This window comes from Gasterosteus aculeatus, chromosome 12, assembly GCF_964276395.1.
Source record: "Gasterosteus aculeatus chromosome 12, fGasAcu3.hap1.1, whole genome shotgun sequence".
In the NCBI taxonomy this organism is placed as follows: Eukaryota; Metazoa; Chordata; class Actinopteri; order Perciformes; family Gasterosteidae; genus Gasterosteus; species Gasterosteus aculeatus.
The window spans coordinates 18,343,719-18,397,281 of NC_135700.1; the positions used below are offsets into that span (position 1 = coordinate 18,343,719).

General features: G+C 43.2%; 3 protein-coding genes across 4 annotated transcripts; 2 read left to right on the forward strand and 1 right to left on the reverse strand.

Moving 5' to 3' along the window:
* Positions 1-18,411: 18,411 nt before the first annotated feature.
* On the forward strand, positions 18,412-21,284 carry LOC120834601 (uncharacterized). The gene has a single exon (XM_040202675.2). It carries the CDS (start codon positions 19,845-19,847, stop codon positions 20,694-20,696), a length of 852 nt encoding a protein of 283 aa, XP_040058609.2. The 5' UTR covers positions 18,412-19,844; the 3' UTR covers positions 20,697-21,284.
* A 7,469-nt stretch (positions 21,285-28,753) lies between these two features.
* On the forward strand, positions 28,754-33,091 carry dpep2 (dipeptidase 2). The gene is made up of 11 exons (XM_040202663.2): positions 28,754-28,883; positions 29,205-29,365; positions 29,489-29,615; positions 29,796-29,925; positions 30,231-30,381; positions 30,520-30,589; positions 30,863-31,039; positions 31,518-31,602; positions 31,706-31,781; positions 32,126-32,261; positions 32,469-33,091. The coding sequence occupies exons 2-11, from the start codon at positions 29,208-29,210 to the stop codon at positions 32,673-32,675; spliced, it is 1,317 nt and encodes a 438-aa protein (XP_040058597.1). The 5' UTR covers positions 28,754-28,883; positions 29,205-29,207; the 3' UTR covers positions 32,676-33,091.
* Positions 32,973-50,155, reverse strand: slc12a4 (solute carrier family 12 member 4). Of its 2 annotated transcripts, XM_040202652.2 has the most exons (24): positions 49,899-50,155; positions 43,161-43,258; positions 42,941-43,072; positions 42,425-42,571; positions 41,988-42,042; positions 41,568-41,698; positions 41,162-41,403; positions 40,784-40,998; positions 40,305-40,469; positions 39,927-40,025; positions 39,783-39,840; positions 39,491-39,665; positions 38,818-38,936; positions 38,555-38,653; positions 38,318-38,437; positions 38,055-38,159; positions 36,995-37,163; positions 36,601-36,796; positions 36,099-36,268; positions 35,786-35,917; positions 35,418-35,525; positions 34,658-34,845; positions 34,417-34,550; positions 32,973-34,304 (listed from the first exon to the last, which is right to left on the reverse strand). In XM_040202652.2, exons 1-24 carry the CDS (start codon positions 50,032-50,034, stop codon positions 34,213-34,215), a joined length of 3,285 nt encoding a protein of 1,094 aa, XP_040058586.2. In that variant the 5' UTR covers positions 50,035-50,155; the 3' UTR covers positions 32,973-34,212. The 2 variants fall into 2 exon arrangements, with proteins under 2 accessions (XP_040058586.2, XP_077941622.1); XM_078085496.1 differs by lacking the exon at positions 42,425-42,571.
* Between the last annotated feature and the right edge of the window lie 3,408 nt (positions 50,156-53,563).

Consider the following 53,563-nt stretch of genomic DNA (forward strand, 5'->3'; position numbering starts at 1 on the left):
GCCTGTGGGCAGCTTTATTGCTTGATGGTAGTGCTGATGTCTCCCGATTCCACCGCTCTCGTCTGTGCATGTGTGTTAAAGCGTAAAAGTGCGTTTATGTGTGTGCGTGTGTGTGTGTGTGTGTACCCATGGCCTGCGGGGCAAAGGGTTCTGTCAGGCCCACGACTGAGTGATGAATGTGTGTGCAGAGAGGGGAACCAGGTGCCAACTGCATTGACTCCTCTTCTCCGCTGACTGTGTTCACGTAGGTTTGTGTGTGTGTGTGTGTGTGTGTGTGTGTGTGTGTGTGTGTGTGTGTGTGTGTGTGTGTGTGTGTGTGTGTGTGTGTGTGTGTGTGCGCGCACGCGTGGGAGAAAAAGCGACAGAAAGTGTGAACAAAATCTCCATCCAGGTGCATTTCCATTCTCTGCGTGTGGGCATGACCAAGCAAAAGTTGATTTAAATGCATTTGTATACATTCAAACAACGGAATGTGCTTGTGTATGTGCAGGATTCTCAAAGCACAGCAAGATAATACTTCTCTCTTTCTCATCTCCCTCATCCTCGCTCATCCTGACACCCCCCATGCCCTCTCCGTCACACTGCTGCCTCTCATCACAAACCTAATCGTCTCACCCCCTCGGCAAGTACGTGCTGTGCGAATTAAAGTGCCACTGCCCTCTTTTTTCTTCCTTATTCCTCTTTGTCTTCTTCTTCCTCCTCATAGCTCCTCCTCATGCTTCTCCTCCTCCTCCTCATTTTTAGCTTTCGTATGGAATGGGTGTCCGACTTTAAGTGGCCACAGCGTTTTAATAATGTGTTTACTTATCTCCATTTAGCTATTGAGCTTCTGACATTTTCAATTTATGTTTGCAAATTGCAAACATTAACATGTAAATGTGGAGGATGCCTCACAGGGTTTCCGTATTCACGGAAACGGGGTCATGAAATAGGACAAAGAACCAGTAATGGCACAGCTTGTTCCAAAGCATTTGTGTGCATCCATGGTTGTTTTGTAGCAATTATATATATAAATATAGTTGTAGAAGCTCCTGCAGTTAAATTACAAACCAAAGAAATTGGCTTTTATCAATCTGCAAGTTTAGCTATTTGTTTTAATACCAGCACCCAGCTAAAGCTTTGTGAAACCACCCAACATAAAATATGAATTGCTAATTAACAACACAAATCCAACCTTGGAACTATAAGTATTATGATAGCAAATAGTTATGACTGAGAGGCTGATGTCTCTGGCAGAGAATACTAAAAACGTCTACTTTCAAAATAATATTTTTATTTTTGAATATGAAAAATAATTATTGCTGTCCAACCTGCCCAAAATTGACATACAGCAAAAAAAAAGTTAAATGGTTACAAAATAGTTGAATGCATTTGTTGTACATAAGCAGATATTCAGTATATTACATTACATTACAGGTCATTTAGCAGACGCTTTTATCCAAAGCGACTTACATTACACTTTAAACCCATGGCTTTTTCACATTTTAGCCCGGGGAGCAATTAGGGGTTAGGTGTCTTGCTCAGGGACACTTCAACATGGAACATGGGGCAGCCTGGAATCGAACCACCAACCTTGTGCTTCCCAGCACACCTTCTCTAACCCCTGCGCCACATTCACTAAAATTCAGTGCTCTCTTTGTCTCACAGCGGCGGGAGGATCTAGGCTGCTTAAGCAGACATATTGCTCCAAACTATTTTCTTTCTTTTTGAAGGGCTTCTTTTTTTAATGTCCCTGAAGACATTAACTATCTCTTTCTCTCACACAATACCCTCCCGCCCCAAAAAATAAGGGATTAAGAGACGTTATTATAAATCAGCGTTTGCATGACCGATAACAATTTGGTAGGAAAGGAAGCGTGTCGACCAACCAAACGACTCAAAGAACTGTTATCTTTATTTTGGCAGAAACATTTTTCCAATATTACAAAGTGCAACATAAAAAATTGTTTTTACTCACGTTTTAAAAACACGTGTTTCAAGTTCTCTGTATCTCAACTGCTAGAACGGACAAATTCCTGCAGGAGTGAGAGCTGTCGCCGCACTTTTTATTTTTTGCATTTGTTGAAAACAAAAAACCTTACACAGACGGGAAAAGCGTGAAGTTTAAAACTAACCAATGAGAATGAGAAAGAGTGTATCATGAAGCAGCTACACCAGCTTCTCGCTGAGGGCTTTTCAATCAAGCAAGCCCTAATTCATTTTCCCCTCTAAGCCACAGTTGGTTGCAGTTGAAACTACAATTACATGGACAGACGGAGTGACTTACTGCTCATGAAAGGGAAAGAAAAAAGGCAAAGTCTATATTCGGGAGTTCAAACTGCGTTTGGTGCAAGCGCAGCTCTGTGGACTGTAACAGAGACTGCCTGTGGCTGGGCAGAGGAGTAAGGCAGGAGTAATCTATAACTGAGAGGCTAGTAATGAGAAAGATGTGCCAGCTGTCTGCTCACTGTGATAAGATGAGGAAGGTCCCTCCGGGGCCCAAAAGCATCTCTGACCCAAACAACAACAAAGACAACAAACGGGTTACTGCCCAAACCGCTTCTTTTTTTTACAATTTTTTTTTATTTCCACCCATCGTTTCCTTTCCTTTATTCCTTTGTTTTCTCTCCTCCTCTTGCTGTCCCTCACAACCCCTTTGTGCACAGCGTTGGCGCTCTCTCTCTCTCTCTCTCTCTCTCTCTCTCTCCCGTTATGCCTCTTTTTCGAACGCCCCTCTCTTCCCCTATTCTTCTCCTACTCTCCATCCGTCCCTAAATCCGATTCCACACAAAGCCCTTGCTGCCATGTAATCGGTTTCATCAGCATTTTTTATTAGCTGAAGAAGAATACATGGTAATTAAGGGGAGCGCGGCCAAGCGTGACGGGGAGAGGCTTCACCCCTCCGCTGATGTGGAACAAGAAGGAAAAGAAGGAGGAAGAGGGCACGGAGGGGAGAGAATGGGGCTGTGCGGGAGCAAGGACGAAGAGGAAAAAAGAGGGCGGACGGCAGACAAAGGGCAAAGGAAAACGGGAGAACAGAAAGAGAGAGAGAGAGAGAGATAAGGAAGGTTTGAATGGCGACAGGAAATGAAAGGCTGCAGCCTGAGGGTCATGGCGATTTTTGTCGCACTCTTTAGTGTTGTGTGAAAGCGCACGCCGGCGGAATGGAAATGAGACTAAATGTCCCGTTAATGTGGTCCGAGTCACACTGCACCAATATGAGGACCTCGGCTGCCATCATCTGCCTAATCCCCTGTGTCCACTCAAATGGCCCTTTCAGGACAAGTGCACCGCGAGGGCGCAATCGGAACGAGGACCGCGGCGCCGTTTCATGCTAGGTCGATTTTTATGTTCTTCACACTGGCTGCATGAGACACGTGTTAATGAAGTAGACAAGAGATGCTCCTCATGTTGAGCAACTTGATATCACCGAGGAGCACTGGGACGGATCAAATCCTACTTACACTCCTGTTGTATTCCTTTCCAAGAGTTCTTGACACGACAACTTACATCGCAACAGTTTGCCTCATAATTGAGACAAATGTGCAAAAGAGGCATTTAAAAAGGAGCATATTTGAATTATTTGAATATAGCGTTCAACCTCTTATGTTTGCTATTAGTTAGTTAGCTTGTGCATGGGTGTGTTTGTCTGTGTGTGTGTCTGAGTGTGCATTCACACAAAAGGAGGTGCATGCATTTCTCTGACACAGGATGCTCATTTCACACACAGAGAGTTGCTGCAGAAGCCGGTGGACCGGAGAGACCCAACTTAAAGCATATTTCCTGAAACATGCCGACCGTTCTGCCGCCGAGCTGTGCTAACATTAATTTTCTGCTGAAGCGGCCACCGGCCTGCGAGAGCAAGTTTGCCGAGAGCTGAAATATCAATTATAATGTTCTCCCTGGCAGAGTGAGGGAAGCTTTAATCTTCACACAACCAATCAAAGTGTCGTCAGGGCCGGACGGAAAGGGGGAGTTGTAGGCCACGCTTAAAAAGGGCAGCACTTTCCTCCCGTCTAGTTAATATTGACGTAGAGGCGGTCTGTTGTAGACCGCTTTGCTGGCGTGCTCGGCTTTCTGTGTTTTTTTGCCTCCGTATGCAACGTGGGAGCACATGCACACCCATGCATCTATGTGGTGATACGGTCTGGGGGGGGGGGGGGGGGTATAACCCAGTATGCACAGGATTTATAGCAGGCTACACCCTGGATGGGTCCTTTACCGGGGTGATAACACGAATGATAAACCGCATCGGCACTCACATTGATACATAGGACCAATTTAGAGATCCCACTTCGCTTTGGACACATGTGATATCATCCTTATTCAATTTCTTAATTCAAAAAGCCTTGAGCCCAATCCTGAATATTAAACGGAATACTGATTCAAACCAGAAGCATTATCTAAAACAAGACCCTTCAGTAAGAGGGGCTAAAGGGGAGTATCTTTAGCTCAAACATAGAGAACAAGTTAAAGAAAAGAGACACACACACACACACACACACACACACACACACACACACACACACACACACCCCGCCCTTTTGCCTCCACAGAGACATTCTACGCTAAAACGTCCTTCCAATTCCTCTGTCTTCTTCACACAGCACCGGCCCCCACCGAGCAGCAAAAGCAGCAGCCTTCCTGGCTGGCATGTGAAGACTGTAATTTTCCGCCACACTTCCCCTGCTGTTTGCTGGCTCTTTCCTCGGCGCCGCGGAGATAGTGAGCGAGCGAGCGGTGAACAAGGTGCGGGCCTCGCCAGCTCTCCTGCCTCCCCGCGATTATTAATGCGGCAGCAGCCAGCGTGGCCGCCAGGTTAAAGTAGCAATCAGCACACGCTAAATAAGATCATTCACAGCCTCTTCAAAAGGCGGACCGACGGGGCTGCAGCGAGAGACACAAACACACACACACACACACACACACACACACCGGCATGCACATGGATGAAGGAAGGTTCAGGTGAATGGAAGAAAGGGTGAACTGCACACACACACACACACACACACCAGCCATATGTGGAGTGGATACTAAATCAGAATATGTATGTATGCAGCAAATACTAGCACCATGGATAATACAATGAAGTAAGGCTTAATGGTTAAGAGTAAGAAGAGCAGTCATTTATAAATCAAAATAAGAGTTTCAAAAAGTGCAATTTTCAAATTACTGGATTTGTGATTTAATCGTAATTGATCCAATTTAGTCTGCCGCAGAGAACGTTTATTTTGATAGCTGAAAGGACACCATAATATCGTATTAAGCTCATCACATTAAAAGCTTTACCTTGTTGCTTATGTAGCTCAGGCTGTCGAGCGCTTTGTCCAGTAAGTCTCTGAGCAGCACAGCTCTACTGTAAAAACTAACACTAAATGATTATATTTGAAGATTATGCAATACGTTTTTTTAAACAACACACTTATTCACTCAAAACGTCGTTGAACCAAAAAAATATGATAATAATATGAAAACATGATCACAATAATGGTCATTCAAATCACGGCTGTATGCTATACTTTCCTCAAATGATTCAGCCATGAGATAAAATATAAACTATTCAATGAAATAGAGCATATACATTCACAGGTACATTGTAAATGATGCTACCTATAATAAACCACTGTGCAGGAATGTTTTACTTTCTGCATAGAGGCTTTATGTAAGTTACCCAAGACTCAAGCACAATGTTTTCAGACAAAATGAAATGAAAATGAAGTTCCACCAATATACGCTAAACATAATCATTCACTGGTGGATTATCAATGAGAAATTGACTTAATATTGATAATAGCTCACTACAAATAAAGGCGTGTACATGAATACAAAATCACAAATTGATATACCAGTGTAATAAGTTGTGTTTAATTTGAAACGCCTCTGCTCCTTCTACGACTCCCCCGGGGGAGGCGGGGCCTCTCAGGCAGTGCATGGCGAGAATGGAAATCAATGAAAAGGGGATTGAAGTGTAAACAGATTATAAACACTATGTTCGGTGCCCATTTCACTGTATTACATACCGCTATGATTCCCAATACATGACCTGGAGCACAATGGATTTTCAGGCGTAAACTCTGCAGAAATCCATCGGCAATTTCAGCCTGATCAATTGTGTACTCGAGCGTCCACACTCTCAGTTTAGCGTGTTTTGATGTGCTGCTGTGTTCAACGATGACAAACTAGTTACTGTAGTTGAGTGTGAGAATGTTTTGTGAAACACGTCTGTGCTGTGTGGATGTTTAGAACTGATACTCACAAATGGTCTAGTTTTGTTCCAAGAAATGAATTCCATGTACTATATATAAATATGTGTATACATTTTAAACTTTAATGCAGTGATTCACCTGTAATATGGTATTGAAAATGTGTGAACGAGGGTCTGTAAAGGCTACTAAAAAGATTTTAGTTATATTTACTGAATAATCATCAATTAAGCCTTTCAGCCACAACACATTGGTCTATCGATATAATTGGGCACACAATGTGAAATATAATATTTACTCGTCTTTTTGTACTTGTTTTTTGATGATGAAAAATGATTGAAACAAGTGAAATGAAACAAATTCACAGTCCTAATTGATACGATAGTATAGTATCACAGCGTAAACATCCTCTAAACAGCATGTGTCTCTCAATATAACTGCTATATATTCTAGATTATTACTGACACGTTAGGGAGCACACATTTAGACTTGTAGGGATGGAGTTTTAAAACATTTGAATTTGAATTTCCAAGATCCTAATTTTTGGAACTTCAGTTTCCAAGATGCTTAGTTAAAAGGGATTCAGTTACTTACGCTGTGGAAAAACCGTTGGTTCATGGACGTTGACTCGTGATGGACATCAGATAGATTCCCGTCCTAAAGAAGGACAAGGAACACTGAATTAGAAAAAGCATCATGGAGGTCTAACTTTGTGGATCCGTTCTATGTTTGACACATATTGCCTTCACGAGGGCCTCTGCTGCTGATCGCCTCGGTTAATATGCAAAATCAGCAGTCAAATAACAAAACTACGACCACGTGTCCCCTTTCCTTCACGCGGTGGGTTCGCCTCACGTCTTGTCCAACCACACAAATGCTTTAACATTATTCTGTACACTGTCCAGCTTCCTCTTTGGCCCCCATTTCACACGCTGAACCCATTTTCCAGCTCTCCCTGTATGCTGACATATCTTTTATTTTGCCCTCTTTGCTCTTATGATGACAGCCGCAGATTCATTCTTCAAACTCTCAACCTTCTTGAAGCTCAGCTATTTTGGTGTTCTGAAGACACAAAGGGCAGCCATCTCGTCATCTGTGAGCCACGGATTACTGGTTTACTTTATCTTTATGTCTGACCAAGCATCTACGTCCGGCCTGTGCAGCCTGATGGTGTAAATGTGCGTACAGCCCCGCCGCTGTGGCTGCTCCGCAATCTGCTCTGGGGGATCGGTTTCTCAAATAATAACGTTTCTGAAAATGTTTGCGAGATAGAATATATTTGCAAAAATGCTGATTTGGACACACTTCTGAGAGGAAGGACGAGGACACTGTGATGAGCATTTCACACAATGTTTTGTCATGTAGTAGACCGGAAAAACTTTCTGTTAAACGTAAAATGTATCACGGACATCAAACTCAACTGAACATCATCATCATCCTAATAATTGGCATGATATTTAATAGGTTTCTTTCACTTCATCTGTCAGTTAAGTACTGGGATGGAGTGATGCAGAGGAGGAACAGAAAGGAGAGGAAAACCATTGATAAAAAAAGAATCTGATTCATAAACCATCTAACGTTCTATTTCTGAATAGGCCTTTTTGCGCAATGCAGTAACCAATGTATCATTAGTAACTGACTTAACGGTCTCCCCAACAAAGTTCATGTGGATGAGGAGATTGCTAACACTGACTTAAGTGCTCATCACTTAAAGGCTAAAATAATGAATCAAGTGGAGTAGCGTTAGAGGCAGCGTGTCACGCTAAAAACCAAAAAAGCCTAAGCAATCCTGCAGGAAAACAGACACGGTGTGATATTTACAACCGACCCTGGTGTTGGGTGAGCTAATAGAAAGAGCATGTGCAGAGGAGGTGAAGTGTTGTAATTTTTGAACACTCTGCGCTTCTGCAAATATGATGCGATTGAGCGATGGAAAGGGAACAAAACAACAAAGAATGGCTGTCACACAAAGAGCAATGTTGGGTGAGGAGATAGCGTGAGTGGGATAGGTGGTGTGACGGGGGGTGGTTGTGTTGAGCCATCCATGGTGAGCAACCGAGTGTTTTTCCTGCTCCGAGAGAGGGGAAGAATAGTCACTGGGCAGATAGATGGAGGGAAAAGGCCTCACTGTGGCACTGATAAAGTGACTGAGGACCACTGCTGCCACACTTGGACAATCTTCTCCCCTCGTTTCTCCTCTTTCCTCTGCTGCCAACCCCTTCTTGCTGGCATAATTATGGCCGCTTCTGTCGCTCCCTCTCTCTCACACACTCACAGACACACACATACACGCGCGCACACTAAACCTTCTAGCGTCTGTCAGAGATGTGTGGAAAAGTAGGAGGGGAGCCGCTTTGGGATACAGTGAAGCCCCGACAACCGTTCATTAAACAGGCCAAATTAGAGGGTTTGTAAACCCCCTCCCACCCCGACCGCCAGAGCTCACTCACCTCCACCTCAATCTCCCCCCCACGCCTCCCCCCGCCTGCACGTTCTGTATCTCGGCTCAGTCAGAGGAGGGCATCTCTTCAAGCTTGTGCCCGAGAAATTGTGTTTCTGATCTGCACCCGCACATTACCACCGGGGTGTAAAATGGCCCCAGTCGGTACGCCGCAAACTGCGCTAAAGGATTGCTGACGCCTGTAATAAAATAAGGCCAGCCGGGCGTTGGAGAGGTGACATCGCGTACAGTCGGGGGCCATCTGCATACGGAAGCGTCTGACTCCGCGGCCATGACAGATTAGAAAATTGTGTGTGTGGGGATTCACAGCAAATAATGAGAAATGAGTTCAAAATTGTAGCTCAGGCGCTGTGGAAAAAAAAAAAGAAAAAACGGGGCCCCTGTCAATACGGAGCGACGGAGGGGGGGGCAGGTGGGTGAGAGAGGATTTAGGGGCGAGCGAGGCAGGGAGAGACGAGAAAGTGGAGGGAGAGCGAGAATGAGGGATCAGGGGACGACTTTGTTTTGGTTTACTGCTTATTACCATCATAATCCTTTGTCCTGTTTTCCACTCTGCAGTCCGGGCACACCTCTCGCCTCGTCTACGCGTTAGACACCGTGATTGCCTTGTATTTAAGAAGCCTTCTGTGAGCCTCTGTTCCGACAAATGCTTTTCCAATACCAATCACAGCTGAGTGCACCTCATTTGAATCTGTGAAAGGGGTTTTGATTCCATCAGCAGAATGCTCCCCCAAGCGCGGCACAGACCATTCAATACTGTGGCGACGTGTGTAAAGCCTGAATATTCTCACCTAGCATATGCACACACTGCAAAGGGTTTGGGCGACGGCTGCCGAGCCTCTTCAAACCGTGTTGTTCATTAATCCCCCTTTTATTCTCGACACAGGGCCTCATTAGCTCGGCCGCTTTGTGGCATTTGGAAATTATAAGCCGTGCTCGGTGTGACTTTCAAATGATGAAAGAGGAGCGCTTTTTACCGGTCGTAAACTTTGATGAGGAGTAATTGTACACTGGGTTTTAGCGTTTGATGGTGTTTATGCCACCTGATCAACCTCTAATCTGTACGCATACATTGAGCGTCTGTATTTTACTGCGTCTGACTGCACGTGGTACCGACCAGCTGGCGATATCTCCACTGCAGCAGCTTGTTGACCTTCAAACTTATCCGTGCATATCTTTTGTTAGAGTAATTGTCTGCCTTTCGGTCTGTGAGGAGTTGAGATAATGCATCCAAATTAAAATCTTTTGTAAATCCCACTGCTTGATTGCTTTAGAGCCACTGAGAGTTGTTCAACGTTAAAGGTGAAGGAGTTCCTGATTCCCAAAGTCATTTTATCTTCATTATTCAGGCACGTCTTAGCGCCTCTTGTTTTTCACCGAGAGAAAAACGCCGACAAACAGCTCACATGCTGCTTCCTCCTCCAGTGAGGGTTGGGGTCAAATCTAAGTTGGGCCCTTTGGAGATACTTTTAGGTTATATCACTAGTTGTACCAAATATATGGTGTGTTTATAAGTGGTTTACGTGCTACCGACTCGGATTGTAACTTTTATTTTATAAATATCAAACTATTCTCATCAAATTGTCACGGTTTGGGTTCATTTCCTGTCTTATTTTGTAGTTTTCTGTCCCTTGTGTCCCTGGGTTAACTTCACTTCCTGCCTTGTCCTGTCATCCCCTGTGATTGTCTGATTGTTTCCACCTGTGTCCAATCACCTGCACCTCCCTAGTGTATTTAAGCCGTGTGTGTCTTGTGTCATTGTTGAATGTTTTTGGATGTTCCCAGTTCCCGTCTGCATTTTTGCCCCTGGCCCTGTTAGATTTTCACTATTAAAGTCTTTTTGTTTTTGATGTCTGCGTTTTGAGTACTGCCTTCCACGCCCTTCCTGACAAAAATGAGGCACCACAACAGCCGCCTTCATAAAGTTGTCATATTATAGTCGTATTATACGCCCAAAAAGGAAAACAAAACCTAAGTATGCAACGGAGGGAACGCATATGATTTCACCATACTAGTCGTCACCAGGGTCACTTCCCCTGCGGGCGGCAAACACAACAGTCAGCATCTGCTATCATGCATTCACATGAAGAAAATTGCTAAAATGCTACAAAGCCATTTTGCAGTGGACTGCACAAACTGATTGTGAAAGAATACACAAATACAAGTTTGTATAAACCGCCGAAGGCTGGAGAGGAGAGAAGCCGTGTGAAGCGATACCCTCTGAAGGGCTGTGTAGCACAAACTAACCCGGCACAGTTTTCTGAATGGAACATAAAATTAAAAAAATAAAATAAAACACAAGATTATTTTTGGAAAGTTCACATTCAGACTAATCTTTGAAGTCTTTGCAATTTTGATAAGGTAGACAAATCCTGCATTAGAAATGGACAAGCGTCTACACATGGGTGACAGTTTGTTGCTAAAACTGATGCAGTCTTACTGCAGTCCTAAAATAAATCCTACCTTCACGAGTCATTGGGCTGATAATATTCAGCTTTTGTTCAGACAGGTTGTTTTTTTTAAATTGTTGGAGGCTGCAGTTCATGATGCTGTTGAATTATACAGTGAAGAATTTCTTATTTTCATGCCCCCATTGGTGTAAATGGGGAGGGAACTGTTGCATTACACTGCAGACGGTATAGTAAAAGAGTTTCAGCTCAATATACCAAAGAAAAACTGGAAATGGTTTATAGGCCTTCATGTTTTTCTTCATCGGACAAAAAAAATACACATTTGCACAAAAACATCCCTGTTCTGTGTCAAAATACTCTGGGCTGGGCTGTTTTTTTCTCTCAATATGCCAAAAAGAATATACATGTGGACTTGAGACAACATAATTGCCCATTACCAAATATATACACTGGAAAGAGAAAAGAAAAAGGTGTTTAAAATACATGCACGGTCCAGATCCGATGTGTGTTGGTCAGTACCCTCTATATGGTATAAAATTATGATAAAAATGACAAAATGTTAGACAACACGAGTGGAAACTAGAAAACGGTCCCGGAGCACCTAAAATAGTTTGCGTAATGAAGGAAGATGAGAGAGTCTCCAGACAGCAGCGCTAATGGCATTAACAGCCAAACACGTGGAGGGATTCCGCTACATGACGTTCACCATCCTTTCTCCCGCCCCCTTTATATTTATATACGACAACCTGCAGTTTGACGCTCAACAAAAGCCCGTGGTCTCGCTACAAAATGGTTATAACCTTCCGTACAACCGAGTTAGAGAATTGCGACGAAAACACTTAATAAGATGTGGCAAGGTGACTTTACAGTCTGACGAAAGGGAGCAGCACGTTCGCAGAAGTAATCATGTTGTAAATTATGGATTTCACTACTCAGGAGATTTGGGTAATTCAGGTTTTAAACGGCTAAGCAAACATCATTTTTTTAAAAACATTGCAAATAAGAAAAAGGAAACATGCGTACTGAATTGTGTTTCCCCTCGACCACAAAAATGAGTGTGATAGAGTGTGAGGTCACGACTTTGTGAATATAAAAGCCTTGATTTATGTGTAAAATGTTAGCTCTCTCAATGTACCACAAAGTGTCACATATTTCCTAACGACTCTCGAAGATACGGCATGTGTTCATCAATATACTAATTTAAAAAAACAGGGACAAATCCAACCTGGGAGTCAAACCGAATGGTATGTCAACGCAGTGCAAATACAATACGTGTCAGCTGCATTCGTTTTTTTCTGTTATATCAAACACAATTTCATGGTTGAAATGGTGGAAGAGGATTAACACCCCATTTATATACCTTTAAAGGAAACACAGACTGCTAATGCTGTAGTTTATAATCCTCCCAGCACCCGGGGCATGGATGTGTTCTGTCTGCTCGTTTGACTCCCAGTGAGCCGGCTGGCCTGCAGAGCTGATGACTAAAGTAGTGACTGAGGGAGTGCAAAGGCTACTGGGAAATCAAGAGTTGTTGTACCCAGCAGCCACGAGAGGGACTTGACAGATTCAAAGGATTATGTACTGTGGGGCTAACAATACTAATGGCACTTCTTTTGCATTATGATAATTGCCAAGACAAAATTGCCACCTAATTTCTCCCTGTTTCTAATTATTGAGCTCTTCAATGCAAGCAGGCAGTGGGAGCAGAGCATTGGCAGGCAATTAAACTCCTGCAATTATGGCTCTATTGTAAAGCGCAGCTTTACCAAGGATTTTGTAGGGCAGACAGTGATTGCTCTCCGGTGCAATTAAATACAGGATAAATCCGGTGTGGACCTGTAGACGGATCTTTTAAAGTTCACCGCTGTGTTTTCTAACAACCCCTCCCAAACCTAAAAAGAAACCTTAAACCAAGTCTGTTAAGAAGGTCACCTGCCAAAAGAGCCACACTTACTGGGACAAAGCAAAACACCCCCACTGAATGCACACGCTAGCTACCAAAACACTCTCGCTCTGGATCCACCCGAAACAAGAAACATTTGCATAGAGACCGTTTCCAGGGAGGCATGCGGGAAAGGATTAGTGCTCCTCTTCGTCTAGCGTGTCGAAGTGAGCGGTGACCCAATGCAAATGCGTGCGCGAGGATGTTTAGAGCTTTGAACTGTGGGATATGGAGGTGCGTGGCCATCTGGAAACTCGGTGACAGGAAGGTGTTTATGAGAGACTGGGGAGGAACAAACAGCCACAGCCTACTTTGTCTCATTTTGTTGTACAGAAGCCACTGATCCAGTGCAGTGTACTTAAAAGGCTGGTTTGGGACCACCAGCAGGAACAGATGAATCGGTCAATAAATTTGTCTGAAAAAAAATGCAAAGCTGCAATGGCATGATGCCAAAGCTGAAAAGGAAGACTACACAAGTGATCAGTGAATAGTCAGAAACATGGTATGTTTTGCAAAATTAGGCTACAGACAATAAATATACAATCATTGATGGAGGGCTGTGGGATGGAGCACTAGTTCACAGACTTCTAGGTGGTTCACGTTATAACAGCTGGGCAGCATATGCATCATGTGCAGGCTTTGCATTTGCCAAAACCGCGGCAACAAGCAGCCAGAAACACAAAAAACACCAACAAGATCATACATCTGCCACACACACACACACCTTATAGGCCTAATACTGTGACTCTTAATTTACCTCACTCAACGATTCGATTCGAATCACGATTCATGGTTGCCGTTTCGATTCATGGACGATCTGGGTTAATTTAGAATGATTCGATTCAATTCAGTGACTTGAAATCGATTCAGTAACTTTACTGGACAGTGCAGGCAAAGTTCCTGAGATCCCTGTTGTTTCTTGTAAGGAAATCAGGTTTAAATTAATTATGGATATTATAAACAAGCAAACAACAATTAATGGCAAATGTATTAACCTTTTATTCGAATCAAGTGCCATTTTCAATGTAAACATAACACAATAATTACACAATGTTTAGATCAATTCACAGAACCCCGGATTTTCAACCACATTGTAGGGTCGCATGTCTTTACAGATAAACTTGGCAATTGTTACTGTGATGGTGAGTTTGGTGCTGGCGAGGCCTGAGGTGTCTGCAGAGCTGGAGTTACTTGCTGCTGCTGATGCTGCAGCGGTGAGGTCCTGACTGTCGGCGTTGTTTAATCCCACGGCGCCTTAGTAGATGGCCGGAAAGATTCGTTGTGTTTCTGTGGTTTTTTATTTGGCTTCTACATATTCTACAAACAGCGACCGACTTATTTAGAACACCTCCGTGTTTGCAAAAGCCAAAATGTTTCCACGCGCTGGATCGATAAGTTGGTGTGTAAATGTCTCGCTCGCAGTCGTCTCCTCCACGCTGTGTTTTGTTGTTGTTCAGAGTTTCGCGCGGCTGCCGCTGCGTACTGATGACGTCACAGACAGGCAGACTGAATCCAGTAACGTTTAACGTGTCTAAAGTGCTAAAAAACAAACAAACAAACACACATCCATACCGTCTTTGTACTTAAATCCAATGTGCAGTTTCCAAGTATCAATACAAATCGATTATGTACCATTTCAATCGATTTGTACAGATCGATTCAGTTGGATCGCAGGAATATAAATCGATTAATCGATTCAGTGAATAAATCGTTACACCCCTAGTAGATCCACTTTCAGTGAACAGAAGTACTGCTAACGTTGGGAACTAATCCCAAAATGCAGCAGCATCAGAAAATGTTCAGTTTGCTTTTACAAATACTAGTCTGATAAGGCTGTAGCAGAGCAAAGCGTTAACGGGAGGCTTCTATCAATGAGATCAAATTATGGGCAGCAACACTGGAGTATACACCTGCATTGTTGACGTTGACTCCCTCGAGGGTGTGCAGGCAATTTAAATATTACAAGAAAAAACAGCAGAAAGATGAAAACTACTGTAGAAATTATACAAAATGATATGCACATTGAGTGCAAAAAAGTAGTAAGTAGTAAATTGCAGCCTGGAAGGTCGGACACGTACCAAAAATAAAAAGAAGCCGTTCGTAGTAAAGGGGTATTAAATGCAAAATAGAATCACTAGTGTACTGTATACTTTACATTCATCAGACATCATCAAATGCACTGCTGCCTTAGCGCATCGACCACATGGCATTACTAAGAACATCAGTTCTGTTTAAGTTGTCTTGGATGCTAATATATTCATCCATTATTTTTGTGACACAACTCTATTTGTTTGTGTACAAATATACAGTAAATAGCATTCCATTCCAAAATTGAAAGCCAGTGAATTAGTGAATACTTGTTGAGAGGCTTTCATTTACTTTTTCCCATTTGTGTTAACATGGAAAATTAAGTCCTGATGTAATTGTTCCAAAACTGTTTGTGAAATTCCATTAACTTTTAGCCCGAGGCCAAAAGTAAAAAGACAAAAGACAAAAATGTGATTATCAATTGCTGCTGCCAATTAAAATGAGCGCAACCACAGTTAATCAAAGTGCGTGCAATAATAAACCGAACAGCGTGGATCAACAGGGTCCGGCTCCACCCAATTCAATGTTAAACCAAAAGAATGCCCCCTTTTTAAAATCACGCTGGGGCTTCCAAACACATCATTTGTGAGGCAGTGAGTTAGATCTGTAAAGCTGTTCAGGGGAAGAAGCTAAAGATTTCACTTTCATTGCCTCATGAATCAAGCGTTGCCATGTCGGGTTTTTTTTTCTCCACCATATGCTTCCACAAGTACGAAAAACTTTTTTTTCCCGTCTTCCTATTGTCACTTCTGGCAGTATGGCATGTATTCCCACTGCATCTCTTTCATGCCCTTCCCTCCTCTCTCTCTGTCTCTCCAGTTCCTCTTTCACGAGCATCTTCAGTGAAAGTTTCCTGCCACTGTGTGAGACACATCTGCATTGCAGTGCTTAAGGGGAAAGCAGCAGCTGTGGGGGGGGAGGGGGAGGGGGGAGGTGTGTGCGAATGGCTCAAGACAGAGATAGAAAATGACACAACGACAATGAGCGAGGCTGACCCGACATTTACCGAAACTAATGGATTCATGAGTGACAGGACAACATCGATTCGAGCGTCGTTTCGTGGAGCACGCTGCAGTTGCTCTACATTTATTTCGCTGCCTTTGACAGAGAAAAGAAAACATGCACATGTCAACGTCCAAAAGTCTGATACGAAACGCAACCATTTGCACCTCAGAGTGCTGTCACAGTGAAATCACAGAGAGGGTCATCACCTCCCTCCGAGCCTCGCCGTTATTAATGGCGTCATCATTTTCCCTCTGCTCACTCTATTTCCCTTCTGATAGTGGCGCTTGCTTCATCGTGTTCTGCCATGTTTCTGTAATTGCTCCAACAGCCTGCCTTATGCTGAGCATATAGTTTTTCTTTGTGCGCGCGCGTGTGTGTGCACGTGCGTGTCTGTGAATATGTGCACATGCACGTGTGTGTGTGTGTGTGTGTGTGTTGCTATGTCCCCCCACCAGGGCCGGCTGCGAGTTTGTGGGGCAGAACTGAGCCGCGGGGCGAGCACCACACAGAGCGAAAATGACAGCCTGCAGGCCGCCATTGGTTGATGACCGTGAAAACACTCGCGGTTAACGTAAAGTGAGCGACCGGCTGTCTCAGTGAGGCACTGCGCCGCCGACGCGCAGCCCTCGCAAACAGCACAACAAGCCCTGCCGCAACTCGACTCTGCAGTGCTGCAACAAACGACAAAGGGGCAACCCTACAATTCGTGACAACAACCACTTCAGAGATGTGTAGCACATAGCAAAAGCGGGGAATGAGTAAGACACAACCTCTACTATATGTCACTGTTTGGGAAGACTTTTTTTTTCTTCTTCGGCACAAGAAGTGAGAGCCGAGGGCGGGGAGACGGGGAAGTGAGGAGTGAGGGGCGGAATGCCAACGCTGTTACAGAAGCCGCCCAAGGTCAGATAAAGCGAGGAGAAAGTGCTTGTGGAGCCACAGGAGCAGAGGCCGGCTCCGTGGAGGCGGTGCAAAAGAGTGAGTGACCAACGGCGAGCCTTCGCCGCCTCCACCCATCGTTAAATGAAGCCACTTAAGGGAAAAAAGCGACCACTCAAAAAAAAAAAAAAAAAAAAAGGTGGGGATAAAACACTTCTGCAAAGCACGGATGGTTTCGTTTAGCCAGCTGGGGAAGGGTTCGTCTTTGACGGAGATGCAAGAAGACGTGTGTTTTTACTTAGAAGTGGGATTTTTTTTTTTAAATCTATCACATTCCTGCCGGCAAACAGGTCCCTAAAGTTAAACCGAGAAGCAATAAATGATGTGCCAACATCATGTAGCAGGAAAAGGATGATTATAGCGCTGTTTTTAATCATCAATTGAAACCTATCTGTGGTTAAATCAGACTTCTTTAACCCCCTGCCCTCTTGCATTTCTTTTCTTCCCTTCTCGCTCCGACTTTAACACACACACACACACACACACACACACACACACACACACACACACACACACACACACAGCTTATTATGCAGTAACATTACCAGATCCCCTTAGGCAGCTGTGCATCTCTGTATGACTGATGAGGGTAATTTCTCCCAAACAACAGAATGATCACTTTGGTGGCGAGCCCGACAGACCCTCCCCTCCTCTCCCCGTCTCTCCTCTCTCCTGTTTTCTTTTAGCTAACAAAAAAAGAGACGTATTTGTCACTAGTCTCCTGCAGAGTCTGGAATGGCTCCCGAGATAAATAGCTCTCCGACCCCGTGTAAACGGATTAGAGAAAAAAAGAAGAAAGTGAATCATTCCGTGAATCAAAAATCGACCAATTGATTCCTCAACGATGATTCTGATTCAACTTCTGCAGATACAAAGACATCCAGCGTCCAGTTGCTGGTTGGAGCTCCGGGTGGGGGAGGCTTTCCCTTATTTTTTCCTCGACCACCATAGGGATCCGATATAATGCACATGCCACTGTGAATTAGCCTCACGGTGAGGACTGGGCTGAGCCACGGTAAGTTTACACTCAGTATACTCCCCGTGCACCATGGTGGGGTCTGTCTGCCTCCCTCTCGGCCTCGTAGGTTCGGCCTCAGTGGGCTGTCTTTACCTATTCCCCCATCTGCCAGTCACACACAAAAACAAATCCACCTGTCGACCAGGAGACCGGGCTTAACAGGCCGATGCTACAGCTGTCTGGACCCGCCTGGGTGCAGAAGGGGGCGAGCCAGCGCCCTCCACTGGTGATGGAAAGCCCATTAAGGTGCTTATTACCCCACCTGTCAGCTCCATCTCCTCACCTACACAGATACACCGGTCTAATGAAGACAGTCACTATTAATACAGCACCTAGAACATGGAAGTCATGCCTCTAAGTTTTTTTTTTGTTTTTTTTGTGGTCGTAGTGTCCCTGATGAGAACGGGCTCTCCAGCTTTGTGACAATATAGCAGTTCAAGCGTTAAAAAGAGGCATTCTTAGCGCGCCACTTGATCGCCTCAACAATGAAGCTATTAATGCTGCATTATGTAAATTGTAATGGTCACAAACATCTAATGGGATAAAGGCAAAGTACAGTGCAATTTAATGCTGCTGACTTTCAATGGCTCTTTGAAGGATGTTTTCAATTATAGCCCAGCTAATTTAATTCATTGTTTCGTAGCTGAAAATGCATTTTTAAAGGTTGACTGAGTCTCTATTTCAGAACTCAAGTGTAATCAGTCATGTACATTGCACACTGGAACGTCCTCTAAAGAGATTGACAAAGTTGCCGGGGATCTGCGTTCTTGTTTTTTTTTTTTAAAGGGACAAAGTAGCCCTGCCCTTCTACTTTCCCCTCAGATGGCAGGCTTCAGTTGTGGAGGGGAAGCGTGTGTTCATCTAAAAGATGAAAAGACCTGCGCCTTTAAGAGGGCTGTCTCCCCTTTCCCTCATGCTCCCCCTCAACCACGCAGACACTCCTCCTGTGAGCATTTGTGAGGCAGCTCCTGTCCCTTATGTCTCTTTGTGGGGAACAGAACAGGCTTCCCAGAGCACCACTGAAGACAAGGCAGAGCTCAAGGGAGGACACCCTTGGGGGCGGACCTCCATGCAACCCCCGGCCTCAACTACTGTGGATGCTGAGATGAGCAGAGGGAGAGGAGGCTCAGACCTACTCCATCCGGAGTAAGAACACCAAGAGATCCAAAACAAGGAGGTGGAACTTATCAGCTGGACAAGCCAAGAGGTGAATTTCGAGTTAAAGGGGACAGTTTCAGCCGATCAAAAATCAACAGCGACGGACGGGATGGCAAAAGAAAAAGGTGGAGTCTTGATTTGAGCTTTTAGAATTTCTTCAGAAAAGTTTTGACAAAGAAGAATCAGCAAAGAACTCCATATTGTTTACGGCTATTAAGGACAAAAGTACCGACTGAAATACAAACGGCACAAGGAGGAACATTTATATTCATCATTTAAATGGGGAGGAACCGAGTGATTTAAATCACCGGAGCACTCAAAATAGTCATTTGTGGTATGAAATTGAGATGCTCTTTAAAGAATATCTTGCACGGTCCAGACAGCGCTTTTAATTCATCAGCCAGACGTTTATCTTATTTCTCCAGCTCTTCCTGGGAGGCACCATTAAAGACTTCATTGATAGCACTCTTGGGGGAACGGGTGATATTTCTTATGTGAAGTCTGGAAACTTTAGAGCTGTTGACTGGAGGGAGAGAAAAGTGCCACACGCAGAAGAAAATTATGTTGAGCAGCGCCGCATCTGGTAAAAGTGTACGTCTGGACTAACATTGCGGTGTCGCGTTGAAGACTAAAAAGGAAAATGTTCCCAGGGTGTGGAGTGGTGAGCAGCCAGAACCAGTACCTGGCCAGAGACCCGGTCAGGTCCCATCCCGGACTAGAGGTGAACAGACCTATGCAAATGGACAATGGGCTGAGCCAGGGGACATGCCCCGTCTACCACGATCAAACGCACAGCGGTGCTTGCCAGCCGACGGTGGTCAGCAACGTTTCCTTCCCGCTGAAGCCGACGCCACTGCCAGCCCCGCCCCCTGCACTCAAACTAGGGCAGGAAGGGTTTAAGAAAGTCTGCCGAACTGAGGAGGACAGCCCCTGTCCCTTTCCAGGACTGGCCTCTGGGGTGCTGGAGATGCGCGTGAAGGAGGGGAGTAAGATCCGCAACTTAATGGGATTCGCCATGGCGCGGATGCAGACGGAGAAGGCTGTTGGTGAGGGAGGTGTGAGTGGTGGTGGTGGTGTTGGCGGTGGGCTCAGGCAGGTGGTCTTCACGGGGTCGGGCCGCGCGGTCACGAAGACCATCACTTGTGCCGAGATCATGAAGCGCAAAGTGGGCTCTCTGCACCAGCTGACCAAGCTGCGCTACAAGGTGGTGAAAGAGGTGTGGGAGAGCAGCGAAGGGGGGGCGTCCGAGATGACGGTGCACCGGACTGTGCCCTCCATCAGCATCCTTCTCTCCAAAGACCCGCTGGATCCCCGGGAACCGGGCTATCAGCCCCCGGAAACTCTCAGCGCCTTGTGGGACGAGAAGGAGGGGATCGAACCTGCCACGCCAACGGCATACAAGAGACCCCCTGGACCTTTGCTGTGCGGCGGTTTCCCTCACTGTAAGAGAGCGTGTTCGGGAGAGGGAGTGTCAGTCCACCCGCCTCTCTGACTGTGGCCGGACCGGTGTCGAGCGGCGGAGAGGATTGAATCGGGAGGGGGGTTCATTTGACGCTGCCCCCTCTCCACTCAAGCACAATGCTGAGACAATCAGAACACTCACTCAGACAGAACCGTGCTTTCTCAGAAGAACCCGAGTTCCACTTTCAGCCTCCAGAGGTCAGTTGGACTGGGACCGCAAAGCTCGCCTCTGTACAGACAGCATTTAACAGATGTGTTTCTGGGACCGTCCGACTTGATCGCTCACGTCCACGTGATTGCGATGTGTGCTATAAAATTTTTAACTGATTCACATCCCATTTGACACTAAAGAAAAGCCATGAATTGCAGAGGTTCCATATTGCCGCTTGCAGTAAACTATCTACGGCCCGTGGATGAAATTGATTATTCGCGTCATGTTGCAATCATTTCTTATCCTCTATACTCTGTAAGTGTAGCCTCTAAAAATGCACAAAGTAGACCCAAGAGTATAAAATAAAAACAGTTGAAAGCCATTGATGTATGACAAATCCAATACATACCATTTGTCGGATTATTAAGTCATGAAAACAAAATTAAATAAATTGGGTTTTTCTTCCAATGGAAATTTTGTTTCATCTTTCTTACTCACGCATCATTGAATTTGCAAAGCTCTGATTGAACGGAAAATCGCAGCGTGCTGATCAGTTGATAAGAACAACAGCGGTGAAATTTCTTCTGTTAGAAAAAGCTGATTTAATGACAAAGCTGTTGATAAGGCACAGCTCCTAAAGCAACCCAGCCTGACAGGAATGCCGAGGGCAGAAATACAGGCACTGATTATCATTAAGATAACAACATAACATCAGACAACACAGTGGAGAAGGGGATTAAAGCCGGGCTTGACAGAGCCTCACACTGCACTGTTCCTGTAAAATATGAAAACCAAGGCAACAAGCTAAACAACACGCCCATAGGCCAACCCACCCACCGTATCCATCCAGCTGCCTCCACTGGGCCATGTTCTACGCTTTGCTCGAACAAATTGGTACGTGGTCCAAAAAGAGCAACGCTTTCACGTTAACATTACGCACTTGAAGTTGACTGACATTGATGAAAGCCTACAGCCTAAGTTCTACCGTTGACGTTCATGCCTCGGTATTTCCACACCATTTAAATATAATTTTAGACGCTGATTGATGGCCGAAGCTTAACTGGATGCCGCAGACATCTACGGAAATTGGATCAAAATCCTACTAAAACATAATGCAAAAAAAAGACAGCTGCCAGAATATGAATTGAATTTTTTGGATTAAAGATTTCTAAACATAAGAACTTGTTCTATACAGGGTTTTTTAGGTTTTCCCGAAGAAAAACAAATATAAACCTTTCAGGGAGTTATTTCATTCAAAAACTTAAAAGAGCTCTTTCCACTTAATCAACCATGTCTTCTGGGGATAATAACTTAAGATAAGTGGAACCTCGTCTGTAGCTTTTATGTTGATCTTAATGAAAATCTCCAAACTCCAGATGCCGGGCTCCTAAAGTAAATTAATCAAAGAGAGTCCCAACAATTCCGTTACAACTTAAAAAAGGAGGGAAAAAAAGTCACGAGTTATTGTTCAAATTCACTTTTAAAAAGGAAACAAACCGTAATATTTAGAATAATGGTCAGCCAGCATTTGAAGAGTTTATGGCGAACATAGTGATTAACCTCCCTCTCGATCCCATTAAGTGAATCAGAGCACAGCAGAGCGCCCAAGGTTGAATAAGAAACGCTGCGGCTGCAATACAGCGCAGCGTCGCAAACTGTGTGTCCTCGAGACTGCTGGAAGGTTATCACTTCAGGTCGCCGTTATCACGGAGTTAACAGCTTTCACGCGAGAGCCTTTGGGACAGTCGGCTTGCAATGCGGGTCAAAAAGATAATGCCACTATGAGTAAATTTCAAATCGACCCGCATCTGTTATCAAGCATTAAGAATTCTGGGCCAAGTGTAAAACGCGGCGGGGGTAATTAGGAATAACAGCGCAGCGTACCTGAGTGAGAGAACAGATAAAACATAGTGACAAATGCATTATTCCACAGCTAAATCCGATGTGGCTGCCACGAAATAGCACGGTGGAGGAGTCAACAAAGTGCATTATAAGATGTGGACAAGGTCAGGTTCCATTTTGCAAATATCGTGTCTTTTTAAAGATGCTGTCATGGTGGATTTAAAGACAATACAGGCCTGTGCCTAATATCCACCATTTCAGTTGGGTTTTTATATATAATATATATATATATTTAAACTGAATGTGTCAAACATTAAAAAAGAGGGAAGACATTCCCCATGCTTTCAACCATGAAGAAGATATACTTAAAGATCATTTGGGGTGGGTGTGACTCTGGAGACCCATTTTTCCCAACCAAGTATGTTAAAGAATAGTTATTTTTCTCTCAACTGTTATCGGAGCTTGAATGGATGACATTGGTTGAGGACAAATTGGACTTACATTCTATGATTACATCAAAATGGCAATGCGGAGAAGAAAAAAAAAAACGTATATTAACCTGACTATTCATTAAATAGTCAAAAGGTATTCCGTCATCACAGCATTATGTTAAGACTGACCAACACATTGTTATCTATCGTGGCGGGCTCAGCTGTAACGTTCTGTTTACCAAAGCAAATAACTCCATGCGCTGGATGTGAATAAATTCATTTTGAAGTTAACATAATGAAAGTGTTGGCACTCTATTTTTTCGCCTTCTCTGCCGCTGCAGCAGATGAGAGCGAGGTCTCCGGGATGGTGTGGGAGTTCGCTATCTCCCAGCCTCCAGATGGCTCCGTCTTCTCTTATCTAGAAGAATGGGTGCTGCCTCAATTTTTCAACTCGCCTTATCTCGGAAATCCTTTAAATTGAATATTTACTGGGCCTATGTTTTCCGCCTGTGTTAGCCCTCTGAAGTCGACGTCCCTCCGGCTCGTCGAGACGGGCCGAAAGGTTTTTCTCACTCATACGCTCTCTTTGTCTGCCGTGTCACGTAATGGGACAGTGATTGATTATGCGATTGTCAGAGAGCGAACGGGAAGGTTGAGCAGTGGAGACGTATTAAACGAACGGCCATAGGGGGAATATGTTGGACAAAGGAGAACAGTACGTTACCCAAAACATGACATCAGGCAGACCTCCATTTTATGTAGGGAGAAAAAAAAAACAGCCGGAATTAATCACTTTCCCAAACGGTCTGTTGTTTCCTGCACAGCGTACACTAGAGGTTTAGAGAACACTTAAGCAGCTATTGAAAACATCTTATTGCAATACGACTGGCTGCGGTCTATCTGCACAAACAAGCCGTGCCACAGCTACTCCCTGGTAAGTGTCTGGAAACGTCTTTTCAAAATCATTTGGTGAAATGCCTCCATGTTGGATTAATCAGCGCAGCTGAGGATGTAATTGCTGTGCTGAAGTCAAAGCTGTAAGAGCAGATAATGAACACTGACGACGGGGCTGCCAGAATCCAGGGCAAAAGAAATGAGAAGTTCAGGGAACCAAAATGTCTTCAGCATTCTTTCAGAGGACCTGATCGAAAATGAAGGAACACCGTATTTACCCTAAATGATCAATAAGAAATACATGCTCTGAAAGAGAAGAAAAAGTAAAACCTGTGACTTAGTGGTTACTAACATACAATTTGTATACAAATTGTATACAATTAAACATTTTGTGCGGTTTCCGTTTAAAAGGAAAACTGAGGTAAACGTATGTTTGCGTTTAGGATGTTCTTTAAATGAATTACGCACAAGTGTATGCATCTAATTATATGCATCTGTTAGTTTTTTTACACGGGTCAGTTTCTAACAGCGAAGAAAAAGGAAGAACATTCACAAAAGGTTTATTCTGACAATTGCTGCCCTCTGGTGGAGGAATAAGTTCAAAGTCAGGAGCAGAAAAACATAGTTTCTTTCTTCAGGGATGCAGTTGTTGGTGTATCTGATATCTATGGTTCTGCGCACTAGAGGGTTTGTACATCACGGTCACAGAATAAATAATCTGCCTCTAATCATTTACCATTACCACACATCATTTATTAAAAGCAAAAAGGAGCAGTGTTTCTCTTCATGGTTAATGGCTCATCTCATCAGCCAGCCCGCTGAAATGCTGCTTTTTCCCCGTCTTTCATTGAAACAAGAATCCATTCCACCTTTTTATCATTATTCCTTCCGCCTCGCAATAATGAGGACTTCCGATTCAATTAGCTTAAACGTGCAAAGGAGCTCTCACAATAAGAATAGAGAGTTCACGCTGAAAGGCACTGATGAGAAACCAGAGAAGCTGCACTTATTGTCAGCCCGTATTTGTGAAATAAAGGTAAGAAGGTGAAGACACCCACACTGCTGTACAATGTGTGTGGGGGGGGGGGGGGGGTGCATTGATGCTGCTATTAAAACGGGGACTGTTCTAATATACTGTCACTGTTCAGAGGTGAAAAACAACCAAGTACGAGGAGCAGTGCACTCGGGTTGCATATTAACATCCTTTAGTCCTCTACTCAGTACTGATAGAGTGATGAACAGCCGCTGCCTCCCGGTCTTATCTGTGTAATTGGAAAGTGCGATCAATATAATCATTGAATAGAAAGCACAGTAGTTTTCTTAAGCAGCTTACTTTTGGAACAGCAACAGGATAGCAGCTCTCTGCGTAGCAAAAGACCGCAGTTCATGGTTTTATTCAAGAGTTATAAAAAAAACAGCAGGAATTGTTGATTTGTTGTTTTAACTGCTACTTCAAGATGAATAGGTCATAACCATCTGCTGGTAATCTGGTAAGCTGTCACAGGTATGCCATGAAGCCCAAATGGTCTCTAACTAGACTCACTAAATACAGGATACAATATTATAGAGGAGCAGACAGAAGGGTATAATTTTAACTTTAAAGGGATATTGTTCAGGATGTCAAACTGATACAGTGGGAAAAAACAAAAGCTAAAGTCTACAGAAAAATAAATCACATTAAATGGCGATCAGGACAGAAGAACCCTGTTTCTGTAAAGCAGAATCTTTACTCACTGTTAAAATCATTAAAAAAGCAACAGCAGCATGCGTATCAGTAACTTGTGTTGAATAGAAGAGCCTCTCCAGGTGATGACTACCACTACTACACAACTCCAAACCATATCCAGCTCCAAATCCACGAGAGCAGATGGAAAACAGAATAGGAAAAGAAAATTCAGAAACAGATTTCATGAGAGTGAATTGAGCAAAGCTGGTTAGTGGGGGGACTTGCTCAGAGCTGGACAAAGCTACGATACGATTGGCCGGTCTGCGTTGGAAGGTGAGACTTATCATAGGGGTAGTTTGTGGGTTGTGTTCATTCAAACATTACAATGGTGGTCGTTGCAAATCCAACAAGATTGTTGCAAGAGATCGTCCCTTCTTGAAGTACTTGCTGATGAAGAACTTTATCTAGATAGCTATTTGCATTTATCGAGACAGACTTTGGGATCAAAGATTTCCAAAAAGTGTACAAGATTCACGAAATGTGGTTTTCAGTTGGAAGTTTAGCAATGTTAACAACAAGCAGGGTATTTAATAGAAAACAGTGTTATCTGCAGGAAATATGAGTTATCAACAGCCCCAGTTTGCAGTACAATGCATAAAACCTTTTCATTATCTCAATTTTAATTAACAGTAATAAACGTTGGACATGAACATAAACGTTGAATTTGAAGTAATTCTGCAGTCATCAAACGTGGACTTTTTAGAAACTATTATTGTTAAAAAAAGTTCCACAACTTATACAATGGGTAGAATACCCCTGAGGCTGGTGGCATCTCCTATTCGAGCAGTTGTCTTTTTTTCTGAAGACAGCGACCTATCCGCTCCACCCATACGCTACTTTTGACCTAATTGTTAATAGAAAGAAAGATGGATAAATTAAAGAAAACAGCAGCCCCGCCTACAGCAACAATTTGGCTTAAGCTCCCTCATCAAACAGTGCAAACTGAGTTCAAAAGTAAGGAATTCTTTTTCTTTTTTTTTGGCTGCCATTCACATTCCACACCCAGATTGACAATTCGACTAAATGATCTGCGTGCAGTGGGAGGACCGGTAGTGATATCAACACAGTTGTGATTACTCCATCGAAGCAGTAGGGCGCTCCAATCAGGGCCGAACCCCCTCCCCCCTCTCCCCCATTACAGACTGCGAGGCCAGATCTCAGTGGGTGGATTACGGAATTAGGATTTGCATCTTCCCACTGAAGTTAATTGAAATGCCTTTGTAGCACCCTAATGTTCCCCATCAACGCCGACTCATTCGAACGGGCACAATCCGCCGCGGAGTCATTAAGCAAAAAGACCATTTCAAGCGTGAAAAGGATGCAAAAGCAGAGATTGGGTTCTGTGGTCTGGACCTCTGCTTTGAGGTCAAAATGTATTCTGCACTTGACTGTATCGGATGTCGCTTTTACGGGAAGGGATTGTGTTGAGGCCGAGCAAAGTAATCGGACCAGGTACATGTACATGTGGCAGGACAAAGTGACCACGTATCAACAGTGGATAAAAGGTACACCTAATGCCTCAGGTGGTTCTGAATTAGACAAGAACATAACAAAATGTCCTGCTAATGGAAAGCAAGGATGCACCATTTGGCCAATGTGAGCATACCGAATCCCCCAGTTCCACGCTATGGATTAATGTCTGAAGATGGTTCATTTTGGATGCTACAGTGGCAACAAGCATCCCTTTATCAGACACTAGGAAATGAAGTAGCACATGCCAAATGGTTGACACTCCGGCTTTGCACAACATGCGGTCCTAAACAATTATTACGTTATTATGCACTCGCACTGCACACGCTATTTACACACCACAGGCAAAAGCATTTCGCTCTCCGGGGAAAACCTAAGCACCACTCCAGCAAAAAAAAACAATTATCACAAACACATTAACAGCTAATTCAATCACCACCTAAACCATTAAGCTAGCCTTTACCACTGAATGCTTACCAACCCAAGTCATACAAATAATGTGCCAGCGTACACATCTTCGTTGGTGGATGTGTCTGACTGGGAAATGTATTAAAACACACACACACAATGTCCTTTCATACATTTAAAAAACATCAATACGTCAACAACCTTTCAAGACACATGCACTGACTTGTGTGAGTGCTGTGCAATTGTTCAGGGTTCGGCTTTGCAGGGACTTAAGTGGGAAAAACAACATGGTCACTGTCACATGTATGCATTTCCTGCAAGCAGCTCAGGATGTGCAAAAAAACAAGGCTTCACTGGTTCAGTAATAATCATGTCTTGGCATCAAATCATTGTGTTTTGCGTTTGGGGTACTATTGCTGTTTCTTTTGCTGCTGTGACATGTTGAATCGGTGTACTTAGCAAAAAAAAAGAAAGAAGGAGTTGATCACTTTCAAGTTGTTTCCAGACGTGTAACATGTGGCAGAGCAACTATCGGCCCGATGGCCTACATTAGATGTGGGTTATTTTCGGAATAATAATAGTACAAATACTAATGTATTCATCCATATCAATCGTTGTTCCGTTATGAATGTGCACAAATGTTCACTTGATATCTTTAGACTTACTTGTGTCTTCCATTTGGTGTCCCAATGCCATGTTTTGTTTTTTTGGAGCATTGCATCGGGGCGGAAATCTTTTTGAAACTGTTGAAAGTGTTGTTTTTTCCTTACGAAATAATTTCACAAAACATGAACATGGTAGCTCGAAATTAGACATCACTACAAACATTGAAACGTTTTTAAAACGTTGGGAGCATGAGTTAAACGGACCGGAGTCTAATTAAGGGGCGATTACAATGTTTGTCCGCTAGGTGGCAACATGAAAGGCATGGGTCTCTGCGGTGCCTTCATGAACACCTCGTTAATTCTCATATCTTATTCATCAAATGTGTAGCCACCGTAGAATACCTTCGCCGTAAAACCAATGAAGCGTACAGGATTTAGAAATACAAGTGTATAATAAGTAGCAACTAAGTTAAAGTCCGATAAGGAATCAATTCATTTTACTGGTAGCATTTGGTTATTGATTTTACACGTAGGATTTGGCTAATAAATTTAATTTCCGACGGGATATGAATGCATCAGCACATAAGTCACATTCTGAAAGGTTTCTTCTTCATTTTACTGGGGCGGAGAGCTGGAAAGTTCCTCCTGTAGATACGGTTGTTAATGCAGGTGGTCAACAAGTTTCTTTTAGGTAAGTACATCATGGTTTAAAAGTACCAAACTTCTCACTGCATTTGTGTTCTAATAATTTACAATACGCGATCCCAGCAGTCCATGGGGGATTTAAACCTCAGCAGTCATGGTGTAACGTAAGACTAAGCAAAGTAAAACAGGACGTTTTCAATGATGATGCCATCATGTTTTGTTCATAATTGTCACTGCCATTGTTATGCAATACTCCAAAAAAGGCTCGTATCTCTGCAGGGAGTTCCCCCGCCTAAATTAATTAAATCCAGCATATGCAAGGCTCGCGTGCTACAGGTTTAGGCAATGACGTGTCTTCTCTCCTCAGAATATGCTCTCCAGGAAATGTGTAATGAGTGCTTCAAGAGGGTTCTGGGTGAAGCCCCTTGGACATCTTGTGGTCCTCTCCTCTCTTTGTTGTTTTATATCTGGATACTCTGAAAGAAACAGGACGGAGGACTTGATGTCCAAATATCCCGTCATTGACGGGTAAATCATGCGAATTGTCTCCTCTGCACATCCTTTCTAAATACTGGAAATGCATTAATGGCTTGAATGGAAACTCCATCTCTGACGTTATTTCTTACGCCCTCTCTTCTTTCCAACGGTCAGTCATAACGACCTGGCTCTCCAGCTCAGGATACTGCACAACAATCGGCTGAGTCAAGTTGACCTTCACAACATCAGCAAAGTGGCCACCGACATCAACCGACTCCAAGCAGGCCATGTGCAGGCACAGGTATGGCAACAACAACAACAACAATAAAAAGATCAGGTCTTTCCCTTCTGACCCTGATCTGTTCTACAAAATAGGCTTTCCCCAGAGAGGAGTCTTTGAATAACAGCATCTGCTAACTTCAGTAACTCAAATATCTGCCTGGTTCTCTTGTGTTGTGTACCCGTCCCCCCTCCCTGTCAGATGTTTGCGGTCTACGTGCTGTGTGGGGCCCAGGAAAAGGATGCCGTCAGGCTGACCCTGGAGCAAATAGATGTGGTCATACGCATGTGCACCGAGTACAAGGACTTTGAACTGGTCACATCCGCCGAGGGTAAAGTACACCCTCAACATGGCAGCCGAGCAGTTTAACAGCTGACCACCGACAGCTATAAAAATGAGTGGGCTAGTTTTGTTTTTAGTGCAAATGGACATAACAACAACCACCGTTCTTTGATCTACGATCAATTTTTCTAGCATGTCTGTCATGTCTTAAACAGCAGTCCATATTTGCAAAGAGACACAGGAAAGTAATAAATCATCTTTCCGTCATTACTCGAAGTGAGGACTGCAATGGAGAGGTCCACTTTGGAAGGTGTGCGTACGGTATGTGAAACAAATGTGTGTCCGTCCCTGCAGAGCTGAGGGATTCTGAGAGGAGACACAAGATTGCCTGTCTAATAAGTGTTGAGGGGGGGCACTCCATTGACAGCAGCCTGCCGACCCTGCGGATGTTTTACCAGCTCGGGGTGCGCTCCATGACGCTCACGCATTCCTGCAACACACCCTGGTAAGAAAAAGAGACCCATTCGGATTGCATCATTGTATTTAGAAGGTCACATTTGACTGTAGCGTTTGGATGTATTTGATGGCAGTGGGAGATTCACAAGACAACGCTTACATGGAAATCTTATTTTTTTGAATGCAGGGCAGAATCATCCTCAAAACTGTATCATGTCTATCAAAGACATAACAACAGCCTGACACACTTTGGGAAGGTAGGCGTAATATTACAGCATCAGTAATAACAATGACTGGGCAGAAGTGTTTATTTTACCACATTTAACAAAGCCTGTTTGTCTTTTGCATTCAAACATTTACCGTGAATTCAGTTTGAATTAAAGGGAGAAACCCAACAAGACCGTCATACTTGCAGCATTTGAGTACTTCCTTGATTGCAATCTTTTTCAGTGTTTACATGCGTGGTGTGCCTCGGCTGATTCTACTTCCGTCGTTCCATCATAAATGGCTTTTCAATGTGATTTCCTAAGGCCGTCGTGGAGGAGATGAACAGACTGGGAATGTTGGTGGACCTCTCCCACACTTCTTGGGACACTGCCTGGGCCGCGTTGAGGCATTCAAGGGCACCAGTTATTTTTAGCCATTCATCCTCCTTCTCCATCTGCAACCATGGCCGCAACGTACCTGACTTGCTGCTGCTTGATCTGGTGAGAAAAACCCAAATCACTGCACGATTAATAACGGTTCAGTTCCTTGATTAAATCCAGTCACTAATTCATTTATATTTGTTGGAATGCATTAAGCATTCCAAGTATTGTTCTTCGAATCTTTATTCCGCCTTCTTCTTCTTCTTCTATTTCTTCCGTTGCACCTTTCAACTCCTTCACACTTTCAGCTATTAGAACTGTTCAAATATTAAAATATTCAGCTCCTTTCCGACGCCGACCCAACTCTGGCCCCTCAGGTCCCTCTTGAGCCGGCAAGATATTTCTGTGTTATTTACCACAGCCAAGGGTTTGAGATAAGACCGGCATAACAGGATGTTTACCTGATGTATCTGATGCTACAACTGGTGCACGTGAAACAAAATGAACACTTCATAGATAGCTTATTTTAGCTAATCCTTCTAGATATTTCTTCTTATTCTCTAATAATTCCAGTGACACTTTGTGTCTTGTGTTTCAGAAAAAGAAACATGGGTTGATCATGGTGAATTTCCACAGCAATTTCATATCCTGCAGCGACGTAGCAAACATCTCTCGCGTGGCCGGTGAGCCATTCCTGCAGAGTCTTGTTTTTTTGACCTGAGGGGAAAATGTAGTTTGTATTTCTTACGTCTCAGGTGACTTACTTTTCAAACCCGTGTTTTGCAGATCATTTTGATCACATTAAGAAGGTGATTGGAGCCGAGTCGATAGGAATCGGAGGGGATTTTGAAGGTGCTGTGAGGTAAGAAATATTGACTTTCTACTGCAACACAGCGACAACGGGACGAACTACGGGACAGCCAGTCTCCATATCCACCGTACGACTTGGATCAGTGGGGATCGACAGATACACACCTTGTAGAGCGAGCTGAATAAAACAAAGTTTGTTCCAGTTGCGTACAGGTTTATGTCCGTCAGTCTTAAGATCAATGCTTTGCTTTTGTTAGCCTGTCCTGATATCAGCAATTTGGCTGCCTGAGCTGTCGACAGGCGCAGAAAATGGTTCAAAATCAATAACGTTTTACTTCTAACAGGCGTGAAGATTTCATCCAGAACGGTGGCCATTGAAATGTTTTTTGTTTACAGATTTCCTCAGGGGTTAGAAGATGTGTCCAAGTATCCCGCCCTAATCCAGGAATTGCTGCATAGGAACTGGACTGAGAATGAGTTGGCGAATGTCCTTCGAAACAACTTCCTGCGAGTTTTTGAAGAAGTGGAGCGGGTGAGCTATAAAACCTCTCTATTGTATGTTAAAGAACAGCCTTCCCTGGTGAATGGAGGGTATGTGAAAACTTGTAAGGTTTATAATCAATGATTGGGCTGTAGTTAAGGAAATAAGGCTTTTTGTTTGGTGGAAAATGTCTACGGTTTGTGTCATTACATTAGTGCTCATCAAGTCCCTTCTCTTGTCTCGCCATATTGGCCCCAGGTCCGGGATCATTTGAGTATGAAACGCCCCAGTGAGGTCCAAATCCCCCTAGAGGAGGTGCACAACCCATGCAGGCTGGTCCTCAGACCCCCTAGGCCAAGAGGACCCTCTATCCGGAGTGTGTCCTCCACAGCACAGCACAAAACAAAAGGTCCCCTCATCCCCGTCATGGCTCTTCTGATTTCCAGCCTCGTTTTCATTGCGTGAATGTTTAGAAACTCTGTGCAGCTGCATCTGACATGCATCATTTCTACTATAAATAAGATCTTAATAATATTGCTGTATCAATTGTTGGGCCACCTCAGTTCTTCACAGGTCAGTAAAGATGAGGAGATACTCTTATTCGTAGCATCAATCTATGTGTATTCCCATTTGTAAGTATACACGTATACTTTCTAATAGCTATATTTAAATAATATTAATAATAATCTGAAATCTGCCTCTGTGTATATACATTACAACCCATTTACGTTTAAAGAACAACAATGACAAGGCTCTTTGCTGTTTGTTTTCAAATGTGTTTATTACAGATTTTATGTGTTTGCTGACATTATTGCTATGAAAACGTACGACATGAAGGATAATACGAGTTATAAATAAAGCTGTTAAGATGGCACATTTAAGTTGCTTGAAGGTTTGTTATAGGTTTACTGTTGACCCGTGGGTAGGAATAGAACTATGCCACGGTTGTTGTTGATTGGAGAGAATAATAAGATCATGCAGGTTTAAAAAAAAAAAAAAACCTTTTCTGTGAACATTTCGGCTCGTTAAAAAGAAAACTGTTGCACATTCTGTAGAAGTAACAAAATCTGGAATTTGGAACAGCATAAAACATCACTGTGAAGATTTCCATTAAGATTACGGAATGTTGATGGTAATTTGCTTCGGTGAACTCCTTTTAACTTCTACAAAATGTGGCACTTGTGGCCTCATTGGTCTTTAAAATATTCATGGTTTCACTAAAACACTGCCAACCGAAAGTTTCCACGGAAAGATTGCATTTGGCCAAAATGTTCTCCAACCTGTTTTGATTTAAGAGAAGTGACAGACATTGCCTCGTATAATAAAAACTATAATATAGAACTTATATTTACAATTGCTATTAAGTGTGGAAATATCGAATATTTAGTACAGAAAAAATGCTGACCATGAATACTATACAAATTGTGGTTTGATTTCATTGAAATCTTAAAGACTAAGTAAATTAAGCCGTTTTTCTGGGTGCTGTTAAGGTTTTCAGGTCTGTAGAAAAAGTATAAAAGTAGCAGTTTAAAAGTCAGTCATATACATTTTCTTCTCATAACAACAACAACTAAATTATCTGTCAAAAAAACATAAATTAGACCATTTCTTTTCTTTCCATCTTGCTTCATGATCCCTGGCAGGCTACATTTACAGCACAACCAACGTCAAGCACTGTGTTCATTATCCACTGTAACATTTTCTTTACCTCACTGGGAAATGTTGAAAAAAATAAATAAATAAATAGAGATGCGCTTCTAGAAAAAAACTAAAATTATTACTTTCTGAGGGAGAAATAATTGACAGATTTCCTTTGGAAAGAATGGCAGAGCTGCAAGCGTACAGGCGCTTACGTACACTAGTTTGTGCCGATTCTATACAACAAAACTTTTGTACTGAAGTGACAAATCATTGCGTGTAACCAGTAGGTGCTGCATCCTTTCTACAGGTGGAATGCATTCTTATAAAAAGGCAGATACTTCTTACTGCAGCTTATAATTGATCACGAGTAAATGGTGATGACCTCCCGACCTCCGCCTCGGACCAGCAGCACTCTTTCCAAACCTTCAGTCAGCACCTCCAGAAACTCCATGTCTGGAATACACGTTAAGTAAAACCAGCCGAAGTACACTTGGTACGTGTACTGCAACACAAAATAGTCTTTTTTGTTATGGAATTTTGTTATTCCATATTGTTAAAAGGATACAGTTCTCATCTCCGTCGGTGTCTCGAGGCGGCCCCGGCATGTTGAGCAGCACTAGTCGAGCATCATGGGACCTGTTGACTATCACCTCGTTCAGCTTTACCGCCGTATGCATTCGCCGCACATTGGATTGATCTCTAGAGTCCACAAGAAGGCGAGACCGAGGAGAAAATCGTGTTTTTGCTCAAAGAAACTCTGTTTAGTTTTTTAGAATTTTAAAAGCAAGCGTCGACTGGCAACTCACGGTTTGAGGCTCATGAGTTCTCTGAAGTTCTCGGGTGCATTGCTTCGGTTCCTCTTCTCAGCCTCACACTTCTCTCTTGTCCATGTCATGTGAACCTTCTCTGGGGGAGCTTCCACCACTTCCTCCTCCTCGTCGGAGTACAGACTTCCCATGCGCACCAGGGAGTGTCTGTCCTTAACCAGCTGGGCCTGCAGTGGCCATTGGGAATATAAGGAGGCTCTTAACATACTGTGTGTAACTAAAACGGTGTCATAAAACAGTTGAGTTAGAGTAGAGCAGGTTAAATTCACAACATGAAACGCAGCAGTCTCTCTGTATTTCTTTGTGCGGTATGTTTTTATTATTTTTCTACAATATTTCAAGAACTGTTGAAAAAACTGCAATAATGTTCCACCTTGGTACGTCAGAGAGTCTGTTCTCTTTCACAAGGAGGCACATGGTGTTCTGGGTCATCTGATTATCAAGATGTTTGTGTGTCGTTGTTTATAATCTTGTGGCGCAAAAGACGATCATCTACATCCGAGGTCGACTACCAGCACCTGGGTTTTGCCCAGAGTTCCCCTCCCGTTATAGCATGTTTATATAACTATATATTTCTGCTCTGAAGATGAAGATCTTTGAGTAGGCTTGGCACATGACCTGTATATGTGTCTCTCTGCTTGCAAACATTAAATGTCTTGTTTTTTACACCGGTGTCGAGTGACAATTTTCCAAGAATTTCAAGAATACATTTTACACGCACACACACAAAAAAACATACCTCTCTTTCTTTTTCGGCACTGGACAGCCTCATTTGCCTCAACATCTGGGACCTCTGCTCCATCATTAATGTTCTCTCATAGGTGTATGCTGAGATGTCACTGTCATGCTACAATTTGAAAAACAAGGTTTTAGTGGTCAGTCCATCGTAAACGTACATCTCCGCTGAACATGGACGGAGTGGCAATGAAATGGGAGTAAATCACAAGTACATTTTGTATGAAACAATCGCACCTGCGGTATCTTGCTATAATGAGCATCTGTTTTTTTCACTAAGATGCATCATTTTGTTCTGGCTTTAGCCATAAAAACCCTCAAGAAAGTCTTCACTTTGGCGCAGAATTATGGTCGTGTGTGAGGGATCCTCACCATCTCCACCACCTCCACCTCAGCCTCTATTCTCAGCTGGTACAGGAACATGGCCAGATCTTTCTTCATCTGGATGCTGTTGTCATCCATCTGGGCTACAGTGAAAATACGCATCTTGCATTTCCTCCAAACCTATCCAAATAGGCAAATACAGCCATAAGGTAACGCCATGCGACTAGGATTGCTTTCAGGAAACACACCCTGGAGTCACATAAATAATAATAATAAAAAATGTTATATTGACAGTTTGAAAGGAATGTTTACATATGAAGTAGCATATTGGACTGGAGCTCAAAGAGATCTGCAGTCTCACTTTGTGGAGTTTTAGGAGGAAAGGCAGCAGCATTAGCATCCCCCCATCATGGACGATCCACCAAACGTCGATGTTGCCATCTGTGAAGCGCTCGTGGTTGCTCGGGTAGAAGGACACATTTTTGGGCACCATCAGGGCCAGGTGGGCAGCTGTGGTGCAGCGAACTGTGTCTGAGTAGAGGGGAGATGTGGAGTCATGGGGATTAACTCCACTGTATACATTCATTTTCCAACAGCTTAACATTATGCAGAGGGCAAACAGTAACAAACACAAAATATAATTGAAATTGTATATGCAAAAGAGCTTTTTGAACCCCCACTATTGCTCCATCTTTAAATCCACAATAGTGAGCTGGCATTTAACTTTGACAACAACATACTGGAATACCTGTAGACATTATGCCATTGGTTTTGTATGGCAGTCACTTGATAAGGGTGCTATACTGCAGATGCTGATTGGCCCGTTTAAGTTGTCCTGTACAGTATTTCAGTGCAATTCTTACTTATAAAAGTCTTCCAGGCACGAGGGTCTTCGCTCTGTCTCCATCCGTAAGGCCAGCCCATCATCACAGTGTTGTGCTTCATGCCCCCCAGACCACAGGACTGGATCAGGTGGACAATCCCCTCACGCACCTTAGAAGCCACCACAATCTGGCAGAAACCTTTGACTCGTTCAATCTCCATCATGTTCTTAATGGCCTGGAGGGAAAAATTGTAAAGTCTACGAGCACAAAAAGGAGTAAGCAGCTCATCCATATTTGGTACAAACCATACTAAATACTTTAAAAAGGACAATACCTTCATCGTAAATCCACTACTGGCTTCATTGTGCTTTTCACATCACAAAAGGTGGTCATTGTAAAGAGCACGGCCAGCACACCCCTTTCTAGGAGTTACCTGCTCAGCTGCCTGCATTTCCCCGTAGCTGTCCAGGAAGTTGCCCCGGACGACGGAGCCGACGATGGTCAGACCCTTTCCCGCCTTCAGCTGCGAGGCGAAGGTGAGCAGACGAGGATATTTCACATGGAGGTCCTCATCGAGCTTCAACAGCACAAGCAGCTGAGGTCTGTGGTGGAGAAGAGCCAGAGACACTCAATGGGAGCTAAAAGGTCCGGATCAAAAGGCTTGTCTTTGCATCCCTGTTGAAAGATGATGCATGTATTCATCTACCAAAACAATATTTACTAAATGGTCATTAGTCATTGAGGGTATGGTGATAAAAACTGGTGTCAAGCAGCAATCATATAGTTTTGATATAAAAACACATCTGCTGTATACGTGTAGCTTGTTAGGTCATCTTAATAGCGGTCCTAACTTCATAATGAAATGAAACAAAGTAACAGATGCTGTGCAGACAAAATATACGTGGCCTAAATATATACGATAACTCTTGTCTCATCTCTACCAAATTTGTCCCGGTGTTAAAAAAAAAGTCAGTTTCAGTTCTTACTTTACATATTGTTGACATACTGCCTGCATTCTATTCTTCGTTCCACTATCTAAATGTTCAAGACTACCCAAGTTTAGTCAGTGTCATCACATTTAAAACGAGTGGATTATAAGCATCGATCTCAGTAGAAAGGCCAAACAACAATGATAGAATTATAAAAAATGATTGGCCCAAACCTCCAAAACAGTAAATACATAACAGATGGCATTTACTCATTGTGGATCGATATTGACCAGGACTGGTAGTAAATACATCGTATATTGATCATTTTTTTAATATCAGCATCATCATTCTCCAAGACCATTATTGTAGTGGGTGGATGAACATTTGTTTAATACCACTGACTGGATTTTTTTGAAAACATGCAGCTTTTTCCATCTGATGTTTTTTTTTTTTATTAAATTGACTGCTTAACAATGTGAACCATTGTTTAGTCTCAAGGGGGGACAATGTGGGATGCCCTGTGCTGTGAAAAACCCTTTTATAGTATTTTGCAGGTAGCTGTACCTCCAGTTCTTGGTGTGTGGGGGTCCAACCTCCAGTCTCAGCAGGGCGTAACGTGCAGCGCTAAGGGACAGTCCTCTTATTCCGTCTCCCCACTCCTTCTCCGCTCTGTTTGTGAGTTGGAGACAAGAGACATGAACATAAGGGACACCCAGCAATCTAAGTGGCCGGCTGTCCAGCAGCATCCAGATATGTCGAACGGAAACACAGAGACACAACACGACAAAAGGACAAATATACAAATTATATTTCGATTTGAGACATACCCTTGGTACTCAATGTATTTGTAGATCATCCCAGCAATTACCATGGCGACAATAGCGTAGTACCAGGAGGAGATGAACATTAGAGCCAGACACATACTCATGCCTAGGAAGGACAGCGCCCTGTGGGTTTTAAACCATAGAGGTATAAAGAGATACCAAGAACAGCGTTGTTATTTCCAAGTAGGAGGCCAGGACCATCTGACTGGTAAAAAGTGAGCCTAAATGAAGTCTACTCACCAGTGGTAATATTTAAACCTTGGCCTCCAACTCGGTGTGCGTAAGAGAGTCTGAACGGCACAGGCTAGGTTCACAAATAGATAGCACATCAAGAAGAACCTGATGAATAAACACAAGGAGAATTCACAACATAGTCGTACACAGCATAAGTGGTGTTTGGCTTTGGCTAAACTGGGAAATGAAGAAACGTCTGACTGGAATGTGTGTGCGTTTTACACTTGGCACGTGTCATATTCTTGGCATGCGTATCTATGTGAGCTTACATGGAAAGGATGGGAGCCACCATATCCAGTGAGGCAATAAGGATGCCCAGTTCAGCTATGAGACCAGTCAGTAGTAGGGCCCATGTAGGCTCTCCGTTGTTTTTTCCGTGACCAAACACCTAAAATAAATTCAAAACCCTTCATTCGAAGCATGCAAATCACTTCCTGTTTGGTACTGCGTCATATTCAAATAAGGCCGCTAGTCAAATATTACCACCAACTCTGCATTGAGTATCATACAAAAGGTTATGCTGAACATTCAAGTTATTGTGTTTGATGTCGAGCAAAACACTCGACTAGATCACGACTCTTTGCTGTCCTTGCTCCGAAACGGTGGATCGAGCTCTCTGATGACACCGGGACCGCAGAGAGCCATCACATCTTCCGCCGCAAACTAAAGACACACCTCTTCAGACTTTAAAACAAATTACAACAAATTGTAGCACTTAAATTGTACTTATAATGCCACTTATCTGTAGCAAATTGTAAATTGGCTTATTTGAGGAAATTGCACTTTCTTGTTTCTTGCTCTTCTGGTTGAATGCACTTATTTTAAGTCGCTTTGGATAAAAGCGTCAGCTAAATGACACAGAATGTAATGTCAGTCAAGTCTGGAGGAGCCATTTCTGTCTCACAGCCGCAAGTTCATCTCGAACACTGTCTACTATCTCACCCTCAGGAACGGAATGATGTTGTCTTTGGCAATAGCCTGCAGAAGTCGGGGAGCCCCAGTGAGGGACTGAAGGCCTGCCCCAACAGTAGAGAAGAAAGAGCCGATGACAATAACCCACGGAGACGGCCAGGACAGCGTCCCCACCACCAGATTTTTTTGAACGGCGTCTCCAAACCTACAAGAAAACGAATACTGAATGTGCAGTATTACAATGAACTTCTCTTTCATCGTTCTTTTTTTTTTATATACACATTATTAATGATCACATCCAGTAGGACACAAGTGAACTCACTTGTCCCTGAGGACTACTCCTTCAATGCAGGACCCAAAAAGGACCACAGAACTGAAATCTGAATGCAAGCAGTCAAGGAGTTCAAGGTGACACAATACAAATCAAATCTGCAAAGATCAGTTGTGTATAGCACCATAAGGATACAAACAAATGAAGTGGTAGTAATGGCTAAGATAGTTCCCACGGGGATGGACTTTTGGGCATCACGGAGATCACCGGATCTGTTGGAGCCAGCCATGATACCTTTTAAGTGGATGAAAACAGAAGACATGTAAAAGTGGTTTAATCATGCCCCCTGCTGGCTGGATCAGAGGAGGTTTAAAGCTTTACTTTTCCACTGTGTGTAAAGGATGTGTATCATATAACGTAGCAGGTGGCTTATGTTTCAATTTGCATTTGATGGCTTGCTATTGCATCACAAATCATATCTGCCTTATATATGACCTTTTCTTGTGACAATCCTATTATTCTACGCTTTATGATTACAGGTTTGTAATGAATAACTTCAGACCAGTTGTTTACCTGTTGCAGATGGGAAGAAGATTCCCACGAGAAGTGTGAATGACGTAGCGATGTCGGCCGACACATACATGCCAAAGTTCTCTGTGGCACCGCGGGCATCGACTGACTGCAGGCCCGCTTTCTCTGAGATCTCCCCTTTCTGCTGGTAGTCGCTCCACATGTTCTCTAACAACAGAGGAATAACAATGAAAATATTGGCAACAAATTATAAGGAGGGACTAAAAAAACCTGCTTTTGTGTTATTCGCTGATGCAAGACATTTCTAAATCTATGGGTAGAAATTTGAGGATTGATTCTTGAAATTGTAGCATAATGTCAAAAAAGGAAATTGTTCTGACTGGGTCTGCTTAGTCACTGTTCTGCCCCTTTATAGATATTTATGTATGTGTATAGTAATGATATACTGTGTGCATACATATGGGGAGCATTATTAACATAACATTATTATATAACAAAATCAAATAAATCACTCTAATTACCTCTAATTATCCCACTTCCCAGTCCAGGGATGCCCTGTATCTCTGTCACGTTGTTCTGAATGAAGTAGTCATCACACTGAGGACTGCTCATGTTCCCCGGCAGACAGAACATTTCCCACAGCTGACTGGGGACAGTCGTGTTGCCCTTCATCACAGTCTTAGCACATACATCGAAGCGATCTCTCACCAACGTTCTGTTTCCCAGCATGCAGATCCTACAGCAATAACAAGGGCACAATTAAAGTAATCAATATGTAAGCCAACAACATGACGGCCAGAATGGTAACAAGAAAAAAAAGTGATTCAACAACAAAACAGAAAACAGATGATAATTCACGATCCTTTCCCTTGAGGCACGTGTTCACTCTTTAACCTTACGTGAATTCCGGGGGATGAGTCATGGATTTGAAAGCCCCAACATAGATGGAGACTATGGAGATAATGACGCAGGTCAGGAAAAGACTGGCTAGCTTGTTGACATATTTGACTCCAACAAAAACCACCACTGCCATCAGGCTGAGGCAGATAGAGCCGTAGACTCGCATATTGTTCAGCATGGCGCTGTCACTCCCAAGGGTGTCCGTAGCATGAAATATAGCAGCCTGGGGGACCAGATATTTCTAAAGAGAAAATAAATGAACAACAGAATTGTTATTGCAACGTAGAGTTTATTGAAATGTTATCCATTATATATTTTATTTTAATAAATAGCATTAAGGAATTATAATAGCCGTATAAATGTAAACTGAAATAAAACCTCAGAATAAGATTTTAGCAAACTGACCAAGAAGATTTCAATGGCCCCCAGTATGTACATGGCAGAAGCAAAGGTTGTGCCCAGATAGAAGCACAGTCCCACGGCTCCTCCAAACTCGGGGCCGAGGGAGCGGGAGATCATGAAATATGCTCCACCAGCTACAACAGTCAAACAAAGCGTTAGACACAGAAGTCTACTGAACAAAAAGTCATAGCTGTACATTTCTGCTGCCCTCAAGTGGAATAAGATGAAACTTCTGCATCATTCAGAGAGATTCAGAGCAGTCCGGTGAAGGCCCAATAATGACAATTCAATAATTAACTATTTAAAACCTCGATAAAAAAGATGAATTAGAAAGGGCTACAGAAGTATCAATAATACTGCTAGAATTAACAGAAAGCTGCGGGACTTATTTAATAAATATAATGCAGGGTTTTAAAGTTTTACCTGGAACAACACCATTGGTAGCAATGGCACTCATTGATATGGCTGTAAGCATTGTCTGTAAAGGAAAGGAGAAAATAAAGGGATTATCTTCAGCAACATGATTTAAAAACACACAAAATCCACATTTCCAAAACAAGGAAACTGAGACAACAATCTATATTGAAAATTAGCACCACAGTTAAGAGGGAACACTTTAAATTTTCTGATGACTCGTCCTTTTAAATATCTGCTTTTTTTTCTGCTGCAACCATTTGGATAACATTGATTTACCAATGCAAGCTGGCTCACATCTTTGGCAGAAACAATAGAGCAAAGTAGTGTGTGCTTGTGTGCAGTGCAGTACAGAAAGTGCATGTGTATGTGTGTTAACAGTACAGCAGTACAGAATGTGCCTGTGGCGTGTGTGTGTGTGTGTGTGTGTGTGTGTTCATACTAACACACGAGCAGCACATGAGGACAATCAGTAGGGACTGCATAATGCCAGCCATCCCAACAATCCACGTCAGCCGGAGGAAAAGAATGACACCAAAGATGTTCTGCAGACACGGCAAGTAGACTCCCATCAGAGTGCCCATGTTGGGAGACTGATAGAGAGAGGCGGGAAAGGGAGAGAGGAGGATATTGAGCAGGGCATTGCAGGACACACATGTATTGACGATTTGTATTGATGCGTGTTCTTTTTTTGTTTAAAGGTCATTCAATCACGCGATTGTCTCTTTGCTTGTATTCAGGTCCTACACAGCTATACAGTCGCAATGTAGAGCCTGCAGAGGCATAAGCAAATCAATCAACGTCTCTTAATACAGGACTGGAACTTGGATGGCGAGGCAAGTAGAGATCCAGAGATGGAGGATAAGGTTTCTAAACCTCCAAAGACTAAAGCTTTCAAGTAAAAAAAGAGAAAGACATAACAGCGAGGCCCAGTGTTCCTCTGCTGTGCACCGTGTGCTGACCTTGGGGGTCTTCCTACGCGAGGCCGCAGCGCTCTCCTCCTCCTCATGCTCCTTGGCTCCCTGGGTAATGTTAGTGTAGCTGACCAAGCGGCTGAGCAGGGAGGAAACCTTTGGCCGGATGTCCAGCTCTTCCTAGAGGAAGAAGAGGGTGGTGGGGGGTGTATATTACTGGGTTTGACAGTCTATCATGTGGCAGAAATATTGGGAAATAAAAACAGACCTCAAACAAAGCCAAGTTTCTGTCATAGAAGTCATTCTTCTTGGAAGCAGCACTTGCACTGTTGAGAAATGGACTGTCTTCTTTATGATTCCCTTGTCCTATTAGAGAGGATAGATTGGTTAAGGTCAACAATAAAACATAAAGGAAATGTTCCTTTTTGACCAGGGAACAAACTGAACTTAATTGGATGTACATTATTCTACCAATAAATCAAGCATACATTGGAGGTATGCTGGTAACATAAACTGCGGGATCAAGTAAATGTGCTTTACTGAAAAATAAAGTTTGTAAAACGTGCAAGCTTTCTGCACCACCATGTTTTATCGCAATGCTTTTTTGCTGTAACAAAATGTCAGACGCTTCTCTAATAAGGTGAAAACAATGCTTCTTTAAGATCAGAAGTGCATCTAATATTTTCACTCAAACTCAATGCTGTGTCCCTTTTAGTTTACTTCTAGTTACATTCATTAATCAACTATGGAACTACTAGTATTGGCCCAAAAAGTCACAATTACATAAACCCATTAATCTATGCGATTAATGTGGCCGTGATTAATGCAACAAAACATTTTATTTGTTTGTTTACTTCAGTTGACTGCGGTCAGTTACATCAAGATGGAGAGAGCTTTTTGCATTGGAAGTAAAGTAAAACCGATGCAGAACATCCAGAGGAGAACTGTGCAGAGGAATTCCTCCACGTGTCAAACAGAAGTGGGTGAGTGGCAAACGGAACACTTAAAGCACTGCCGTGCTAAGCTAGTGCTATGCTAAGCTAGCTGCTATGCTACTTCCATCTCAACATCTAACGTTACCCTGCGCGGCACACAGTCTGCAGAGGACACGGTGTCCTCCTAAAAGACCGTGGTTTTAAAACGTTCGTAGTTTAAACGTAGTTTTGTGTTTAATATAACATTAACAATTAAACAACAGTGTCTAAAATGCACGCGTTCTAAAGTGATTAGCCTACTCATTGTTTTTAAGATATTGTCTTAAGAAAAACAAACATTCATTAAAATCAACATTGTTACAATAACAACATTCATTAATCGCCATTAAATCGAGATTAACTAATTAATCTGACTTTTTGAAATTCATTCATCTTAAAATCTATTGACAGCCTTATAAAAAAAGGTTCATGCACGGTGTAAATGGAGATGAACCGGCATTGATGGATAAACAATTAAAAAAAAGTCATGGTGTTTTATTTGTCACCCTTTTCAATCAAAAATTTAAATAGCAGCCCTGTAGCATTGGCTTGAACAGTAATTAATGATGAATGAACAATGGAAGATATTTTCCGTGGAAATTTATTTTTCAATAATCAGTCGGTTTTCAAATGTCACTATTAATTATAATTTTAAGATGTCAATGATCCCCATGTAACAGTGAACATCAGGAACACCGCTCCTGCAGTTAAGCTGCAGTGAAGGGCCAAACGCAGCACAGACCGACAAAGCAAAGTCCAGGTGATAAACAAGCATATAATTAGATTTTACTCTCATTAACTTTCGACGAAAATAATCAAGCAGCAATGTGCACAGTGCCTGGGGCAATTATTGCAGGCAAAGGAGCACGCACGCACACATTCACACACCTCATTACCTAGAAATGACCTGATCTTGGTTTATTAGAGCGTGTAAACTTTAACAACGGCATCTCACAACCAAATTTAATCCTGCAACAAAAAGTCTCCCAATTTACCGAGAAGGCATGAAATAGAAAAATACCCTTAACAGCTTGCTTGTAAGTGATTTTGTTGAGCTTCAGTGCCAATTTTTTACTCACCTGTGTTCTGTGTCCAGCTGCCTTCCCTCTGGTTAAGCATAGTTATGAGCTGCGTGCAGAATGCTTCACAGTACTCTGTGCTCTAGCTTGGGGAATTGTCGATTACTATCCAGGACACTAGGTTTCCCCGGGTGAGTACTCAGGGGTCTGATTTAACACATGGAGCTCCGTGAGGGGGGTGAGAGGTGGGACGATACAGTGGTAACTCCCCGGGTTGGATGTATGGATGTTTCAAAACTAATTGTGCAGTGTTAAAATATCTGCATTGCTGAAGATTTGTTTAAAAACAAAATCTAAAAACTAGAACTATTTATGGCATTTGAGCTAAATTATAATAGACTGAGTTGGAAGGGTGTCATGCCCTAGAAGAGATGTGAGTAAAAACAATACCAACACTGTCCTCTAGTGTCATCTTGTTGTCAGTGAACTGACATAACAACAAAGCAGCAATGAGGGGGGGGGGGGGGACTACATTAGATTGGATAGAGGTGCTGAGGAACTTAAGGAACGTCTGGCATTTTTGGAGCAATGCAGAAGCCGGTTGCTCCATATCATTTGATGCGTTCAGAAGTTGTCTGGCAGGAGTTATGCTTGCAAAGTGGTGCTCCAAAAAACTGCCCTAATGTTAAAAACCAAACATAATGAATCTTCCAGCTCATTATAGTTTTTGGACCAGCAAAATGAAAAGACACTTGAACAATGAAGAGACAGTGGGGGTCTGTTGCTAATAACCTCACATTAAATGTCTCATTAAAGGAGATTAAAGATCAACCCGCTTGTTATGAAGGCCCATAAGAGTCGTGCTGTGGGCTCAGAACAGCACAGAGGCGTTACGGCAACATGTACCGACAGGTCACCTGTGACCCCGCGCTCACTAACACCACCAGAGCATCAAAGGCTTGCACGTTAACAGAAGGCTTTCTCCAGGTAGAGAAATTAAGCAAGAGGATGAATGTCTTTTACTTTCCACTGACTAACTATCTAGAGATTTATATTTTCGCTATTCGGTTATAGACACGGCTGCTCGTGCCTCAGGGGATTCTGGGTATAATTTGCTGTGCGTTTACATCTACTGCATGCCCTTAGTTAGATGTCATCATGCTACTGGGTTAGGCAAACATCATGCAACAGTTGCTTGGCAGCAGGTCAAATGGTCTTTGGGTCGACGTATTCCCAATTCCCCACTCGATTGTGCCTGTAAAATGATCCTCCAAAAGCTCCCGGCCACTCCGGACTCTCACTGTCCAAACGATGTACTCACCAACCAGCTACGTAAGGTGAAATAGTGGACGAGCTACCAATCTTAGGACACACCTAAAACTTTGACGTGACTTTTTTTGAGTATTGACATGAGGGGAATAGTCCAGCTCGGTCTGAATGATTTGAATCCTCATTTTCATTACAAGCATAAATTGTCCAAAATGTGACAAGAGAAAAGCACAGTTGGTCAATATGTGTTTGCATATGTATACAGAGCCAACCTAACAGACAGTGTGTTAGGTAGAGTACTGTGCAGCCCTGCAGAGGCAGGATACCACAATGTTAGGTATTGTATTTGTCATGGAATATTTATAACTGGTGTAGGGCGCGGCGCACCCGGGGGGAGGCGAGGGATAGCTCACGTACCTTCCCACAATGCACTTTGCAAAATACAATCCAAATCCAATGAAGTCAAATACAATCCAAATCCAATGAAGTCACCCAAAAAAGTTATTTACTATTTGACTTACTCCCTTCAAAAAAATGTACATGTTCACACCATATGCGGTTATGTTTTAACGAAAATGGTTAGACGGCATATTGTAAGAAACTATTATTGTAACTGTATGTGGTTTTGTAGTTCGTCTGGAGCAAAAGGCCAACGTTAGCTGTACTGTGCTCCATGTGGAGCGGCTTCTGAGCAGAGCTCTGGAATGCTAACCTGCTGAGCCGTTCATCCAAACACGTCAATTTTGATGTGTGCTAATGATAAGAAAAGGACGCCAGCTACGCCTGATTACCTCGGGGGGCGAGGGAGGGGGCGAGCGGGAGGAGGTGCAAAAAGACAGAAATCAAACTAAATGGTACCGTTCCGGGTGTAGAATTAATGACTAAAGCAAACCAAAGAGTGGTCTGTAGATTTGTCTGTCCCTGGTGTCCTCGCAAAATAGCACTTGAAGTGTACATTGGGGGGGGGGGAAACAATGTTCATTTTTCATCACAGAATCACAAGGGCAGTATTGTCATGCTTTTCATGCCCTTATCATGTCAGCTATCCTGTTCAAAAGCGTTATATTGTATGTATTGTAATCAGAGCGTGCTATAGCAGAAACTAAACTGTTACGTTTTAATGGACAGTGCAGTATTTATTGTTGCACTGATCTCTGTACAGTGTCAGAAGGGAGGCAGTGAAAGAGCGCTTGGTAAACCCGGAATTAACCGAATGCCTTTAAATGAAGGATCCTCAAGAAGAACTGGAGGTACATGATGGAAAACAACAACATCTGGGCTGCTGCTCACTTTGATGAGAATGAGCCGAGAAAGCCAAGTCATAGGAAATGATCTTCATCATTAGGATATCACAGCATAACTGATAATTCAAACTTCTTCTAAATGAGTTGTTACGTGTTTGTGTGTCGGTCTGAATGTGTTCTAACGCTTTCAACAGCGCTGGATATCTGCCCTAACAGTGTGTTTCTCCCTCAGGGGTCAGGTGGGCGGCACAGTAGACTGCACGGCAGGAATCCCCATCTCCTCAGAGACGAGCGGGAACAGACATCAGCATTCTCTACATAACCAGTTTCTCAGCACCTGTTTAGTTGAGGCCAATAGCAGCGAAAGACATATTTGCACAACATTACACCAAACAAATCCTCCCTCAAAAATCTAAATTTAAACACTGAGAAATGCAGTCTCACGGTCGGAAGAACATACTGTATTTTAAGTTTCAATGTCTCTCAACTGCTACAGTACAGTTTGTATCGGCTTTAGAATAGTATACCGTTTGATACCGCCTGACCTACGCAAACTAGAATTTGAGAAAACAAGATTTCAACCAGCTGTTGGAAGGATGATGACGCCATCTTTATTTAAGGACAAACAATAAGCATCATTTGGTAGAAAAAAAAAAAAAAAGACGAGCAAGACTCCAACCAACTTTCTTCCCGAAACGATGAGGCTATTTAGTTTGGGGTAGTTTTTCCTGCTCAGGAGTAACGGAGGGTTACAGAGACCAGTGTTGATCCTGTTCTGGGCTGAACAGACCGGAGTTCACAGTCTGGGGACAGACGGCGCACTGTGTCACTTCCCCCATGCTGCAGACGTCACGGTATAGCTGAGACATCAACCATGGAACCAAACCCACCACTCCCATGATGGCAAAACACCCATTCTATGAAAACACTTAAACTGCTTAAATATGTCATGTTGCTGAATGTAAAACTCAAGTTGGAGACATAATGAATATGTACATGCCTAAAAACGTTTGCTTCTGTCTGCATCAGTCACCCTCTCTAAAAAAAAAAAAAAAACACAGCAAAGACGGAGTTAACGATTGACTAGAGGAGCCGTTACTGAGTTCCCACATGTGTGTGAGAAGTAAAGGTGTAGCATTTTCACTTTGCTCCACCATTTACCACAGTCTCACTACAGTCTTGAGTCGTCTCCTCCTTCTCCCCCTTCCCAGGATAAACTCATCCATGCAGTTATTAATGGTCGTTCTGAGACTCCGGGAAGGAAGTGAATGAGGGTTTTATCAGGACGTCTGCTTTCATTTCACATCTGAACCATTCAAGCCGCTTCTTTTGAACACTTGGGTCACTGTTTTGAAAATAGTTACCCACAAGCGTGTTACCTCGCTTATCCGATGTTTCACGGCTCTAAAGGGTCATTTCCGTGCATTCCAGCAGTAGTGAACCAGAGAGATCGGTCAACATGTGCTTTGATTACTTCTTGTTATGCTTCAAATGTCAATTTACTTGAACCCTGTGGCTCACATTGATGTACTTACACACAGAAGTGCATCCCATGTCCACACGCACACACATATAAGTTAATTCCCTTACTGCAGGCTCATAAGCACAGTAAAAAACAACTGAGATTAGTCTTGAGCCCCGAACTCCGACACATTTTTCATTTGCAGGAAGCTCAGCAGTCAGCATGGCGGCACTATAAGTGGGTGGCCAGTCAGTGTGTGGGTTTGTGCCCGGCTTGTTGAAGCATGGCTGCTTCGTTGCGAAGCCGCGCCCATGTGTGTCTTTTATTAAAAACTCTGGTTTCCCCCAGTTGATTCACTCTGTCAGCCCACACAAACGAGCACTGCGCTCACATAATCCTACCCGGCGGCTACGCACTCCTAGCTGCTTCCCCTTGTCCTCCCCATGTCCCCTCCTCGTCCGCCCCCACCCTCTTTTCATGCTGATGCAAGTGAGTGACAGTGAGAGTAGCTGTGACAAAGAAATGAGGAGGCAGAAATCGGCTCCTGTGTTGTTGAGGTGCCAACCCCCCCCCCCACACTCCCTCTTGGCACAAATAGATCTCCATCTTTTGTGCAAGGAAGCACTTGGAAGTCTTTTCTTGTTGCCTGCGTAGCAGGCCACACAGCCCCCCCACACGTCGTGTTTTCCCCCCTAGTTTCTCACAACTCACGCGGTTCCCCCTTCTTTACTAATTTGTCCGTGAGTATATTTTTAAAAGGCTTCCCCGGTCTAAAAATAATCATGATTTGAAGTAGTTTTTTCCAACGCTACCCAAAGTGAGCTGTAAATAATAGACCTGCCTGATGTGGGAATACTGCTTTCTGGCGCTGGACAATTGCCATGGTAACCGCACAAACAGCTGTTCAGAGAGATCTCTGGACAAAGCATGCTGTGCTTAGTCCAACACTCAAAAGAAACACTTTTATTTATCAAACACATTCATCAAGTTCAAAACTTCATGTTGTGTTAAGTAAAAAGTTAGTTGAGTGAGACCTACCATCAGAGCTGACAGTGTCTTGATGATCAGGGACGTCCTGTCCAGTGTCCCTGTAATCCACCCAGTTAATCCCCTCTAGACTGTCGTAGTTGGACTGATCTTGATCCTTCACCGGTACCACAGTGAAGTGAGGCATGTTTTCATCCCTGTCCTCTGCGTCTTCAGCTCAGCAACTCAACATAGCAGGCTAGCTTGTTAGCCAGACTCAGCTCAAGTCCCACTAATGGCAACTACATTCCACTACACTGTGCTCACTTCCTCTAGAGGCTATTATCATACTCCCCGCCCACCGGCCGGCCCCTCGTCATGTCTTTTTGTGTGAACAGAAGGGTTTGGAGGTCTCGCGGACGCCCCCCCCTCCACCGCCTCCACCCCCTCTCAAGTAGGAGTGACTCGGGTGACACGGCTGAGAGTGGAGGAGTGAGCATTTTCATCCTTGAGCCACGTAAAAGATGGAAAGATGCAGATGACTGGATGTGAATGGACTTTGGGAAGGTGGTTGCTCACTTCATGCTGAAGAAAGAGTATGGCGTGACTTTCTTTCTGATGGCTGTGTCAGATGTCAGATGACACGGATTCAACAGCGTGAACCTTGTCCGTTCAAAGGTCCAGACAGACCATCCTCTGTGTAAGCCGGCCATTCCCAAAGCACACACACATACACACACACACACACACACAGCTACGTGGCAGTTAGGAAAATGGTCAAAGTAATCTGTGGTAACTGGAAGCACAGAGTAGAAAAGCAGGAACTAGAAAGAGAAAACTAAAATGATCCCAGATTCCATATGTCACAACAGCTTAACCTTTGACCCCATGACTATTCACTAAATCATTCAATGTATGACAGTAAATGAAGGATTTGTGTAAGATGTTAGGACCTGTCCAGCTGTTGGAGCAGTTAGGACAGACTCCGCAGTGACCTCAGAGGGGGAAGTTTACCCTCCTCTTTCCAAGAATAGTAGCTACTCAAACCATAAAGGCAGGACATCAAAGACCAAGTAAGGCTGCCATTAGAAGAAGTTCTGTTCAAGGCAAGTTGAGATCTCACTACTGCTTCATTTCAATTGCGCAGGCTTTTTAAACTGAAAAGGTGTTTGGTGTCAAAGACCGATATGCAGTCGATGCCCTCTGAGACGTTGTCTTGAAGGAAAAAAACTGTTCTGCATGAGATATCTTGGTCTTGTGGATATACACACTGTTATGATTAGAAACCCTCTCATCAACGCAAATGATTATCTCAGACAAATAAATATTCTACAGTAAATGGTACTTATAGTTGTAGGTCGTAACGTTCTTCCCGCTCCAGAAAGAACAAGGATTTAAAGTGAAAAAAGACTCCTGCAATACGCATGATTCAATCAACCATATAAGGTTATTTCTTAGATTGACCAACCCGTGCCGTGCTGCGCAGTGAGGGTCAGGGAACAGCAGGCAGGCAGGACCTCTCGTCCCCTCTTTTTTTTCCCCACCGCAATTACTCAGCCTTGTGGGAGGACATGAGCAGGAGGGACTGTTCCCTGAAAACATGAGGTCCACAAGGTTCAACTTGTTTATGGCAAAGGAAGAGCCTCGAGGAACTGCTGATGATACGGAGATGAGAAACTAGAACACTGGGAGCTGCCCAGAGTTAAGCTGTGCTGGTTGGGTGACAGTATCTCCTTGTCTCAAGTAGATACTGTATCTCCTTGTCTCAAGTAGATACTGCATCTCCTTGTCTCATATACTATATTCCTGTATCAATGGTGCATTTGAAGAGATGTGACACCAGATTTGGTAACCTGAATGATTTAGGATTTGTTTTTTCACATGGTGCGGCGCTGACTATCCCCCGCTAGATGGCAGCCTTACATCACTGCGAACGCATTTGGTGTTGTCATAATCCACATGGAAATAAAAGTGATCTCCCACTAGATATGAGGCTTTTAACAATTAAAAAAATACAGAAGAGTCTCAACGGAGGCTCACAATATTTACTAATGCAAACATTGATGGAACATTTGTGATGTGGAAGAACCTCTACCATCAAACCGTTAACGTAGATTCAACCACTCACTGGTGTTGGTACTTGTACGGCTAAAGGGGAGTTTGTCTTAAGTCTTATTGTAGTCCTTACTGGCATGTTGATGGGCATGTTCCTCTGCTTACCAGTCTTAGTATTGTATTTCATTTCTGTACCTTTTTAAGATTTCTTCTGAATTATTAAACCATATACTAGTAAATTTATCTAGCAGATAGTTATTTCATTGGCAAAGATTTAGGGAAATTGTGACGTAAAATCACCTTTTATTATAACCATTTTTTCCCACGATCCCCCTGTTCACTTGAAATTTCATGGAGATTAAGAACAACTTGAAAAACTACTTTTCTGACAAAGGATTATTCTGTTTTCAATGAATGGTAACTAGGTACATTGCTTAATCTAATTGGTTGGGAAAGCTAAGCACTCTTTGTCTTTTGACATTGATTATCATTTTCTAATACTGTGCCTGAGGGGACTTAAGTCAATCCAATTACCTTTGGCCGCCATCATTAGCTTGACGTGGCCACAGGGGTCCTTCCACTTTGTCTATTGAACTAGAGATCTGCATCGGTCGACAATGAAGGCCATTCAGCCCGGCAACAATGGGGACTGAGAAGTTGGCCGTGTTATTTTATTGTCTCCTAAGCGGCTTTACCAACCCGTAGGGCTGTGTCTCAGATGAACTTCTGGTAGTTTCAGTGTTTTGGGTCTGGGTCTTGTTCTCAGACTAACATCAGTCTCTGTATCAAATTGAGAAGTTCAGATGACTGCCTTGGTTGGTTGTAGATAGTATCACATATGTGCTGCAACATATTGTCAAGTTACCTCGAGGTAACAATGGTGCATTTCTTTAAAAGAGAACACTGATACAGGTTTACATGGGACCATTGTCCTTGGGCTTTGGCTTCAAGCTTATTAAATGTTCTGCATGATATTTCACAATGAATGTAATGACATCTCGCTGTCTGTACGTGTTTGAAAAGAACGTCAGTCGCATGTCTCATACTGTTTATCACATCTGCATTTGATATTAATAGACTTTGAATAAATAAGCATTCGGCGCGCTGTTCTGTAGAGGGTCTGATGCTACAGGACAGGCTAAGAGTTGATTCGCAACGTTACGGCTGGAAATGCATCTACATGGATCAAATGCTAATGTCAGTCCTCGTCTGACATTACCACAAATATGCCTGTTTGACCCGATCCACTTGTCCGATATAGAAATTAGAAACTCACTATAGTTGTCCTGTTTTTCAGTGTTGCGTCAGACATTAGTTACAGCGCTCGTGTCCCAATCGACCCGCGTTACAGCATTCTGGCTTCTTTGTTTCATATTGTGTCTTCTCATATTCACATTGGCACCCATCTCGCCAATTCTCCTGCCTCATTTCACATCCTGCTTTTATGTGTTTCCTCGCCAGTTTTGATTGTTTGCTCCGCCCAGATTAGTTTCACCTGTCCCTCATGAGGCCTGCAGTCATTTCCTGCCCACCTGCTTTCACTTCCCCAATTAGTATTCACTATTTCAGATGTTTGGCCCTGTGAACTGAATTTAAATAAGTCACATTACTAACTGCCCGTCACAGCTCTTTGCTTCTGGGTCCAATCCTTGTTTGAGTTTATCCTACGCTGCTGCAGTTAG

What these genes read in the sequence shown, in the direction of transcription:
- LOC120834601 (XM_040202675.2), top strand. Translation starts at nt 19,845, where the DNA reads ATGTTCCCAGGGTGTGGAGTGGTGAGCAGCCAGAACCAGTACCTGGCC.
- dpep2 (XM_040202663.2), top strand. Translation starts at nt 29,208, where the DNA reads ATGCTCTCCAGGAAATGTGTAATGAGTGCTTCAAGAGGGTTCTGGGTG. An exon ending in GCCTGACACACTTTGGGAAG is followed by an intron (nt 30,590 to 30,862) that starts GTAGGCGTAATA and finishes TGATTTCCTAAG; the next exon opens with GCCGTCGTGGAGGAGATGAA. An exon ending in ACTTGCTGCTGCTTGATCTG is followed by an intron (nt 31,040 to 31,517) that starts GTGAGAAAAACC and finishes CTTGTGTTTCAG; the next exon opens with AAAAAGAAACATGGGTTGAT.
- slc12a4 (XM_040202652.2), bottom strand. Translation starts at nt 50,034, where the DNA reads ATGCCTCACTTCACTGTGGTACCGGTGAAGGATCAAGATCAGTCCAAC. An exon ending in CGCGTAGGAAGACCCCCAAG is followed by an intron (nt 42,572 to 42,940) that starts GTCAGCACACGG and finishes TCTCTCTATCAG; the next exon opens with TCTCCCAACATGGGCACTCT. An exon ending in CTTCTTCCCATCTGCAACAG is followed by an intron (nt 40,026 to 40,304) that starts GTAAACAACTGG and finishes TCCACTTAAAAG; the next exon opens with GTATCATGGCTGGCTCCAAC.